The sequence below is a fragment of the Schistosoma haematobium genome, chromosome ZW (genome assembly GCF_000699445.3).
Source record: "Schistosoma haematobium chromosome ZW, whole genome shotgun sequence".
NCBI lineage: Eukaryota > Metazoa > Platyhelminthes > Trematoda > Strigeidida > Schistosomatidae > Schistosoma > Schistosoma haematobium.
Window position 1 is genome coordinate 42,541,102 of NC_067195.1, and position 72,089 is coordinate 42,613,190.

Genomic DNA, 72,089 nt, shown 5'->3' on the forward strand with positions numbered 1-72,089 from the left:
CTATCATTATACCGAAATATTATAAATATCATTTTGCTAATTTACAAAACGATAATGGCTGCATTGTTTAAATAAGTTAGTAGAATTTCTATTTCTTATAGAGTTAAATTTAAAGATTATTAGAAGTCACAAGACTTCACAAGTGTTTCATCCTAGATTGGAACACCACATCAGTGAGTATATATACACACCACAAGATTAAACACAAGATACTCAGTTTCAGAAATGAGCACGAAAACGTTTATATATATAGTCAATTTACTAGTTAATTACCGTTATTTTATTATATCCTTTTTTCAAAAAACCACATAGTGGAGAAATTATTTTCGCTTATATGATTAAAGATACATAATGGTAACCTTTGATGTACAAATTTTGTCCAAATTTCTGTCTTAATTCAAGCGAGAATTTATAATCCTTAATAAATGAAAATCAAATTTTCAAGGAATCCTTTCAATTTGTTGATCAATAATAAAGTATTAATCAACACTTTCAGAATTATTTACACAAATCTTAATTTCAACCTATCACTTATAGAATCATCCAATAAAATTCGAGTAACTAGTAACCATATCAATAAATTGAAAAAAAAAGAGAATAACTAATGAAAGAAAGAACTCTATTGTACTTGGTTTATTAACAGTGTCTTGTACAGGAATCAATTGATAAGAGGAAGTTGTGTAATAATACTCATAAATTTACGTTTCAAACTGAATTGATAATAAGGGAATTAGTTCAGTAAGAACGAAGAACAGAATATAAAATGTATACAGAAGTTTCGGATAAATGCAGATGAATTAAACAAACAATATTGTGATATATCGGATGATAGAGAAAAGTAATTGGGAACTTTACGATATAAATAGCTGATCTTTAATAATAATAATAATAAACAAAGAATTTGAAATCACCTTTTATATCGCATCATTTTTTCTGTCCGAACCACTAAATAAATAAGAACAATACACAAGTCACTATACAGATTAATTATATTAGACAAAAATGTTTACTACAACTCTTAATACATTACACACTAAGATGCTGCATTGTGCAAATGCTCTTCACCATCAACCGATTAATATTTTAACGTCATATTTATTATTAGTTAACAATAGAGAATCGATGAAGCATTCATCGTCAATAAATATTCTTTGTTTAGTCTCTAATCTTACTAAACGGTAAGAAATCTGTTCTTATTTATTACCGTGCATTATGCAAATGAAAAATATAACTCTACTAGGACTGGGGTAACCTGCTTAAATTTTCAAATTACTCAGCGTCAGTAATTAGTATATTGACTTCAGAAAAGTTACACTGATAAATATTTAACATGTTGCTTATTAAGTTCTAATATAAAAGGTATAATATTCGTTGCGTTCTTTTAACTCATTACAAAAATTGGACATATTGTGCAAAGTTTTTAAATCTGTCGTTCAAGCTAATGAACACTATATGTCAGTAAACCAAATCCTTATTTATGAAAAATGTCAAATAAATGTTTTGTATTTAATTATATTTAATATACTTTCTGCGCCATAACACTATTATCCAAATAATTCGCTGTTGATCTTAATAAATATAATAAGTGCAGTAGTGTAACGAAATTTTTCAGATTTATGGACGAACAAACTCTAACAAGCGCAAAAAGTGCAGTCCCATCTACATTATATTCTTTAATAGATATATTAATTGTAATAAGAATGACAAACTATTGTATGTCACAAGTAGGTATAGATTTTTATCGTAGTGGTGTTTTGTAAATATTATAGTCCTAGTGTGGGACTTCTCAGAGGTGTGCATCCACGATCCCGCCTCGCGGGATTCAAACCCAGGACCTATCGGTCTCGCGCGCGAATGCTTAGTCTCTAAACCACTAAGCGGGCATTCAACAGTATTAATGTCTAACTTCAACCAATCCATGAAATTCAACCATAAACAAGAAACTCATTTCATGTTCAACAATTTTCTTCCTTTTATGTAGTTTGGTAATTGGAATATACTTTTTGTGAATATACGTATAGTAAAATGAATTCACATCCAACTCATTCTTAATATCATTTGCATAAGTTACATAGCGGTTAAACATAAAGCGACCATTTAAATGTACTCATAAAATCATTAATCAATTTATTTAACGAAAGAATCCTTTTCGATGAGTTCACTTTTAAAACTACACAATAGTATTTATTTGCCTCAAATTATGGGTCAAGGAGTAATTATATCTGTTTGAATTTGAGTAGTCGTTATTATGAAATTGGAATTTTAACGAAACACAAGAAACATAAAGTCTATAAGATGAAAAGTGTAAATTGGGATGAAGAATTGTAAGCGGTAATTGGGGAATCTTGATGGAGAAATTGTTTGTAGCAATAATGATAAAAACAATAATAGTAGTAAATTAGAGTAATTTGAAATAGTTTTTACGGATGTAGGATTGAAAAGTGAAAAATAAAGAGGACAATTGAGTAAGCAAGATGAAGTTACAAACTAAAACCATGATAAAGAAAAGAATCTAATAAACTGATTTCAGAATACACCAATTACAAAATTCTGTCAAAAATATAAAAAGATGTACACCTTAACTAACCTCACATTGGTGAAAATTTAAACATCCGTAAATTAAAGCACAAGTTGTCCATACAAACCATCGTTAATTCTAAAACGGTCTGGTCATTCTAATTTAAATTTCTCAAAATTATGTAAGATCTCATCGACCAATATATTTTCACATTTACTGTACCACTAATGATAAGATTAAAGTAGATACGATTTGTATGCATTGATATTAAGCTGAATGCATACTATTTATATTAATAAATGATTAAAACTTTATCATATTTAGACAATTCAGTGGCACAAGTACTTATGAATCTGATGCTTTCATTCGAATAATGTGATACATACTATTTACAATCATGTTATATCATTTTTATTTGTAATCCGTTGCACATAACAGGTTTTATTTACATTGAACTAATTGAGATGAAGCATTTTTCAAACTCAGTAATCCTAATGTAGTTTTGCTACTTAATTTTCGATACTTTTTCATTAAGTTATAAGGTTTGCCTTCTAATTAGTCTTATTCCACTTGAACTATCTCATCGTTTACATAACATGAAATGTACTTGAATTTAAATCATTTGTTCATAGTTTATCTCTCTGATAAGTGTTAGTTTCCTTCATCTGTATCACATCTTTATGATACTGGTTGTATTTGATTAAATAAGCTTATTCTATGAATCCAGAAAACATTTTAGTAGTCTCTTTCCTTACCTCGGTTGTCTAATTAATTAAAAACTTACGTTTTCTATTTTATTACTAAGTAACTATAATAATAATAAGCATGTTATTATTAGTAGTAACTAATGACAACTCGACTTGTAAGTATTAAAATGGTAGTAAACATTTCCGACTTTTGATTAATTCTTGACGAATATTTTGAAATAAAGATAAATAAACTTGAATCAAACTAGTTATGTATGAACGAATTACACTGAAATTTTATGTTTTATGCACAATTTATTACTGTAATAAATATAATTTGCTTAGAATAGACTGAGCTATAAGTTGATATACCTACAATTCATTAGTAAATTTACTGTTTGAAACATTAGTCTTATGATTAGGTGGTTAAAAATAAAAACTTATAAATCATTTTCATGAAGGTATAGAACCTACACAATTTTATATTTTGTTTATTCCAATATTAACTACATGATTTGTCCCTTTTCTTCAGTCTTTACTTCAAATGGATATGATCATACTTGAATTTTTTTGATTGAGATCATGAACCGACTGATGTTGGACCACCGTTGGAAACCTGGAAGCACTGGACGGCCGTTTCGTGTTACTGTGGGACTCCTCAGCAGTGAGCATCCACGATCTCGGGATTCAAACCCAGAGCCTTCAGTCTCGTGCGCGAACGATTAACCTACTGGACCACTGAGCCGGCATCCAATGGTGTTAGTGGATTCGAATCCCGCGAGCTGAATCGTAGATGTGCACTGCCGAGGAGTCGCGCAAAAGGACAAAACGGCCGTCCAGTGCTTCCAGGTTTCCAACGGTGGTCTAATATCAATTGGTCCATGATCTTAATCAAAAACTTAATAATCCCTACAACCCCTATACTCATATTTAAATTTATTTGGTAGCTTTATGTAAAGATATTGTGAGGTAATCGACACAACTGAATGGGTTACTTGTTTCTGATGTTTGGAAACACAAAAACAATTGTGTTGAGATTAATCACACAATCTAATATTGCATATTTAGTTACACTAACGAGTTTCCAATGAAAAATACTCACTATCCCAACAAATTTTGCTTTAATAATATTTTTCATCATTAGCTTTTGGTACATAAATTTCTCTAATATTCAAACTAAGAAGACTTTTTAGTTTTGTCGAATCTCGCCGTTTTTAGCCTAGGTATGGGTTTCACGCTTTTCTGTAGAAACCCTTGGGTAAATAGACAGTTAATTTATTAGAAGAAATGTGTAATAAGAGTATGTATTACAATTTATTGTAGATGGTTAGTGGACGACCTAGACGTTTTGTAGATCTACAACTACATCAGTTCCAAAAGTTCTCAGACATATATTGAAACGGGAATCATGATATATTAAAAAAAGATTTCATTTTTTAGTGAAATCAACATCAATTTCAAATAACGCCATAATGAACATTGATGCGGAATAATATGAATTCATTATGTTTTCGCGGTTTCTCATCAGCTCTCTACAACCAAATATGTATTAGAATTTTACACTGAGGTACAATATAGTGTGCAACAATTGATATAAGTGAATGTGAATAATTGGAATGACAAAGGTTATCAATAATAACAATACATAAGTGTGAGCAAGAACAGGTTAGAGGTTATTTGTTGTTAGAAACAAAAAATATTAGGGATTGGTGATGTAATCATTGAGTGAAATTCGGAGACAGATAAGATAAATTATATGATCACCTATGGAACTAAAAACAACATGTTCTCTTTTCTCAGTAGCTCCAACCGCATTTACCAAATTACATGTACGAGCCAAAGCACATACATTGGAAGGACTGAGAGAAAATTGCATGTTCACATTTCCGAGCTTGTTCCAAGGAAATCAAGACTACGAGGGACTAAGGTTCTTGACAGTGCAATAGTTAGGCATTTATTTGACACCAGGCACAACACTGACATTCCTCATGCTTTCAAAACTAGTAACAAAGAAATACTTTTTCTCACCGTTTCATTGAAGCGATCGTGATAAAAAAAAACTCAAACCTGATCTATGTATTCAAAATGAGACAGTAATAAACCTATTACTACCCTGATAATTCAATTTTTGGTCATTAGTTATATTTTGTTCATGTTTTGGTTTGTTAAATTTCTCTTCGATTATCAAATTCTTAAACCACCCCTCACTCATACATTTTCACTCACTCGATTCCTTTAAATTATGTAAGCATTTCAAATCCTATTCAATTATTACGTAAGCCATCTAATCAGTTTTTTTCAATTCCACGAATCTTATGTAAACCCTTCATTATATTTAAAATTATCACATAATTTATCTGTCTCCGAACTTCACCCAAGGAATACATCACCTATCCCTAATATTTTTTGTTTCTAACAACAAATAACCTCTAACCTGTTCTTGCTCACACTTATATATTGTTATTATTGATAACCTTTGTCATTCCAATTATTCACATTCACTTATATCAATTGTTGCACACTATATTGTACCTCAGTGTAAAATTCTAATACATATTTGGTTGTAGAGAGCTGATGAGAAACCGCGAAAACATAATGAATTCATATTATTCCGCATCAATATTCGTTCTGGCTTTATTTAAATTCATAAAGGGAACTAATTGCATGAAACACCAACTTCCTTGATTTCAAGTAACTTTTAACTGAATGTTATTTTGGGACAATAATTATTAAGCCAAAATACTGCTTATTATTAAAAATACCATTAAATTATTATCAAACAATCGTTTGATATACTCTTCGTAAGTCTACAAGATAATGAAATAAATAATGAATACTCATGTTTGATTGGTTTCTGAATGTCTAATCCTAATAGTTGTAATATGAAAAGAATGTGCATGTACGAGGAAAATACACAAACATTAAATAAACAATAAACAGTCATTTTTTGAACTAAACTACCATTTCTCTTTGGAACATTTTTATTGCAGATTGATTTTTATGGAGTTGAAAAACAGTGAGGTAAATGTCTGTTTATTATACATTTTGATTTGTATTATAAACATGATCTGAATACTTTTACTTAATACTCTATCCTGGTTTTGCGCTTATTGACGACGGTTACCCAACCATTATTTCTTAGTGGATTGTAAAGGTTAAAAATTACACATACGTAATTTTTAGTAATCATTCGTAAACAGTTACATACCAGCTGCTGAATTCTGATGTTTCTGCAGCTCAGCGGGGAGATAATCAGTCAGTATGATCCTATCTTTATTTACATATCACTTCGTTTTTCATTTTTTTTAGCTGATTGGTTCTCTTTTGATCAACCGTTAAATATGTCTAATTTGGTTATCTAATTCAGCCTTAGTGACTGAGTGAATATTATATTATTTTGAAACATTTACTGAGAACTATTAGGATTAATAACACGAACTATCGTAATAGAAATAATTTACGCTATCCCAAAAGTATATTTTGCAATTTCTATTTACAATGGATTCCAGGCAATTTTAGTTATTTCCTTATCTGTGTCCCTGACCATTTTAAAAAATACACTAATTTTTTTTCGGTTATCAGCTGTTAAAGATCCAGGAAACAGTCAAGATTCTGTCTAAAGCATTGTGTGATCGACTTCCATGATGTGTAAAAAATATTATGTAGCGTCACATCCATTTGACCCTCCTACTAAGCTTTTAAAATGACCTTCAGTATTTTGTCATCACCCATTTTTGCTTACGCCAAAACTCGGTACTTTTGTGGTTCAACTGCCTTATCAACTTAACATCTACATTATTCTTAACACTTCAGTAGCAAAAAAATGATTCCAGATACCTGTTTGCCAATAACTTCAAAGTTAGTTCTCACCACGAACTGAAATAGTTTGAAAAGTCATCAGTAACTAAAGACTACTGATTATTTGTTTCGTACTAGTTCCTAACTCTTTATCATTATGCACATAAAATGCCACATGGAATGAGCCAAAGAGCATGTCTCACGATGACCACAATTTCTTTGAATCAGTTATTTAAAATTTAGTGTTCTCCATTTGTCGAACTTGAGTGATGAAGGCTTAATTTTTTTGTTCCCTAGGGAGTTACGCGGTAAAGTAAATCAAAAATCCGTCATTTATACAAAATTACAATATGTATTTTTTTCACTTAAATGATGTTTTTTGAACATACTTAGCAACAAATTAATCTTAAACACAATCAGTTTTGTACAAATAATCGTTTCTTAAAATAGAATCTGATAAAAACAAATTATCATTTGGTTGAATATTCAATGATTCCATTTTCTCGTTATCTGCTTCAATTACATCTATGCTATTTTTACTAAACTGATAATCATTTAAATTTTGTTCATTTATTAGCTTATCCTGATTTGGTATAGTTAAACTACATTGACTATTGTTGTTATTATCATTATGAAGATTATACTGATGAATAACAGGTTCAGTAAACCGTAAATGAGTATTCTCGATCTTATTATGGTCAGTACTATAAAAGAGATCATAATCTTGAGAGTCAATTTGTTTAATTTCACTATGATTAATTGCATTATCATTACTCAGTACTTCAGGGTTTGGTATGTAGAATTTTTTGTCTTCACGTTTTAATGGACAAGAATCAAGTGTACACAAATAAGCTGACTGACATCTGAAATAAAGATGAAAAAAGATTTGTTAATTTCACTTATTCAATCAAAATAAAAACAGTATGCGCATAAATATCATTTACCTAGGCGACAAAGCATTCAAACCACTAAAAAGAAACTTTCGGTTTTCGCTTATGTCTTAAGTACTGAATACATGTAGCTTTTTTTTAAGTTTTGTTCTCTGAGCTGGATGGTTTGGTCGTGGAGCTTTCATCATTCTTCTGAACGACGTCATCAGCACAAACTTCAGATAGAAGTGATGTGTTTGGATTTCTCCATATGCGTTTCACAGTTTGTTCTGTACACCTCGACGTTGATTGGTTCTTATTGACCTTAGATTTGTCATTGTTTACTTCTTTGTTTTGGTTGTGTCTCCCATTGGTTTGATTTTTGTTCCTATATTTGTGCATAATCATTAGTCTAAGATCACTTGATAAACAGTTAGAATGGAGGACGAACAGGTAGATTTTTTCCCTCGTTTATAATTATGACAAACTCTTCATCATTGGGTTTTATTAGATGTTCTCAACTCAATATAATCTATTAAACCAAAAGTTCTTACAGCTAAAATATTTGAATTCAATTTAAAAGGCTATTATTTACTTAATAAAATTTAAAACAAAAAGAAAGTTAAAGATTTGAACGTAGAAAGTTTGTTGGTGTATCTTAGGGAAATTAGAAAGTGTATAATGAAGCTCATATTCTATTATTCCGAGTCAATTGTTAATAAATGCTGTAATTTAAAGTAAATCATCTAAGTTTATTGTGGACAATTGTTTTTAATATTTTTTAAAATTTATTTATCCAATAAGCAGAATACACTTCAAGAAACAACAGACTGTTGACTTGAAATATGGCGCCATTCATTTCAAAATGCCATTAAATCATTTTTTTTTTAGAAAAAAAAAGATACATTTCTGTCTCATAAACAGTATGTGCCTAACTCCTTACAGCTTTATGTATATTCGTTTTCTCGTGTGCAATCTCTACTTCTTTTTTCTCCAAAGATCATATAGTTTTAAAATATGAAAGAGAATAATACAGTTAAACGGTTCAATAACTTTTAGACATAATAAGTCACGAGTTTAATTGTTCAGTATGTGATTCTTTTTTTTTCTATATAAAGAATACCAAATGATAATAAACAATGTTAATGAGTGATTATTTTTTTTTTTTTAAAAAGTAGGATTTCAAGAGCTCTTTAGTATGTTCTGTTGTAAGAGGAAGTGAAATATGGTATAAAATAAGTTTTCTTTTTTCAAAATAGCAGTAAGCGTTCTTTGAATAGACTTGTTAATTTCTTAATTATCATAAGACAAATGAAGTGCCATTAAAATTATTTTAATAATATCTCAATTAGCTTACTCACATATTTCAATGGTCAATAAGTTCCATAGAATGGATTGTTTGACTTTATTTCACCGTTGTTCCATGATTGTGAAATTATCAAGTGGCTATATAGATTGCGAAACTAATATCTGTTGTATAATATCCCATTCCAGATTGTTTTGAAAAATGTTTGAATAACCTTACGTTAAGCTTATTCGTATGACCATATGCGGTGAACTTGATCTTTTAGAACTCTACTATTTCATGTTGCCTGATAGTTGTACATAAATATTTTCTTCGAAAATGCTGTAGTGTAACTGACCAAAATGTGTAGAAACTTACCTTTATATCAATCACTTAAATAAGCTTACGCATGAGTTTGATGCTTACACAGTGCTTCTAATGACAAAATGGACATAAAAATTTTAATTAATGAAACAATGACCGACTGAAATTTACTAGTTCCTTGTCATCGTATTACTGGATTCTTTTCTAATTACATTTATGAACCATTCATATTTTTACTTTAAAGTGAGATGAATTCTGCTTTAGGGATGGGAGGTAAAGTCAAACTCGCACGCCTACGTCTTGTCTTCTGGACGATTGCACTCAGTCCCATAAACTGACAGAAGTGGCGAAGCTTGTGGTAGAGATTGGGCTAATCACCCACCGAACAGAAATTCCCAAACGATTAGGACGTATATAAAGAAACACAGAATAACTATAACGGGTGGTGCTGGTTATTGGACTAGAGAACAGAGGAAGTCGCCCTGTGTCTACAAAAAGACAAAAAAGAGCACGGAACTAAAAGGGCAAAACGTGGTCTATGGAATGTTCGGGGATGTGCACAAGAAGGTAAATTCCATCAGATATTTAGTCAGCTAAGTGAACATCGCTATCACATAACGTTACTGACAGAAACTAGATTACCATCTAAAATAATAAACTTAGACAGAAGAAACACCTGCTAAAATAGAAATCTAAACGTAAACAACTATCTTAATACTGGTTTAGACTTCTTCATCAACAACCGAAAAGAACTGACAGAGACCAACTATGCAGAAAAAGATGTGCAAATAGCGACCATCCGCATGTACAATAAAACAACCAGGCAAACCTTTAGCCTAACTGAATGCTATTTCCCTACTGGAGCATCAACTGGTGACATTAAAAAAGAACTATTCTAATTTGAACTACGACAAACAGTACAACACCTTCATAAGCTAAGATACCCAAAAATTATCTTAGGAAATATCAACTTTTGCCTAGGTCCTGAACTCAGTAATAGTCATTCGAACTGTATAGGAATTTATACTGACATTGAAATCGAATCATCTCCAAATGTCACACGTTTAATAAACCTCTGTGATAAGATGAACATAAGAATAATTTACTTCTTTAACAAACTTAAGGCAAAAATACATACCCCGGTCCACCCGGTTACAAATACCGGTCACATTATGAACTTTAGACTAACTTAACGCAAGTCAAACCTTCTAGTATTTGAGATTTATCTTAGCCGATCCTTCGAAGCTAATGCAGATTATCATATAGTGACAAAAACAGTTAAATTAAATAGATCCTGAAACTCAAGAGATCTTAAGCGAAGTGGATGAACTGAATGCTGTCTTTTAGGAATACAAACAACATCACGCATAGGAACTTCGTGAAGAAATGTTGGCCACCATCCGAAACCAATCATACAATCATCGCAAAATAAAAATAACAGGCGATACTGTGGTTCTACTACTACAGTATATGCTAAAATGATATACAAGAGACTAAAACAGTTGACTGAACAAAACCTCCCTCCAACTCAATTCGGATTTTGCAAACATCTTTCAGTTACATATGCAATTGCGATGATAAGGCACACAATACAATGTGCTCCAAACTTCAACTAAGAACTAATACGAACCTTCATTCTCCTCACAAAAACGTTTGACTCATTACCAATAAAGCTGCCTTTAGGTACACCTTATAAAGAATTCTCGCCAAGCAATATCAACCGAAATATGACAAAGCCAGTAGACGGCCCAAAAGGCTACATAAAAGGCACAAACCAACACTTCACAAAGGATGCAAGCGTACGATAAGGCAGTAAAGAAGGCCCACCTCTCTTCATCCTCATACTCCAAAAAATCCTTAGTTCAACAATAGATCATATGACAATCGGACTAGAACTGACTGATTACAACAATGTAACCTGGACATTATCTCATATAGAATATGCTGATAATCAATGTCTAATCACTGCAACAGTTGGAGAAACCACCAAAGCCTTCGCTTCCTTCCGAAACCGCTTTACCAAACTAGGAATGCAAATGTCCCGTAACAAAACCAAAGCCATGGTAATAAATAAACAAAGTAGCGATCACGAACATCTACAAACTTGAAGAAAAAACTACACTCAACAATCTAGGATCAATGCTAAGAAATGATAGGACACCCGATAACGCAATCACAATAAACATCGATAGAGCTAAAACAACATTAATCAAAATCAGATCAACAATACACTCAGTAAATATTAATATACAAACAAAAATCAAGGTGGTGGGTTTTTCAACCATCTTGTAGATAGAATATGGATTTATTTACTACACACTTTGTATGGTTTAAGATGAAAAATGGTTTGATTATAAACTGCCATTTCAGACTACCAGTCATACTGTTGACAGATAAAAGTATTATGCGGCACCAATTGGAAGTAGAAGGCATAACTGTAGAAGATTGGGAAGATTCAATTAAAGAAAACAGAAAGTAATTGTAATAAAAACGGAAATGAAAGAATCGTGAAGCGTGTAAAAGACAGTTGATGGAAGATGTGTAAATTATGTATTTAATGTATGTTTTTTCATATTTTATGAATGTGCTCTGTAATTATATATTAAACAATAAATTAGTCTTCTCCACCTGAGTGTTCGTTCACTACTATATAGTTCTATAGTTTGTTAGTTTTGTAGATGGTTAAAACATACACACAGCTACCTTAGGATCAAAATGCACTAAATAATAAATTTCATTCGTTGATTAAGTTCTTACTTACAGTTTTACTCTAAGCTTTTTTAGATACTAAAGATTAATAAATTTGAATTAAGAGTAAAAATTAACATTACAAGTTATATAATTCTTGAGTGAAATGTTTTCACTCTTGTAATTCGATTCATTCTCTTAAGTGATTTGAATTAATTCAATGACATTTATTTATTAAATTGACTTTAAGAGAACTAATCAATTAACTTTTTACTGTGATATTGTTGTATTTGAGGTCAGAGATTATAATGTTATCTATATATATAAAAAATATCCATGCAACTAAGTTTCCTACAGAGTACAAATCATCAGTTAGACGTCTTTACAACATTGAATGAAAAAAATAATGATCGTTTGTACTCATAATGTTTATCTTATTCCTTTTTGTGGATTGCTTTCTAGAAAAGTAACTATTTTATATTCAAAAACGTGTTAACTTACGTATTTATAGGTATAGTTGTATTGCTCTTCTCATGTTTAGTAAAGAGGAAGAGGGGGTTTAAAACTTTTTCTTGACCACAGTGTGATTCCTGTTCATTACTGATAAAACTAGTTGTTGTCACTGAAGAAGAATCCAAAAAGTTTCCATATGGGACATTTAAAATTAAACTTTTTTCATTAAACTGTGTTACTGCTGTTTGTTTAGGCTTTAAAGGTAAATTAATGGAAGCGAAATCGTCGAACGTTTTATCATTTGCACCATTTTGATAGTTTTCACGAATACTATCTTTTTTAATTGAAAAATCACATACTGGTGCTATTCTTGATTTAATTGTATTTTCTGCTTTATCCAACTCATCTAAAACTGTTATGGTTAAATCTACACCATCAGGATAATGCCTAAACCAATGCATCGCTGTTAGTTGATCCCAGCCATGTACGCACTGACCATTTAGTGATACAACTTGCTGACCAGATCGTAGACCAACACGTGATGCTGGTGAATTAGGCAGGACAACATCTATTCGAAGTTCCTGTTGGGTAAGAAAGAAAATGATATTTTACAATATTATATGTATCTAACACTAAATGATTGTGCGTGTGTACACAAAATCCTTGTAAAATTAATAAGTTAGCAAGGAATTATAATGTGAAAGAAGTAAGATGATCAGAGCGTTCTTGTAATAGAGGGGTTAAATGAAATGAAGAGACATCAGAAACAATTATGGGTAAAATCATGAGGATATGAGAACCATTTAAAGACATGGAGATATTTTCAAATACGAAATATAATAATAATAGTATTAGTTTGAGGCTATGTTAGCGATAAGGATGAGGCGTGCTTTTTTTATATGCGCAGTTCTGGCTTCAGCCCATGGATAGCATGAGCTTCTGCCATTTTGAGGATTTGCGTACGAAGAAATCGATGTAGATTTGGATGAATTGAATAAACAACCGTAAAATAAACTTGTGAATCAGCGGAGTGATTGGAGTCGATTAGATGCTCAACAATAGAGTTTCTCACTGCCTTCCTCTCACCTTTGTAGAACCATACCGGGAAATATTCTCGAATCCGAGTTAGAAGCGTTGGCCATGGCCTATGTACTTTGCTTCACAAGAGCAGGTGAACTGATAGATGAGCATACAGGTTACAAGGTGAGGAAGCTTATCCTTTACAGATATAGAAAACAGGTTTCTACTTGTAAATATTGGTTGCAGTCTTGCTGCATAGGACGTTCTTTTCATCGCTGCCGTTGGCCGAATCCTAATTGCGGCAGGAATTTTGTCACCTTTAAGTTTCGGATTCATGAAAAGATATTTTTCTTAAAATGGATTGCCGGACTCCCTGTTTCGACTTCTTTTCATGTTCTTCTTTATGAAGCGGTTTGGATAGCCGTTTTCAGCCAAAGCTTTTCTGAAAAGTGAAGGTTCTTCATCGATGCGTTCAGTAATACATATCTGATGTATTCGGTAACACAAATAGCGGATAAGATTCCTCTTTCCGCTTAGTGGAGCTCAGCTAAAGAATTTGGTCCGGTAGGAGTTCCAGGTTTATTTTCTGTAAATGAACCTTTTTAAGGATCCATCACACCTCCTTGTCAGATGCACATCGCGAAACGATACTGAATGACCTACCTCATTTCATAACATGAAGTCTAAGGAAGAATGGCATGTGCTGAACAATGTGAAGTATGTACCAGTTCCACAATCTCGTCACAAATAACGGACGTATCGTCCATATGTCTTTCGTAAAGATTAAATCGATCGGTTATCGAACTAAGCTGATCGTTTTCCAATTAAGATGTGAAACAGTCTGCTAAGATTGGGCTCAACGGAGACCTCATTTCAATCTCACCGTTGGATGCCAGCTCAGTGGTTCAGCGGTTGAACGTTCGCGCGCGAGACCAACGATCCTGGGTTCGATTCCCGCGAGCTAGATCGTGGATGCGCACTACTGAGGAGTCCAATACTAGGATGAAACGGCCGGTCAGTGCTTCCAGGTTTTCAGTTGTGGTCTAACATCAATCGATTGATGAACTAAATTAAAAACCGAACAATCTACACAACCTCATACTCACCATGAATACTTGAAACAAATTATAAATTGAATACGTCTGTGGTATTAATAACTGAATGAGACAGAGATACTATTGAGGTCAAAGAACATGAGTACATCTAATATTACTGTTTAATATTCGTACGGTAACTAAACAATACATGAAACAAATATGTGTCAATCAAGAAATAACAGAAAGGTTGTTATGTATGCTAGCAAAAAGTAATTTAACGAAATAAAGGTGATAACATTTATTTGTGAGATTAGTATTCCGTATAAATACAAGTAATGCATGTTCAGTAGTATAATAACATAGATTCATAATCATAATACAACTCTGTGCTTAACAACTGATTGTTGCAATATGAATTTCTAATGTTAGAATTTGTATTTGACGATAGTCAAATAACAACCTATTAGTATAAGGATAAAGAGCTTGTTCGTAGATTTAAAAGTCCTTGGTTCAACTGCTGAACTTGCGAAAAAATATTTTGAAGAAAAGTGTATACCATATAGAAGCCCAATAGAATAGTTTGAGTTCATCTAGCAAATGAACTGTCCATGAATATGTCATACTTTGTGAAACTTTTCTGTCACATTTATTAGTAAAATCAAATTTTAAATATTTCGTGGTCACTTTCTTCAACTATTTGACTACGTTAAGGCATTCGAAAATTATTTAACCTACTTAAAAGTGACCTCAAATGCTGAAAAAAATTATCTAGATGATAAAGTAAATGTTTCATTTGAACAAGCTATTTATTTAAAAAAAAACTCATGAATAGTAACCCACTGACAAATGAGTGTGAACTATGAGGCATCAATGAAATTCACTTGATAGTTCCTGAATGAAATTGGTATTTTTCACTAACCATTTTGAGTGGATGTTTCATTTCTTTTGACAAATGAAATGTGCTTATTTTCTTCAAAATATTTCTTCTTCTTATTTATTTAGCATATTGGTAGAAAGGCTTTTAAATAAGTTGTTTCAGTGACAAATAAAACTTAAAAAACTGTTATTTGCGAAAATAACATATATATATTGTTTGAAAGTTGGGTGAAGAATGAAGATTGATTCAGCTGCAGTGGTTTCTATGTGTCTAACAATTATTCAAGACATGAGGAAATGATGTAATAATACCTACTTATTTGAACTTTCATTTAATAATATCAATTTCTACAGATAACTTTCTGTAGCATTTAATACATTAGTTGCCCAAGATTAAAGATATAAACCTCAAAGAAGTAGTTCAGTAGCCCATAGATGATTTTAACCATTAAGTTCAATCTTAAAGTCATACCATTTAAATTCCAATAGATATTTAACTGATATTACTGCTGAAGGAAAAATGAACTTCAATAGTTTATTTACTCGAATATAATCTGTCTTCTTCAAACCTTACCAAATTTCAAAATTAATGACCGAATTTATTACTTTCCCTATAATATTACATATAAATCTTCTGTAGTTTGTAATATTAGTTGTAAATGAAAATTCACTGAAACTTTAACAGAACGTCATATGACTTTAGACTGTGAAAGGAAGAGAAAAAATACTAGAAAAAAGAACACTTTTTATAAATATCTTTGAATCTGTTAAAAGCATTTTGTTAATGTAGGGTATTATCAACTAAAAACAGACATTCATTTTCTATTTAATGCCACTATTTTTTTTATGAACAACACAATGGGTAATCTAAAAATCGGATAAGTTTAGTTTACTCAAAGCGCTTATGTATATCTATGCTTTTTATCTAAACATCTTATTGAATATAAACAGTGCACAATGTAGTGATTTTTTTCGCCATTCCAGACCAAAAAGTGAAGCTACAACGAATGTTTAAGACAAATGACAGTATTTATCATTTCCCTATCACATTTAAAATTTCAAAATATCCGCATGAAGAATTTATGAAAATTTAAAACAAATAATGAATAACGTTTAGATTAAATTTATGACGGGAGATAGGGTGATTGAGGTGACTTTTTCCGAAATCAATTTTTTTGTTTATTTCTTTCCTATCTTTTCGTTAGAAATTCAAACCCAAATTTCGTATTGATAATGGTTGATGAGTGCCTTGTTCTGGACGAAGCAACGGTATGGATAATATGCTAGATGAAATTCAGAAGTTATGAATCCATGAACTATGTTTCTTCGTATTTTGCAGAAGCTAACTAATAACAGCTTAGGTCCCTTTATAACTGCAAATATCATTATTCTCGTTTGCTCATATTATACCTAACTGACAAAATACTCCGTAAACTAATCGATTCCATTTGGTGGAACAGTTATTGGCCAAGCCTACGTAATCCGTATGACAAACACTTAAGTTTTTGTAATTTTATAAATTAACTTATTCTCTGTCGAGTAAACAAAATTTCTAACATCGATAGGTCTGGCGTTTTGGTTTTCTGAGAAGAATGAAAATACCACGCAGCTAATGATAAACCACTAACATGAAATATTAAACCATTTACTACGCTATTACCAGACACAGGCCTTTCGAAGCCAGTCACATAGAAGAAAGTTCGAACACTTGACTCAATTATTCATCGTATAGGGCTTAAACTGGTAATTAAACTTTTAAAATCGTTTCCTTATGATTCGCCTCGTTGGAATGACCTTTACACAGATCGAAATCCTTTTTGTTTAGAAAAATAATCAATCATCATGTAAAGACGTGTATTTTAAAACAGTCTGTTTATCGGACTTAACCTCAATTTAGAAGTTTTCCCAATAGATGAGTTTGCTTAATGATTTCAGTACATACCAGTGAGCCTTTACTATTCAGCATAAACTGTATAATTTGCAAGTTGTTTATTCGCTTTATTCAAATTTGTTAGTGCTGAGGAGTAGTCTAAATATCTTTGTTAAAGAGTTTATTCACTTCATTATTTCAGTTAAGAACTGGATGAATGATACTAGAAAATTTCAGGCTGTCGTGTGTTTTCAAATGAATTTTTGGAAGTTTTCTAAATACATATTTGGATCTTTTTTGACGTAGTTACATAAGTCCAACTTATTTATATTGAGGTATTTTTCAAACTGACTTTATCATAAATACTTCAACTAGCATAAAATGGTCAGTAACAGAAATTTCTCAAGACCGTATGCTTTAAGGTATATGATACCTAGATCTTTTACTTTGATGATGAAATGTTATCTATAATAAGTTCATGACAGACAAACAGAAAAAAACAGTTGTTACCTTTATTCCTAACTAAAAACCCTTGTTTTATTTTTAGAAAACAAACAGTAGGGTGCTATTGCAATAAAACTAAACATAATCTAAGAACTAATACATACTTTTTATTTGAATTTACGATACGGTTAATTAGAAATGATTATAGTTACTAACAGACTTACATGTTTAAAACTTTTCAATTTTATCCCAATCTTCCCATTCTGTTTACGAATAACAGTCGTAAGAAGATAAGATGTAAACGGCCTGAGATAATTACAAAATGCATATGTAAAAGAATAAAGATTAATTCAAAATATAGGAGAATATAAAATGGTGATTGCATGCGAATTCCTTACTCATTACAAAAAAGTAACTTAATCTATACAATTTCATTTTATTCGCCTTTAAATACAAATAATAACTATAAATATACGCAAATTCGAAAGAATATCCTTTTTAACAGGGTGCATAGATTAATTTCAAAAGCTAATGCACTGAATAATTCTGTGATTTGAATTTCAAAACTTGTTACAGAATTCATATTAAATCATAAAAAGGAATAGAACTTTAGAACTTTCGGTATTTCTGCTTTCACGTAACGATTAAGACACTATGGAAAAGCCGAAATATATGCAGTTAGTGTACATCTCTTGTCAGGTTCAGATCTTACGTATTACACTTTATCTTCTGATATGGTACTAATGATTTTGAACTCACGTAAAGTCAACGGAGTCCACTTATTAGATGTATGGAATTATAATTATACAACATATTGAAGTTCATCAGTTTTTAGTAGTTTTTTAACTATTATATTCAAACAGCCAACTGGATAGCCTAGATAATCTACTTGCGTCCTAGGTTCACAATGCATTTCACAGTCTCCCTGAGATGTTGACGTCTTCATAATCCAGTCTGCCACTAGTTAGAGCAAAATAGATGAGTGGAGGCAACATTGTCTGTCACCAGTTTCACCTAGATACACTTGTGAACAACGCACCACGGATGAGGTTGCGATTCCATCCATTATAGAAGTTCCATGTAATGTTGATAATCGTTTCAGGTACTTCACAGGTTGTCCTATTCACTCTGTCCATCGTTTTCTCATAATCAAAGACATTGATATTTAGTGATCAGTTCCATTCACTTGGTTGTTCAACATTGATTATCAATGTGACATCGATCCTTACGGAATCTGAATTGTTGATTTTCATGTTGAGCGCCTACTGAATCTTCCATTTGGTTTAACATCATTCTGTTGAAAACTTTGCCAGATGCCAACAGTAGTGTGTTGCCCCTGTAGTTCTCACATTTACTAATATCTCGTTGCTTTTGTATTTGTATGAGGTATCCGTGTTACTAGTCTCCTGATACTTGTTCTTCATCCCATATGTTCCTGAGGAGAGCATGAAACGTCCTTTCTGTTACCTCTATATTTGACGTCAATGATTCAGCTGGCATCCTGTCTGCTCCTTCTGCTTCCTTAAGGAGGAGTGTATTAGGCTTTGTAACTGTGTTTGTTCAAATGTAGCTCCTAACTGAGTTATAACTTCGTATCAGTGATGTCATATACCGAACGTTCTCCTAAATCTCAGTCATTGGCTTAACAAATACTTCTTCTGTCTTTAATCGTTTTAAATTTTCTAAAACTAGTAAAACTGAAAAGAACCTATTAAGTTAACTGATTAAAAACATAATTAACAAGATCATTTACACTGGAATATCTACGATGATGTTTCAGAATAGTATTTTTCATATGAAAAAAGTAATATATAAATGATATAAAATTCAACTTGAATACGGTTGATATTTAGAAAATCTCTTTTTGAAATGTAAATAAATATATTTGGAAAAAGGTTTAAAGAAAAGAATCAACTGGGAGATGTGAGACAAAGTGCTTGTTCAACAGGCGATCAGAACAGTCGATAAAAGGAATGTAATTATAACAGAAATTGAATCAATCAAGCTGATGCTTCAAATATCATCGTAGACCTGACAAATAACGGGAATTGATTTTCTTTATAGGTAATGAAACTAGCAATGTTTCTACTCACAATTAAATAAATCAAAAATGGTCTTCCTCAATTAATGTTCGAATAGTGGCCGGTAGTAGAGTCTTGAAAGCACTCTTCTTCCTGTTTTGGACATGTCTTTTGGATACACCTCCATTGTAGTGATGGTATTCACATTAAAGTTTGAACCCATTACTTTATGCTTCGAATGTCAATGCGTTATCCATTGAGCTACAGATTCTGAATAGCTACTTGTTTATCTAACAGGTATGAAGTTGATTTGTGAGAGTTTTCATTTTCTGCTTGTTAATGTCAAAGATTACAACTGACCAGTCTCTACTGACTTATGGAGTTGTTAGTGATAGATGTTTGAGTCTGGATTACTCAAACATTTCCTTACAAAGTTTAAACTAATGGAATTAAGAATAAAATACCCCACCATCCACATTTTATTACTTAATTTTACTTTTCCACTAGGTATCCAGAATTACTCACTCTTCATGGGTGGTTGAAAACTTAATCTCTAGTTGTGACAATTATTTTGATAGGACGCATTTATTAAGCTTAGACATAAAAATTATTATTTCTTCTGCTCTAAGTGACTGTAAATTACTCTATACTTGCCAAGCGTGAAAACATTATACAAAATGATCGAAAATAGATGTTATCAGGATAAGTGAAAATCGTCTTATAGTTCGAAAGGATAACTAATGTCAGTATAAAAAGTAAACATTCATGATTTTATTTTACCGAAATTTCCATGATTCATCTAATTATACTGAATACCTAGTAAGAGCGGTGATATGACGTAAGTACCACAAGGAGAATATCAAAACACTCATTGTAAACGAATCACACCTGGAAATAACAGTTCATCACACTGAACTAATTTATCAATAAAAGCCAAGAACTGTTATGTTCACTTGATGCTGAATATTCATTCTTCATGATGCATAATATTTGGTAGGTAAGCGCCGATAACATTTTTTGTTTAAATGTTAAGAGGGTTTAATCGAGCAAAGAACTAACTGACAAGATCATGAAAGTGAATATTATGATTAGATAACAGAATAATAATAGTGATTGCAATTGTTCAATGCTTCCAGGTTTTCAATAGTAGTCTAAATGAAATCAGTTAGTAATTTGAAACAGTTCACTACTTCTTGTAAAGTATGGTCGATAGACGGACCTATCAATGACAACATCAAACACCCACCACCACATTTGCTCTCTTTGACCTTGTATGACTATGCCTTGTTTATTCACCATAATTTTTATATTTATCATCAACGATATTAGGTTTGTTGACTCATCTCTCTTGTACACTAGTTACTGTTCAGTATGTAACTCATGTCTCTCTTTTTCCCTGTTTAATAGACTGTATTAACTTTCTACTTTGTATACTCAGTGTTAATTTACGTTTTAGAAACAGATAAAATTAATCAAGCTAAAGAGTATACATTTTCTGACTTTGGCTAAGCTAAGACTCCGTACTAAACAGTCTGGGAAATAGCTTAGAATTGTATCTGTAGGAAATTGCTTCTGCCACTTCTCTCAATTTGTACACGACCAAAACACGTTATTACCATATAACATCAAAGGAGAAAGTTAATTGTCAAAGGTAATTTTGCTTTATAATTCAATTCTACTATAAAATTTCCGTCATATTCGCTAGTGTATTCGGTTAAATGTATCAAAATACCATATGCATTTACTTATTGCTCTGTCTACTATTCTCAACTTTAATCAATAGTTAAAGAGATCAGACATGTTTACTATTGCTTTGCAAGTCAACAGTAAAAGCGTATAATCATACTACTACTAAGTTCTAAAACACGCCACTTCGTTAGTAACAGAACATCACATACAACTGATTATACACCTGATTGTTTTATTTAAGACAGATTTATCTATATTCATTTCAATTTTCAAAGATCCACATGACTTAGATTTGAAAGCTTTGGAAATAGTTTTAGTGAATTTAAAAAAAAATCTTTTTAATCAGTTCAATCAGTTAGGATTCGACGACAAACTTGTAAATAATTATGACAGTCTATAGATTAGAGTGAAACATCATTCGAGTATATATTGACTCAGAAACATCAAACCCATGATATACAGTTATGTTCTAATTACAATTATTTTATTTTTCAAATTCTATAAAACATTTTAACTAGTCAAATGGTACTAATCAAAAATAAAATATCTGTCTCCAATATAAATTAAATTTACATATAATGTATTTTCTGACAACCGACATTCTCCTATATTTCACGTATAATTTGAAACAAAATAAGGAAAAAAAGAAAGGCATATGCTGTATGTTCTCTCAAAATCTTAAAAAGGTTTTCTTTCTTTTCTAATAAGGGAATAATACAAATATTTTTAGTAGTAAAATCAGTTGTTTCTCCTTAGTTCGCTTCTTTATTATTATTAGATGGGTTTTGTGAATATTATAATAATTTCAATGGTCAAGATCATGATTCAGTTGAAGCTAGGCCACCATAGAAAACCTGGAAGCACTGGATGGCCGTTTCGTCCTATTGTGGCACTCCTGAGCAGTGCGCATCCACGACCTCGCCCCCTGCGAGATTCGAACCCAGGACCTACTGTTTCCGCGCGCGAACACTTAACCACTAGACCACTGAGCCGGCATCCAACGGTGTTAATTTCTAACTTCAACTAATCCATGAAATTGAACGACACATCCACCATTGTCTTCAATGTGTTACTATCTCACAACAGGCCTGGTTGAACTCCTTTGGTCGCTACTTCTCACTAGAACTCTAGGATATGCCCCGTGAAGCCAGTCACTAGTGAGCATATGTTGATTAATATCAGATGGGTTTTTTGGAAATTATAGTAATTTCAATGGTTAAGATCATGAGTCAGTTATTATTTTTTTCTACAATAAAATGAAAATCGGAGAGAAAAAACACAGGACTTTCCTTTAAATATCATGAAACGAATATCGATTAGGAAAAATTTTGAAAAATCCTTTTTTTTAAAAAAAAATTATTTTATTCATCTAACATGCATTAGAGAATTAAACTATAAAATAGGAAGCATTTGACTTTACTTATCATTTTTTTAGTCATTAAAAATGCATTAGTTATCGAGTAAAGAAGATAGAATAATAAATAAATGCCGTGGATTGGTCGAAGTTAAACATAAACATCGTTGAATCCCCCGATTCAGTGGTTTAGAGGTTAAGCGTTTGTGTGAGACCAAAAGTCCCGGGTTCAAATCCCAAGTGTGAGATCGTGAATGCTCACTTCTGAGGACTGCCGTCCTTGGACAACACGGCTGTCCAGTGATTCCAGGTTTCTAATGATGGTCTAGCATTGATCAGCTCATAGTCTCATTTAAAATAAATAAATGTCCTTATTTATGTTTCGAAATTTCCAAAAGTAATTTCAACTATTGGTTTTTGAAGGTTCTGTAGGCTAGTTTTTTAATAACACTGAATAATAACTGATCAAAGTTATGTTTTCTATGTTCATCATACTGCTCAAATTGTATCAATCATGTTATAAATATAATTACTAGTCTAAATGATACGACATTGGGTATCTGTAATTATGAGAGAATTATTGCTCCATAAATAATTTGGACTGACGTCACCAAGTGTTTGATAAATGTTAATATATCACTTACACAAAGGCTTAACTGACTCTTGAATAGGTCAGCGGCAAATAAAATTGAATGAGGTAAAAGTATTAGTTCCCTCTGGATCTCAAATGCAACTTTCTAACAAGTGTCAACTGACTAAATGTAGGTTAGACGTTCTGTCAGAAAAAACGAAAACATTTAAAAATTATTGCAAACACCTAAATGGAATAAATCTAGTCACTTGGTTTTTAGTTCTTTCTGTCTAAATTATTTTATGTGTATTATAGCAGAGTTTATTAAATTCAAAATTTTCATAAACTCCTGAATTATAAGTGTTCTCTATTAGAATGAGTACTTTTCATTGGAACATTGTTTATAAATCTTGATAGGTTTTAAAACTTAAATGAAACAGGGAAGGTTTAACCAAACATTTGTTTTGTTGATTATTAGTATGATGATAAGAACCTAAGCAATAGTAGTTATTATCTGTGAGTGAACGGTTTTTAACTATGACAGTAACTCAGCAAAATAATCGTAACTATCTATTTGGTGAATCAGATTATTTTGAAGTAAATAAGCTTGATGTGGTAATGATAATTAGCGGCTTAATTTGGAAACATGTTTATAGTCCGATTACTGCTCTAGCATCATTTTTCAGGAGTATCGATTTCATTCAGAAAACCAGAAAAAAGATCTACATGAGTTAAGAATCTAACCCATGATATCAATACTGATATACACGTCATCTCCAAGTTACTTACAAAGCCTCAAGTCCATGATTGTTTCTGCCTAAAGACACGTAAAACCGTTAGTTCGTGTATGAAATATTTTTCCAATAGAAAGTAAACTTGTTTAAGCTAATGTATAAGAAAACATAAACTATGACAGAACTTTAATCAGTAGTCAAAATGTTGTTCACCTTCTAACTCAGCTCCTTCAGAAACTAGAATATCACGCTTTCTATTGGAATAACAAATTTGTCACAAAATAAGTTGTTAAATGATTGGCATTTATTGTTTTAATATATGGTAGGATCTGTAAAACTTCTAAACCAGTGAGCATCGTCATTGTAAAGAGAATTCACTGGGGAAGACGTTATGCGGAATCATGTACTTGGAATTTTCCTCAAAACTAACGATAACACATATTTTGTATATATCAAGGTCTATTAACTTACAAAGTTCCATTTGTTACTAAGATTCTATTGTCGTCTTCAATTAGTCGCAAGTTATAAAAAAGAATTATCTCTCACTGTTTTCACTCCGATGAATATGAATAGTAATTTTTTGAATGAATAAATAATTTATTTAGAGTCATCCATTTCTAAATGAATATTGGTGTTGCATTTTGTCTATGTTCTAAATTTATAAACACAATCCATTTCTCCAGTCCCAATTTATTTCTATTCTTCATTAGAGGAAATAAAAACTTTGTAATTAGGTTTTTGAGCATAATTACCCTTTTATTGATGAAGTTGTTTTTCTATAGTATTCTTCAAGTCTGGAGGTTAATTAAGAAGATAATCTAAATGTATTGAAAGTCTCTTCACAAACTATAAAAACAAAATGTTTGAATGTTGATTAGAAATAGTGTTAGAAGTATCCAATGGCAGTACTTATGAAAATTCGATCATAATACATGAGTACATGAGTAACCGAAGTACAAATGTAATTACCGAGATTACTTGGGTTGGATTTCAGGTGACCCAGTAGGATATGTACTAATTATAAATGTAACATATATGAACTGCTATCTTATAAATTATTCATGGTTTTTAGAAATACATGGTAAAATTTGTTTCCATTCCCAAAAGTTTCACGTGGAATATATTTTAGGAACAGGAACACTGTCATCCTGGCTGATTTGAACAGCAATCTAAAAGTTTCACAAAGATGTCGAGAAACCTAGTTACATTGTGATTCTGTTATTTGCATCCTTGGGGTCGAAAAGTCATCCTATGTTAAACATTTAACTACACTTCCAAATAGTTGTTTTATGTAACCTCTACATGCAACGTCAAACTCGAAGCCTACCATTTTGAAACGTGGTATATTGAATTTATTAAATGTTAAATCAGAATTTGTTTCCTGAAATATTTATAATATTCTTTTTAGTATTTTACTAAATAATTTTGTAAACCAAGTCCTTTCATACCATATTACTAGATCTTTGGATAATGTGGTAGATCCTTTGTGTACCATACATCGATTGATTTACATTTGAAAATTAATAATCTACTTATTTTAATTTTGCTAAACGGTAAAGATTTCATTTTCACAGTTAAGTGACCAATTACTTCAAACTACTCCTTTTATACTAGTTCGATTTGCGTTTTTGTTTTTGAAAGTGCATTAAATTGCAAATGAATTCAACTATATTGTAATAAATCAGAAAGCAGTATTGTAACGGAAATATAATAAACAATGTTATTTAAAAAAAAAGGTTCAGCTTGACTTAAAAAAGAATTATTAAGTGTTTGAAATGGCAATTAAATTAAACAATACAGTCACTTAGTTTCTAAGGGACAACAGAGAAAGGTATATATTTGTAATTTTAAAAAATATCAAGTCTTATGATGTTACAAATATCTGAAAACAAAACATAGATGTGCACTTTATAATAAAGGCTTCTAAACTGGAATAATATTGCTGTCAAATGGTTCTTGACTTTCAGTTGTAATTTGCCTAATATCAGTTTTTCAGAGAAACCGCTTTTAAATGATACAATATGTCTGAAACATTTAATACTATATATATATATATATCTATATCTATATATATGGCTATCAGGACTCAGAGACTAGGTGGATAACGCGATGGAGTTTGAAGCGAACGGTATTGGGTTCGAGTCTCATGGTGAACACCAACTCTGGGATGCAGGTACATCCAGCTGACGAGTCCTAAATAGGACAAGACGCGCGTCTTGGATTCCACTGCTAGCCACTATCCATCTTTGCTTAGAATACCTATGAATTAAGGCAATACGCACAGTATGCACGTATGCCAATAACAGACTAATGAATCGCAGTGCGAAACATTGATGGGAAGATTCAAGTAAACAATACCAAGCGAATAAATAATTTGGTATTGATTGTTGCAAAAAAGGACTAATTAAAGGTTATGAAACTCACCTGGTTTGATAGTAAAGATATAATGGACCGATTGATTTTCTTATGTAGTTTAACAATTCGTCTAGAAGCATTTGGTCTGTCTCTAGTTCATTAACGCGTATTAATCGATCGCCAACTTTAAGTCCAGCTAGCTGAGCTGGTGATTTTGGTAGTATCATTGCTATATATGTTACCTAATATGTTAAACCAGAAGAAGGAAAGAAAACAATTTAATTAATATAATGTCGAAGTTTTCAAATATCACAGTGTGTATACTTGATACAGTAGTTGATGTGGGTGGTGCGTTTTCTACTGAAAACAGTCCAGTTACTATGGTGATTGGTTTCAGTCATAACGTACAATATGCTCAGAAAAAATGTTACAGTGATATTTAAAACTTTTCCTTGTTTGACGAACCAACCATTTTTACGGTCAATGAAATATTGGTTTCAGAGGTTTATTTACTTGAGGAATATGGGATATTGCAGCTATCAAACGAGCTTTCTTACACATATTCAAAGGAAATGTCTAACTAATTCACTAGTTCAGATATCTGTTGGGATAGGTATATTCAGTTATAGACTGTATAAATTAAATAATGTTGTGAGATGTCAGGGAGTCCTACTCAGTTTATTTGACTGAACTCATGAACTGATCTAAGTATGCAGGAATCAAACCCAAAGCCTTGGGTATTACGCGATGCTTAACCTCTAGATCATTGAGCCGAGATTCAGTGCTGTACAAGTTTAATTCCAATTAATCCAGCATATATTTGAATAGTTACTTTGTTTACACTTAATGTATCAAATGAATCCGTTAATAAGGACGTGTAAATTTTGCGAAACTTATGGGAACCAATCTTATCTCTTGCAAAGTACTCTCCACATGTCATGATATTCATGTGCCATCAAAATTTTCTAAAATCAATTCCTTCAAATACCTCGTCGTTTCTTCGTTTTAAATGTCTTACCAAAATCTTGTGCTCAGAAGGATTTCCAAAATTCATTTGATTGCTATCATTCAAACACTCCTTTGGCTAAATTACGTCTCTAGACGAACGTCTTAGTCCAGCACCATTCTTGCATCTTTATTTCTCTAATGGAAACTACTGATTCACAAGAAAAGAGCTTATTTATCCGAAGACTTATCTACATAAACATCCTTCAACATTTCATCCACTGAAAATAATGAACTTTCACTAACTATTATACAATTATTTGTTTTAGATTCATTAGACATATTACGTTTGTACCCAAGCGAATATTAGATACTAACAGTTGTTTTTTGAAATCAAATTCAGTATTTTAGTGCTTCACATTACAATTTCTCCATAGCTTAGATCTACTTTGATAATATTTATTCCAATATAGTTTGAAAGATGTTATCAAAACAGGCACTAAAACTATCATTTTTTCATGCAGTAGTTCTCTATACTTCACTTCCTTTTCGGGTTGGTATAAAATATTTTAAATTGTCTATTGGATAATCATAACGGAAGATTCATTTTAATTTTACCTTCCTTTAATGTTACTCAGTTTTGTGAAGATGAATTATTTCCACAACTTTTGTGATAACTATCAATTTATTTCTAAAGCTGGTCTGTCATAAATTGCATAACATAATGCAATCCATTGTTGGTTAATTTGGTACACCTGTGTTCTAAAAATTACTGTTTTACATAGTGACATGTGTCCTTTTAAGGATTAATCGAGATTTCCGTAATAAAACGATAAAATAGCATCACTTAATAGCTGGTTCTTACAATATTTTTATGGTAGTACTTTGTTGAAGAGACTATAGATCACCAAATGTGGAAGCAAAGTGGCTCCACAATAACAACGGTGATGCTAATGGTGAGATATAGACTCTTATTTACTTCGTACACGTTCTATCAATTATCACCGTTAATAACAACGGCAAATGAAAAGTAGAATACTAGAGTATTTAACATACATACATTTCATGCAGCAATATGCGCCTCAGACAGAGGAGGAATATGCAATAGGTCAATAGTTTTAAAAAAAGACATGGATTGATGAATTACTTGTATTTCAACATAAAGCTAACTTACCATGATGCTATCATTATCTACTATCCTCCTAATTTTTGTACAGCTAGAAACATACACTCTGTTAAACATTTGGATCATATTTCTATATCCTCAAACAAATGTTAATTACTATCAAATAGTTTAATCACACTATCTTTAGTAATGTATGGTTCACTGGTATTAAAAATGGCCACAACATTGAAAAATGTCTCCATTTCATTATTATCTGATAATAATTGCTTGACATTTGCCAAACAGCTTATTTGGAAATAATTAAAGTCGTTTCATAACTTTTCGAACGTGAATCAAACTGTTGAAAGTTTTTTTAAATGAACTATATGCTCACTCTCTAAATAAAGCAGTTCATTTGATTTGAACAGAATATCCGTTCTTTATAGTATAAACCAAACATCATATTCTGAGAGGATAGATTACGTCAGTGGTGCCGATATCTTCAGACTGGTGAGTGTTTCACGCGTTATGTTCACTGTGTGTTTTACTTTTCCATACAATGTCCATATCTATAGATAAACATTAAAGTATTTAAGGACATTCTCAACCGTCTAGACACATTGTTGTGATAGTGTTAGCTTTATGCTAGAATTAATTTCGCTCATCTTACTTTTCAGTAAATTTGTGATTAGATATATAGGTAAGTAAGCAAAAAATGTTTACCCTAATAAATATTATGAAAGAAATTATGAAATGTATAGAAGCAATAATGCGGTATTTGATGACTTTTCGTCCAAACAAAACGTCCAGATAAAAAAATGACAATATTTAGCATGTTTAAAATTCATGATAAATACAAAGTAAACTTTGTACATTGTTATTATTGCTTAACGCTTCGTTGAACCGTATGGTCAACACAATGTGAGTACAAAAGAAACAGTTATCATCGCTTCAGCATTATCATCTGTTTTAAACGCTCATTTGACTAGTCGTACAGTATCTGTTTCGAATTTCTTATCCATCTAACTGACAGATTAAAAAATATGAATATGTTCAGCAACAAGTTTCATACACTTAATAATTTCTATCTTTGCTTTTTAACTGTGTTCGTCCAATCAAGCGAGTTATAGTTGATGATGTTGCAAAATATTTCACTCAACAACCATAAGACAGTTGTGACAATACTTCTTTTAATTGCATTTTTCTACTTGTCCCGGCAGAAATGATCCAATAGCCATTGACTCGGATCTTTTCCAAATTTAGCCATCTTCATGTACAATAAAATGTACAGCGATCAGTTCTAACTTAAAAAGGTTATTTGATGGTAAAATTGTACTCGACTAGACGATAATACCATCGCAACTTATCAGAAAAACAAATGAATAACTGATGTCACTGACCGTATTTTTGAACTATGTAAATACTATGCTATACGGTTTTATGAGTTCATCAGTGTCATTTCATCAAAATATATTTAGTAAATACTTTCTTACATCTGCAGCTGTAGAATCCTTAGTTTAAAAGAAAATTTGTCTTGATATGAAGTTGAACATCTTAATGAAACTACTTGATTCATACTACGAAAACAACAAGAATTTAAGACAAATGAAAGTTTTGTATGGAAACAATTAAATGATATATCACAAGAACACCTATCAAGCAGAAAAAATAATTTATCGATTTAACATTTTCCTCACTACCTACTAACTTCGGGATCGATTCCAATTAGGAAGCTATAATCAATTCGATAATGTTGTTATTTACTGTGAAACTAATTCAGTTGCGCGATGATTTGTCAATGATCTTCGATACTATTCATCAAGTGTATGCTGCTTTGTTGAATATGTTTAAATATTTTAGAACTGCCGTTAACCAATAATATTGAATTATTTAAATTTACTAAATCATGTTTAACTCCAAATGTTTGTTGGATTTTAGTCTGAAAATTCCACAACAATGCTCACTTTATACATCGTACATAATTAACTGTGTAAAATGTCAAATATAGTAAAAACTACTGTTCAAAAGGTTAGGCAAAAACATTTCCGACGAAAATGATACACTTACTTGTCTGATACCTTTAGTTCTTTCTAATCGCATACCAAAACGTTCTGTTGTGTCATGACGTTGTAGAACAACTTTCCGATAGGAATCATCTTGATCTGTGGAATCACTACACTGAGCAGATAAATTACTTGAATAATGAGCGCTGGGTATTGTTGTTACTACTGTCATATTACTGCAATTATTGTTAATATTATAGTTTATCTGTTTAGTGAATTTTTGACTTTCGTCTAAAGCTTCATAAGCATATTTTGAATTCTGATTAATGTTTAATTGTTCATCGATTTTCGACAGTAATGAATAGTTAGAATCTGGACTATCATTATTATTACCAATACTAATTAAGTGATTTTGATTAGACTCATTTAATATTGTCAAATCAGAGTAACTTGGTGGTGGTGTTTCAATGCGTTTAGCACTTTCAACATGAACTTCATTTAAATAATGTTTGGGATCGCGTTTAACTGAATTGTCTGGTTCCTGTGAACAAAAATAACAAAATCAATACAAACATTTGGAGCTAATGAAATGCCTGAAAAATTAATTCTAAAAATCATGAAAATCGTCATAGTTTAGAACTGCTATCTATTAAAATGACCGAAACTCAAATGAATATCTTAAAATTCCTTGATGGAGTTGCTTGTTGGTATAAAGATGATGCTCAAAGCGTTTTCAATAAACCGGATCAAGCAGGGACGTATCGCTCACCAAACTCTGACTTACGAGCTAATTAGCTATACATAATTTCAAATTAACTTCAAGATTATTTGATCCAATCAACTGGAAAAAAATGTCAAACGGCACCGATCGTTTTTACTGATATTCAGATCAATGTTAGTTTATATCAGACGTTATTAATTACTCCTGAAAATCTACAAAAAAACCGGAGCACGTCAATACTACTTTTATTCACCCGGTAATTCTGGCAAGTCGAACCATTTATCGTTTAGGTTTAGAGTAGCCTGTCCATCAAATTGCATGCAATTTTGTCACTTTTTGAAAAGTTTCCAATGTACCAAAATCAAACCTGGAAATTAAATTTCAGTCTGGTTTCCATAGAATTTGTTTAGCGATTTAAAGTATATAAACATACAAATCACTCAGCCTTGTGGTGATTTTACAGACCACAAATAATAGTTTGTCATAAAAACATTGTTTCATAAATTTTCTATTGATATATTTCTCTAGCTTAAATGTCTTCATGTTTTTTTCGTTTGAAGTCAGTATTCCGAGTTCATAGGTTGGACTAATATCCTCATCACATCTAAACAGTGTAAAAATAAGGACAAATGTTTGGGTGTGATACTGTTCTAAAATGTTCACTTTCCCGTGAACATTTATTTCAAATCAATGAGTACTAAAGAGTTTAAGAGAAGCTCAATTTATTTTATTTCTCACAATCGACATTTAAATTAGGTTCAAAACCAGAAGATTATGAAACACGAATATTCTTTTCTCTGAATGATTTAACTCAATTTTATGTGACAAAACTTTCTAAACATATGCACTCGTAGTGACATAGTTGGCATAACATTATTGACTTAGGGTCAATAAATTATATTCCAAGATCTTTATGAACATTGAGTCCCAACAAATCTATCTGTAGACTGTTTTACAATGACCGAAAACTGAATTACTTAATCTCAAAGAGAAAAACATTGAAAGTGTCCGTCAGTTTTAAAAACAAAAACTGACGTTTCTGAAGAGCATCGAATTCACTGTATTTAGTTGACTTATGTTCATCTACATACACTAATTCAGAATATCGTTATACTTGATAATTAATATATAAATTGTTCATTCGAAGCCAGTAAACTATTTGAATAGTAAGTGTAGTGTGGTTTAGATCAAATAGTTTGAAAGCATTTTCTATAGAAAGTTAGAGCAATTAAGTCTAATGCACACCATGATAGGCAGAAGTTGATTATATTATACTTTTGGGTGGAAAAGGCAGTTTAAGGGTAACTAATGACTTTTTGAAAGAAATTTCAGATTACAGCATCTAATGTACATAACCATAGAAGACTTCAGTATATTACGGTAATGAGGTTTATTGAGTGCACTCCATAATATCTACATGTCAAACAAATACATTGTGTCCGGCCAACTAAACAATGATCAAAAGATTAACATAACCAACACATTCATAAAAATCAGTGAATAATCTGTCATTTTATGACTGATTAGTTTTTTTTAATTTCTTGGTATTTTAATACATAGAATTAACTCAACTTCAAGTTTGTATGTAGATGGAACGATGGAGTTGAAATATTAAAATATTTCATCAAATCTTCTGTAAACAATGTGATTCACGCTTTGTTTAAACCATGTACACTGAAGCCAGGTAAGGCTTCAAAAATGTTATGCAACTTAATTTCTTATTCTGATAAATTTAAAAACAAAACGTTTTTGAAAATAAATCATAACGTTAGTAGGCATATGTTCTAAATTATTATCTCTTGTGTCCAAATGTGTTTCCATCTACAAAAAAGTGTTTTCGATCCACGTGAACTTATTATTTTTATAATTCATTATCTTCTACTAATCTGCAAACCAAGAAAAAGTACTTGTACTAGAATAAATGCTACGTTCCTGAAATTGTAATTTAAATCTAAGTAGAATGTATCATACGACAGTTTACAGAACGGTGGAATCCTAGAAACTTCATAATACACCTTCGCTAATTATATTCTGGGTTTGACAATTAGTAAAAAGGTAGAGGAATTTGATAAATAATCTTTTAATAACGATTAGTAGATCCAAGCTAAGGGCCTTTGAACGACTGGCAATAACAACAGCATTAAAAACCTATCTATACTTCAGTATCGTATCACAGGCTACTATCTACATCACTTACTTGGTCGATAAGATTGTATCAGTACATGAAAGTGTACGACGTTCAATTTATTGAGGCTTAGTGATTAGTTTTTGATTTCTGATCTCAATCAAGATTTAGAGAAGTGAGTTTGTGAATTTCCAATTTACTGATCGAATTTTCAAAATCTTTCTTCACCAAGTGATTAATGTTTAATCAATAAAGAAATTACGGCATAATATGAAGTGATTTGTCGATAAACAACTTAATTTCTTTAATTTTTAGAACAATGTTTCAAAGCTAACCCACTATTTTACTCAGTATTCGTTCAATGTTATTACGTCCTCTACTTGATCACGGCAGAATACAATATACAGCTAATTGCACTCGAACGTGTAGAACTCGACAGTCTCAAATCAGAATCAGGGAAGGTGATTGTTGGGTAAAAAACAAAAATATGCAGAAAACATGGGTGTTCAATGTTAGTATTATAATTTATTATAATTCAGCCAATCCACAAGGAGGCAGTTTATGCTATCGTTCAATCATAGCATGCTATGTTGCTATTTTACAAGGCCTTATCGGGTTCTGACTAGACTGAATCTCTTCGGCACCTTTAGAGCCTTCGAAGGCTTCATCATGCTTTTTGAAGCTATCCTAACATATGTCACTATAATTACGAGAGTTGCTAGGGAGATGTACTTTTAATGGTTGAGTTGTACTCAACTATTCAACCTGCAGATGAAAAAGTGGTACTTATTTAGAGGATCCCATCGGTCCAATACCAGAAAACTTTGGCATCCAGTTTAAAAAACGATTGATTAAATACAACTATAGACAACCTAAATCGACATAGAATGATGTATGGATAATAATTCTACGTTTTGATGTAATATGTGTGATTTAAACTATATTCGGTAGACCTTCAATAACTGTAACCTAGGAATCATATTTGGTAATAAAGTGGAAACTAGTTTAACGAATTAATTTTCTGATAGTGAAATGATGGAAACCGTGAGGAAATACCAAGATTTGTTTAAAGAAGACCTTATTTGAATGATCACGTTTTCACGCTTTCAAAACGTAATTCCTATAAGTAGAAAGAGAATTATGATTATATATTTTACTACACTAATATAGAGAATTACCAGTCACGATGTCGTTGATAAGGAATTAACACGACTCAGAAAAATCCGTTTGCAGTGTAGATATCAATCAACATTTTTGGAAAGACTATAGTATCCAGGCATCAAAAACAAGAATGCTTTATGCCAACATCGATTTCTAGGGTGACATAACCGCATTCATCTTAACGTGGGTGATTTCAAACTATCAAAAAGGTTTCTTTGGATCAACTTTGAGATAAGTGTTCACCAGTGACCTTTCCACTCCCACTGATTCTGTAATTCCCTAACATCTAAATTTCTTTTTAAATTCATGTTCTTTTTAGTTGCACTTCATGTTAGTTTAAAAATTTATTGTTATGCAGCACATCTTTACAACTATTGATCTTCTGACTTTTATAACATTCTTGATGAACATTCGAGATTTTAACTGACATGATTTAAGTCTCATAATGATAATAACATTATTCTGTTTTTTTTGTCACCACGTTCTATGATTTTATTGTTATTTCAAAGAAGCATTTTATAAACTTTCATTGTGAAAAAAAATTATAAATTTATAACTGTACAACTCTAAGAATAAACTCAGTCAAAAGAGATTGACTCACTGAACTAATCTTCCATGCATCGTAAATACTTATCGCATTGAAAATGTCAGTCAGTCAATCAGTCAGCTATAAAGTAGGACCAGGCACATATATGCATCGGTCCAAGTTGCCGTACCGCATTAGCACAGCAAGATGAACACCGGATTCATATGAGTGGTTAAGTCAATGGTGGTATTATGTAAAACAAAGATTGCATATAAGGATATAGTACAGGAAGAAAGATTTCGCACGTAGAAAGAAAGATATGAAGTGATTTTAATCTCTTAGTTTAAGGGAAGATAGAGAGTGTATACACCGACGCCATTGTGATCGATTCTGAGCCATGTCACCAAGAGTCTCCAACCACTCCTTACGATAGTCACGCGGACCCCAACTACGTAGTTTGCATCTACCAACACGGCTCAGACCAGAAGTTAGTGACTTCAAGCACTGATGCTACGTTTTGGTTTGGCCGCCCCTAACTTTCTTCCAACCATTTCCAATACCGGATAGCATTGCACGTCGTGGTAATCGGTGTTGAGGCATACGTAACACGTGGCTCAACCATCTCAGTCGATGAATATTCACAACCTCATCAACTGATTTACCACGCGTCTAACCTCACTATTACTTACCTGGTGATCCCAGCAGATGCGAGCAATATTTCTAAGACATCTGTGGCTAAATACTGGTAGCTTACGAGTATCTTCTGCTCTTAATAGCCACGTTTCACAGCCGTAAAGTAGGACAGAACGAACTGCTGCACAGTATACTCGTCCCTTAATTGATAGACGGATATCTCGCCTTCACCATAAATGACATAAATTGGTAGAAGCCAAACGAGCTTTTCGAATCCGTGGTGAGATTTCGTCAGACACCGACCCATTACAGCTGATCAGACTTCCAAGATAAGTGAAGTTGTCAACAGTGAAAATGTAATGTTATTCAGACATTATATTACCTAAAATGGTTTAAATGGAACTAATTTTGAATCATAACTTTATTCAAGGTGAAGAAATGTTCTTTTTGTCAAGTGGAGGCACAGGTTATTTATATTTTAACTTTAAATGTTATGCTGACCATGTTTGTCAGTATGATATATCACAATGAAAAAATATTGTCTTTTTTCAGAAGTTAAACACTATGGAGTAACGGTCATTTTTTTCTAGATTCATGAAGTTGTACAAAATGCAAGTAAACTTAAGTAATGTTTCTAATAATTATGATGGGCTAAGATAATGTTCTCAACTCTGGACTGAAATTAGTACAAACTCCAATATCAGCCAGTATTATCACTTATCTTCCTGTGTATGTTGAAATTCTATCTTTCCAACTAAACACGTAAACTTACTTGATATGATATAGGTTGTTTGACATTGATCATTTTCATTATATGAACGAGAACATAGTTAACTTAATTACGACATTTACTTTAAACAGTTCATTAAGATATGTAGTTATTTAAAAATTATGTAGTTTGGAGATAAGTTGGTAAACTATTGGATTAGACAGAATGACTCACGGTTGTCCCAACAAATTAAGCTTCACCTTTGTTATAACAACATTCTATGGAAATTATTACTCTCCAATCAACAGATTTCTAAAGCGCAGTATATTGTGATAATTTCAGTAAGTGATTGATTTCTTTTGACTGACTTACAATGAATTTTGGCGAAACGTAGTGGTTGAATAACATAGACTAGTAAGTTTGCTTACTGACCACTCCTACTAAAAAAGGTCTAAATTCGAAGTGAAGTAGTTTATGTGCAGTGATCAAACTCTACACAAACGCCAACATATTAATTTGGGACTTCAAAAGGTTTAAATATAGGTCAAATTTATTTGATTCAATAAGGAACTGTAGACGTTTGAAGGACAAGAGACATAATCATCCAATATGTCTCGCTTCACATACCGACCAGAAATTATCAGTGAAATTTCCTTCTTCATACTTCTTTTGGTTGTCAGCAAAATTAATGTTCTCATTTCATAAACTTACATTAAATACATTTTTTAAATACTTCCCATATACAGACATACATATTATGGGACCTGTTTACTTTTATCATTGAACTATAGTAATGAAGCAACAACTGATAAACCATAAAAACAAAACTTACATTTTTCCTGTTTACAAAATGATCATTATCCAATAGTGCTTTACCTTTGATATTATTATTATTAACATAACCAGCGCTTTTGTCATCTAAATTATCAACATCTAGTTTCTTATTAATCGATTTGAATTGCTGAATATTTAATTCTAACTGTGATAATGGTAAATTATTTAGATTATTACTGTCTTTATTATTATTATTATAGGTTTTTTGACAATATGATTTATTTCGCTTAATCAGTAGGTTTCCATTTAAATGATTTTTTACATTCGATATTAACAATGAATTAGATGATGATATAGTTGTTTCTTTAACTGGATTTAATTGAAATATTTGCTTCTTTTTTAAATATGGTGAAGTAATTCTTTCTGAATTGAAAATAGTGTGAAACAAATGTGTCGGTGTAGTATGTTCTTTTTTCATAAATATTGGAGAACATGGAGCAGATTGTGTTGTGCATAAGTGATCCTTTTTAATACGATTGATTGGTAAATTGAGAATAATTTTATTAAATGCACCAGAATTTTCATGATTTTTATTATTAATACGGATTGAGGTTGACAATCTGTTTGTAGGTTTCTGTAGTTAAAATAGAATTTTTAAAAAAGAATGACTGTTACTGAGAAATTCTGAAACCCAGGATTTTAAGCAGTTTTTATGCTTAAGTTTAAATACATCCACTCGTTCACATAACTGTACTTGAAATAATTTCGTTTTTCCTTTGAAACGAAATTTTTATGTAGAAAACAGGCTTAAAAACCTAATAACATTCTTTTGTTGTCTTCCAACGGTCATTAGAAAAGTACAGTAAACTATATTAAAATAGGAAGTGGAACTTTAGCATTACGGTTTTTATTCGCAAAACTACGTTTTTTTTTACAAATAGAATACATCCAACTCGCTAACTGGTTACTTCACTGATTTCGTTAGTACAATTCTGTTATTCAAAGTTTTTTAACTTCCAAAAATACAACTATAAATCAGGTTAAAAAAAAACTTTTTTTATGGAATCTAACGGTTTATTTGACGATGAATGACGCTGAATTAATTAACACAAAAAATTCAGTCTATCTGTGTTTAGCTGTTTCAGCACTTAACTCAAATTTTCATCGTGAAAAAATAGATTTCCTGCAGACTACTTCCGACCACCTGTCATCGAAGCACATTGAACGCGATATTGTGTCACTCAAACCAGAAGAAACTCTGCAATCTGGTTGATACGATTCGTTCATCACAGGAAACAAGAAAAAAATATTTCGTCACTACTCAAAAGTACTTTTAATGTAAGAGTTAAATACTGGCTACTAAATGAATTCGCCACACTTTTTCCATACTTCCATAACCATAACTGATTCTGCACTGAATATCGTTAGGTATCCAAATGAAAATAAACTCTAGTTCAATAATACAGGCAAATGTCGATCACTATATAAGTTCATTTAAATTCATTTATATTATTATTGGCAGGATAACGAAATCAAAACACGTATAAAATTATTTTATTTTTCTCTGTATATAGTAGATATTCTTTTTAATTGTTGGTGTAAAATAAATATTCCAGGACTTCACCGAGGTCGTTCTTCTGTGTTTGACTTTGTTGAGCAAAATATGTTTTTTTCAACAATTACAACACTGAATACTATACACGTCTACAATCTATCTGCTGTCCAATGAGAACAATGAAAAAAAGACGAGTATAATTTACTATATCGTTGCATTACTCTCTCAAAAATGAGGACTACTTCATGAGACTCAAAATAATATGATTTTATCATATAGTGGTATATAACATATTTCATTAATTGATCCAAACAAAAATATTTTCATCCTATCAACTTCAATAATATACACCTTTGAACAAGGATGAAAATGTTTACCATCACAAGACGTTTCCTGAATTTCATGTTCCTCTGTAATCTTTGGTAGTCGAATTGTTTACGATTAATAAGTAACTGATATCAATACTTTGAATTGTATGTCTAATTAGCATCCGTTAGTCAGCTGTTTAGTAATTTTTTTTCAAAAACGTATCCATCAGAATGCTGTTGTGTGATTGACCAATTTGATCAATTCATCCTATTGTTCACTAAATAACGGTCATTTAGGTATTTCTAATAACCATTAGTCACATTATAAATAAAAATTCAATGAAGACTTTCAAATTATCACGATGTTTGCATTAATAAATTGTAGTCCAATTTAAATTTCAGCATAGTATCAAACAATATCATGTTAGCTTATTAAAATGCGTCTTGTTGCGATCTAGATGCTTTAAATACCATCTTATATTTTATGAAGCAATTGACTGAATCTCAACTGTGGGACGTGAGTGGCAAAATCTTATACTAGTATTTGACAAAAACGATATATGCGATCATTTTATTTATGGTTGAGGGAAGTTTACCAAATACGTCGATAGAATAATATTTATGTAAATCAGAACGAAGTCGTAAGACTAGACAGCTAGTTTCATCGTGATCTTTAGTGGCTGGCACTATGTTAAGCTTATATAGGCTATTCTAGATTCTGGACAGACCAATTTCATTATTATTTTCAAGCCACGTTTTGACCTTATCACTTATTCGCTTATTAATCCTAACTACGACTGAGGTGGCTCATCCGATATCTCCTCTAAACGTCACTCCGTTTGATTTTGCTTCCTTTGCCTCGTTTCTGTGATTGTCTGTTAGGAACGATGGGTGTGCGAAATATACGTATTTATTTAACTTATTCTCTTATTTAGCTTATTTTATTCTGATATTCTTTAACTTGAATTAAGTCGATAAAAATATACGAAGGTTGGCAGGATGCATGTTTCAGTAACAATAAGTATACGATCTAACTGAAATTAGATGTAAGGCCAAAAAAGATTTTAAACGTAAGAAATGCTAATTAGGATTACTGTTATAAGGCTCATCAATGTTCGTTACTGTCATAATGGCGATAATAATAACAATAGTAATAATAATAATAATAACCTCACCTGATAATCAGCAGTTCTATCTAACTGAAGTGAAACTGACGGATACTACTGAGAATCTATGAGTAATGTCAGCGTCTGACAATTGTTTACTAGTAGAAATGAATTTACTTCGGTGTCTGTGACACAAAGTTATATGACAAATCACCGCCTAAGCAAACTTTACAACTAATATACATTTCATTTTATTTTTTTCATTCACCAGATGATAATCAGTGTCATTAACGTTTTATTTTCAAAGTTCCTAATAAAAAAATTGTCTCAATCTGTCAAAATTTCTTACTAAGAAAAAAAGTATCATACTGAACTGTTTATGAGAAAACAAAAATGATCATAAATGGGACTCCAAATTTTTGGAACCGTGTCTTAGTAATTTCTAAATAATAATTCAATTGTAAATGTTGCTTGTTAACTGTTGATACAGTAATCTAGTAATAACATGGTAACAGTTTAAACAAGACTGTACTTTAGTTTGCCAACAAAACATTATTTCAAGAATACCGAGTGTAGTTCTACATACATTTTTAAGAGCATTCTCTCCTGACCATTTACAGTAGTATGTAAAGCATTAATGAAAAGTATATCATAAATTTAACATGTTACTAAAATAAATGATATAATTCATAGGTGATCTTCACCAGTTCTTATTGTTGACTAATTTTACATTTGACTATTATAGTGATGCAATTTTATTGTTAGTTATGTATTAATGAATGTTAATTCACTTAGAAGCTTTTGTTTTAAATAGCTACGTTATCCATTTCAAATAAAATACATATTGAATAAAAGAGGATGTTGAATTTAAACTGAATATAACGCCCGACGAAAAGTCCATTTGTGGAGGATTATATCTCTAGTGTAAATATTACACTTTCAAAGTCATAATTCAAATGTTATTAAATTATTACATGCATAATTCTATAACCACCGTATATAAGGAATTATTCAGAGTTGAATTTTGTATTTTCACTGTATTTGAAAACTATAAAGTCGGTTAGTGTACTATTCGTTTCAAAAGCGTTTACATTGCTTCAAACATTCTAGTTCGTAAATTCATTTTCCTTGTAAACTAAAATCTTGAGATGGTGGAGAAGATTTGTAGCTCAGGTGAATGATTAAGTATTCCTCACTATCATAAAAAACATTATTTTTACATCTTTCCTATGACCATTTTTAATTTTAGCTTCTTATGTTGATCTGTTATTGCAACATGGATTGGTGAAAGATTTTACCAGGTTCTACGCCGTTTTTAATTAACTAGGCGGCTATAAATCAGTCAAAAATCAAAATCACAATAATTTAAGTAGTTCGAACAACAAAAGAATCTAACAAATTCGTAAGTTAATTTCAATATCTTTGTTGTTGTTATCTTTCGATTACTTGGACTTAACTACCATTTTCACCTATTTTCAGTGTGCGCATACATATAATTATGTTTGATGTTAATAAAAACATCAAAGTACTACTATTCTAGTGCTAATCCTATGAGAAAACAAATAAGGGATTTTTCATCGTTGCTGTAATTTGGTATCTATCCTGTCTTAATATAGCTTTAGAACAGTTTCAGAATATTATATGGTTCGGTCGCTTTTCAACCTATTCCAAATGTCAATGTCATATGTTTAAACTATCTCATTAATAGACACTTGAAATATAAATTCTAGTCTCATAAATGGAGGTCAATACGTTAGTTTATATAAATTGTGGAAATTAAATGACATTGGATGCTTTTCGGCTACATTTAAATTTACCAAAAATGAACTGATTATCGGATAACTCTATTTATATGTATTTATGACCCCTTTTAAAATCTAGGGAACATATTTTTGGAATAAATGACTTTGTGAACATAAGAATAATGATTTAATGAATGTAGAAATTGATATTCTATTAAATAATGAAACAAATTTTGACTCATATTTTAGAACCATATTGTACAATACTGTATACTAAAACATAGTGAGGATAACGAACTTATGAAAAAAATTTCCTCAAATACACTATTTAGTACATAATTACGTGTACACTGAACTGTAAGTACATATTATTTGAAGTAAACTATGTTCATAAAAATGGTCATCAGTTTGTATAAATATTAGTTAAGATACTACTAACAGAATATTTTGTCACTAGTTATAATTAATTAATGACTGTTTACTCTAAAAAAGAATACTGAATGATCGAAAATAAAATTTAATTCACGTTAATACCACTATTATTGAATTTATATAATAGATAGTACTGAGGTCATCAAATACTGAACATCATATCTATTCAAACTTATTTTGGACAATAAATGCGTTATTATCAGAGTGAGTTTTGTGGAGATTTTAGGAAATTTCACAGGTTGAAATCATGAGTCAATTGAAGCTAGACCACCATGGAGAACCTGGAATCATTAAATGTTTGTTACATTAAAAAAAAAGGAATTAATAATGAACTATGAAAAAATAAAATCAACTCTAAAGTAACACTGTCTACTATCAATCAATAAAGCTGTTAAAATAATGCACAAATAGGAAGCAGTGTTATTTTGTATCTTTATGAACCTGATAAATCATAGATAGAGTAACCCCATTATTATGGTACAAAAAAGTACATTGAGAATTTTACGTGAATGTATTATGTAAATGACACGTAACTGAAGTAAATGTATGTGCTTCCAAAGTTTTCCCCTCGGAAACCACTTACTATCACTTCATAATTCTAAGAATATATGAATTTATTGAGGTACCATTTCTAACATCTCATTTGTCCATATCATTTAACACTCATATACTATATGGTTGTCAAAGAACAAAAACGATAGTGAATTTCTCTTTATTTATACTTCACTCATTATTCATGATATGAATTTAGTCTTAACTGATAAGAGCACTCATTTTTGAATTATCGAATTTGACGCTTAAAAATTAGTCAATTATAGAATAATAAAAAAGGGAAGAAACTTGTTTAACATTTAATCACTGTTATTATTACATCTACTGAGATGTAAGTTGATTGCTTTCGTAGTTACAACTAATTAGTTTAATGAATTGTTATTCATTTATCGAAAAAAAGACATCAAATCTCGTACGAACAATTAATAAGCTAAGAAAATGGATAAAATCTAAATCTATTCATATTTTGTTAATTAACAGAAAAACGAGGATATAAGTACAATTCCTATAGTAGGTCTAATTAGATTAGGCATTTGTCTTTAACTGTCTTTTATACTGATGTTGTTTATTCAATTTATACACCAATCCTGTGGAGATTGGTATAACACTTTATCTACAGTATCGGTTTTTTGATGTAATTCATGGATAGAATTAGAAAAAATTGATGAAATTACTTGTCATATGATGTAAATAGACTAAATGATTAGTACTGTATACACAACTATACAACAGGATTGAATTTAAACCTCTGTATGCATACTACCTAAATAATTAACTTAACTATTAGAATATACTTAATAGTACACAGATGTGGAATTGTATAATTCATTTGACTTTGTTTTCAGTGTTGTACAGTTTGTAACCGAGTACAAACACTATGAAAATTAAGTTTTCAAGGTGAAAACATAAAGGCTAGTGATAGTTTTTTTTGATAATCTATACAAATATACTTCAGTAAACGTATTAATATTTATACAAAAGCATTAGTTATTCTAAATTATTCAAACTAAGCAGTAAGTATATAACAATGAGAACAGTAATATGTTACTAAAAAGCTATGTGTATTGCTAAAATCATAAAGAAATATCTACATATTATGAAATGCTTGAATTACGAATTCTGCTCGTCAATCGAAACCCCATTATCCGTTTTTATGATGATTGGAAACAAACATATATATACGACATACGTTTTTCTCTTTATATTTGTCATTGTTTTGTTAATGTTAACAGGCTAGTTTTAAAATCAAACCTATTACATATGAAGTGTTTCCCCACTTTTCTTATTAACAACAAATTCAATCCGTTCAGGTGAATATAGATCTAGGAACTATTTAAATTTATTGTAATAATATTCGGAAGAAAATTAACATAATTTATGCTGGTCAACCAACCAAACACAATGATGCAATGAAAAATGAATTGAAAAAAGCTAGTCAAAATGTTTATATTGGTGGTGAATAACATTTTTCTTATCGACCATGTATCTTTACAACTGTAATAAATAGCCCATCATTAAGATTTACTTTGATGTCTAACAATTTAACACAGCAAATATTTCATTCAAAATCGAGGCTACGATTAGCTGATGATTTGAAGTCTGATATTCAGTCTCAGCGTCCTCTTGTTTCACTTTCAATAGCTCAACTACTTTATATATGTTTTGAAAAACCTGTATGTACTGGATATTTGATAATGATTGTCAAACAAAATTTTTCAGACGGATATTCAGTAGATGAATGATTTTGACTATACAGTTTATCTATGATGAAACTCTAGAACACACAGATCACAAATGTACAAAATAAAGTTATTTTTTAATGTTGATTCTGGTTTTCTAAACCTGGTTTGTAGAAGCTAGATTTTACTATCTAATATTATGATAGATATAAAGAAGTAGGATTAATATACTGGGAATTTTTTAGTTTATGCAATCTAATTATACGGCTGTTAAAATAAGCTTAACAAATCGGTTCATTAGGATTTTCAACTATTACCATAGACGTCATATATGCTACACTGTTAGAGCGAATCACTCTAAAGTCTGCAAATAACTGCCATTTTAAACTGATTGTAGTTATGAAACCATTGGAAACCAAAACGTACTGAATAAACATTTGTTTTGTTTAAAGTTCTTCATCATGGACTTACCACAATTCCATATAGAATGAAGCTCATAGTCTTTAATCTTCGTAGTGAGCATCTTAAGAAGCTTCTTCAAAATCCGATCATTTTAGCTTGACTAAATTTATTATTTAAAATAACAATTACGAAACTTCTTAATGATTTATGAAGCGTTTAAAAGCGCTGACAACAACTTACATTGGAGATAAATTTTACTCAACCTCAATGTCATATAACTTAAGATAAGTTTTTTTAAAAAATAGGATTTCTGATAAAGAAAGCACTGGAAGTTGAAAGAAATTTTTACTTGTTAAGACAAAAATAAACTTAAATAAGATGACTAATGAATTATCTGTAAACATAGTGAGATGTTCCCCAGTTATATATCTGTCCAAAAATTAAGCAAATTGAAATAAATAACTCCAGACTGTCCTAAATTTCATAAAATAAAACTGAAAATTCATTCTTATCATTGTGACAAGAATTTCACTATATATTTTGAAAGTAGATATAGGTACCTTATGTATAACACAAATTGTTATCCTTATTTTGGAACATTTGCTTATTTCCTGTTTGATGTTTTTAATATTAATTTTAACCAAATTTTATTTGTTAAAATTCTGTTTAGTATTATGCATGTTTTTAGAGTTATATGATGTATATGAGGTATAGTAACTTGGACCGATGCATAAATGTGCCTAGTCCTATGTTGTAGCTGACTGACTGACTGTTGTAGATGGCAGTATAAATGCATTTTTATCTTTTCTAAGATGTTTCGAATATTTATTTTGTCAAAAAATGAATAAAAAATGTTGTCATGTGGTCTTAATTAAGTCAATGTATTATTGTTTTATGAGATATTTCTAAATGTTTGTTCATTTCGACTTTAATTTGAACAGCCGTTAAGAATGAGTGACAATAAATAATTGTTTTAGCATTATTTAAGATCCCTTAGCTATACAAAACTGTAATGAAAGTGACAATAGTTTTTTTTCTTACGTCTGATTCAGTTTGATTGAGCTAGCCAGTTGAAATATCATGGCTAACATATTTTAACATGAAAATATTCAGGAGATATCGTAATTGACCCAGTTTATTTAGTGAGTGAGGCAAAAAGTCATCACCAGAGCTCTATTACTAAATTAAAAGATCTTTTTCTCATGCGATAAATCATTTTTTATTTATCACCGATAGATTTCCTCGAAGTTTATTGTTCATCTTTTATATCTACTTATTTTGCACGATCAAAAATGAAGCCTGATTTCTGTGTAGAATAAAAGTGTGCACAATCTACGCCATCTGTTTAGGATGCATTACAGTACGAAGAATTACAATGACAACAATGTTGAATGCATTCCTAAACCAAATAAACTGTTAAAAACAACATTCCTGAATAATGGTATCTGCTTCTCAAACTGAAATAATATAAAAACACTAATTAGTTACTTTACACTCTCAAACAAGTAACTCCACCAAAAAGATTAAGATTTAAAAAGAAATACTTCAAGCTAACTGACTCATTTAATATAATTATTAATCGCACATCAAATGAAGGAACTGATACCAACGCTTTAAACCATAAGTCATAGGTCAGAAATTTTCAACTCTGAATTTCAACGATTGTTACTGTTGTATAGCAATAATCTTACTGAACAATGTAGGTTGATGTTGATCCAATCAACATAAATCCACGTAATTATGTCTCTTTCATCTAAAGTCTTTACTACCCGAAAGTGTATAAAAAGAGTAGTATTTTACCATTAAATGTATTCTTGACAATCAAAGGCTAGGCTTTGGTCTCCTGATATTCAGTGACTCAGTAAGATATGAGGTTCTGGAGGAAGGTAACAATCATATTTGTGATTAATTACAGGATTACTAGCTCAGACTCATTTCCGATTGTTATATTATAATTTTTCTGGTCACTGAACTGTAGATTAGTTTAATTCAGTGACAAAATAACAGCTTATTAATGGGTTCAACAGATCAACATATAGTTATGGTTTCTTAAAATTACAAAATTTGATGGGGGAAATAAGATGTGTTTGCTCAGATTGAGCAGAAATATGTTAGGATGAACGATACAGTAGATAAGCTTTAGATTTGAAACGAATGGAATAACAATACAAGTATTGAGGATTCATCTAACCTGTGGTGTACATGATTAGATAGTCATCAAGACGGTATTGAAATAATTACAAATAAATTTGTAAATAGTATAACATTCAATCTGATGTATCTATGCTTCCTTTTTTTAAGAAAAGTCCAAACCAAAATCATGTTTATTTTATTTATAAATAAATTGTCAATATTTACTTAGCTATGAATTGAATTGTTCATTATCTTGTTTTCACATATTAACCATTAAACGAAAACTTTACGTCATTCATCCAAGTTTGCATGTTTTCAAAACTCAACACAGTTTTTGTCATAAACACGATTCGATGTAAGAAAAAAACAAATTAGAGAAAATGTGATAAATAAACCATATTTTCACCCAACCTTGATTGAGTTTTTATGTTGTCGAAACCTACATCAAATGTTATGCCCAATTAATGCTTCGTTTTTACATACAAAATATGTTTTTGATTTATGTGCATGTACCATCAGTTACGGGACATAACATACCGGTAATTACTTAATAATTTTGAATAGCTATTTACGTAGTTAAAAAAAACTAAAACGTTGAGAACTTAATACTTTGAAGGAGAAGATAAATTAAGCGGAAAACAAGTTCAAGACATCTATTTTTGTTTATTTTTCCTTTTTGTACACTAATGTGTGCTAATTTTATTTACTAAGAGTGAAAATAAGTGCACGAGAATTGTTAATGTTTACCACTTTTTACCATGGAAACAATGAGTGTAAATTGTCTCCGAGAATGTAAATTCCAACATGAACGTGTTTTAAGTTCTGTGTTTATGTTTCAAATATTCTGTATATAATAAGCGGGGTGTAACCTTGAGCAGAGGAAACTTATAATGATTAATTTAACCTTTTTGTATATAAATTTATAAAACTCCTTTGGCTGACCACTGCTTTTAATAATTATAAATTACATCTTGATCTTATTTAATTATATTTTTCTTTTGAATAATACATGGTCTGTGAAAACGATTTGTAGATGATCTGTTATGAAGTATAAGAGATCAAGTAGTTCGAACATCAAGAATGAAGTTCCTAGGTGCCAACGAATTAATATCACATTATACAGTGAACTATTCAAGATGGAATCAGCTTTACTATAGATTTCAACACACTAATAAAAGTGTACAATCTAAAAATTCCGAGTTCAGTTTTTATTGAACTGTAAGATATATATATCACTAGGATGATTGAAATGAAGACGAAGGAGATGAGTAGTGCTTATCAAATTATTTACTTACTCGCAAATCACATCGACCAAATAAAATATAATTGTTTCCAGAGAACAGTGACTCCTCCAGACAGAAGAAACGAAATTTCTGAATAACTTTTAGAGAAAAAGAATAATACGAAACTATTCAAAAAAATGAAGTCAAAATTAATTTATGATCAGGTAAAAAACACACAATAAAACTAAGATTGTATAGAATTTAATGAAAGACCTACTAAGCTGAAAATACAATGGGCTCAAACTAATAAACATATTCATAACAGGTGCTTAAACCAGATAACAATGAAAGCTTTATACATACAATTAATAAAAAAAACGTGAAATTACATGAAATTGTATTTCAATAAAAGCAGATCACGTTGAATGGTAAACGAAACAGTAATCGAATTCCCTATATTCAAAGCTGTAATTATTAAATATTAAAATAAGCATAGAATTAAATTGAATAAGTGATCATATGAAAATTTAATAACCCAATTACATTCGTGTAAGCAAATGAAAATCACTTCATAAAGTGTCCAATTATTTTTGTTATGATAACAACTCAATTTAAAAGAAAAAATGTACTTGTATACCAATTAAATCATCTTCAGTGTTATTCAGATATTAGATAGTAGATCACTGTATTTCGCTAATTAATAGAATATAAAAACATGTCATCAGCCATATGAACTCATTACCTTTTTAATTGTTTAGATTAGTGAAATTAATTAACAAGTTTATTTGTTTCAAAATTATCCATTTCATAAACCTGAATTTGACATGATTTGATGTTAAAATGTAGATTGTCCACTAGTTCTCTTGATTCTTATCCTATTCACTTTTTACCTTATTACAGACGATTGTCTTGTAGTTATTTCAAAAATTATTGATTAATTAAGGAGATCATGCAACAATTTTATTGTTGTTAACTATTATTACTGTGTTTCCTTTTTTGTTTTTCAGACATTGGATGTTAGCCTGTTTCTGAAGTATATAAAATTATTCCATAATTATACTTCACAATTGATAAGAATCTACATTAAAAATAAGCATATAAATAATTGTTCATTATGTAAAACAATTAATTATTATTTAACACAAGTTGCTAGATTGATATTTCATTTGAAAGACTACAAATTAGTGTTCAATGTTCATTTATGTTGTGACTGAACTGAACGTCTAAGAAGATACATACATTTCGAAACCATTAACATTGATTGTATGACTCATTATAATAAAACAACTTTATCTAAAACATATTACCGTTATGTAACATGTAACGAGTAATACTTTTTTTAGTTCAGCTCAGTGTTTAATTCTCAAGTCTTACACAAAGGTTAGGAAAATCGTATTGTTACAAAGATCGAAGTAGGTGGATCCACATTTGAACTTATAATCTAATGGGGCACATGTGTTGTTCATTAAGCCACTATTTCACAACAATTTACTGATCCTATAAATGCTGCCTCCAATATAACTTAAAGATGTAATTGTTCTTAATATAAACAGAAAAACCATTAAAAGCTATGAATTATAGTAAACGTTGCTTATTTAAGTATGATAAAATGATCAAAGACATTCATTCAAATGCAAAAAAGATAACCTATAGGTCTCTAATGATTTGAATGTGTCTAGATTCAGATCTTACTACCTGTTATGAAATAAACTATAATTTCAAAAAAAAGAAATGCAGTTTCTTGATTATGCCTTACCTTTGTAAAAAAAACAGATATCAGACAGAACAATAAATCTTAAATTATTTTCTACGTAAATAATTTAACTTTTATGGTATTCATGAATCATGTCACAGACATAAACTTGTCTATGAGATATTAATTTATAAAGGTAACTTGAATATATCATTAAATAAATCCTTAATTTTAAAGATAATTATTCTTACTATATTCAATTGAATAAAAATCTATTTCCGTAGGTGACTATTGATTAAGGAATAAGGTTTTATGGATGAAATCTGAAAATTATTCAAGGTCTGTTATTGTACTATACTACTGAATTTCCCTGTGTACCTTTACATGATATATATGTTGATATACACATAATTCAATCCAAAATATTCTTTTCCATTCTTTACTTTAGAACACGTTCTCACAGGTTATAACAATAATTTACGCATCGACTTTAAGCTAATGTGGTTTATTGTAGTGTTGATGAATTTATTTTATACAATTGATATATATCCATCTTATAAAGTGAATAATTCTAAGATAAACAGTGTTTATATACCATAGTGTAAATCAAATATATATACAAATTAATAGGTACTGTGCATATTGTTATTATGCAAAAAAAACTTGATTAAACATTAAATTTAGATATTCCTGCAAGTGTCACTTAGATTTCAAGAGTTCTGTTGTTAGTTCCTAAGTTGATCTACAATATTCATGGAATAATGTATGATGTAATGGGTTAAAATCCTTTTTGACGATATTTTTATGACATTGGAGAGGGTTTTTAACATAGCTATAATATTCCTCAATAGTATAAAATCATGTATCTTACTGGATTTAACTTGTATTTTAAGATCCTTTGGTGAATACGAGATTAATCAGTTATCAAGTCAAAATACAAACATCGAAATTCTCAATATAACGCTAACATTATCCAAACATATATCTAAAAGGAAACAAGACAAGAAAAACGATCAGTATTGTTTAATTGTGACTCTAGTGTTAACTACATTACTTCATTCAAAATGAAAGTTTTATGGAAAATATGGGACTAAAGGTTTTATTTTGGAGTTAGAATATCACTTCATTATGATTAATGAAAACCAATCAACTCAGTAAAGCTAAATGTATCAAAACTGTTACAAAAGAAATGAATTGTACCTTAAATGAAAGATCCGTAGCAGCTTTTACATTCTCCATATTTACCCAAGAAAATAAACTAATGTCTTTCAAAATGAAAACATAGGTTTTTTAAAATATCATATAAAACTATGAAAGTAGGGAGCTTAAAATTACAAAAATTGACGAAAAATATTTTTACAAGTAATCTGTAAGCAGTTTTAAAAGAAGCAATTACTAAACGAGATTTAATAACGGGTACTTTATTATCGATTCTACAATAATTAAAGCACAAATGAGAATCGAATATACGAACAGGCAAGGTTTCTGTTATTTTTCAAAGCAAACAGAAATTTCTAGAAATAATGTCAAATTTACCATAAAAATTAGTCAAGCTCTCTGTTTTATTTAGGTTAACTCTAAAATGCATTGATTTTGCTCCTATAGATACATATTAGATTGTTCTCTTGTATACTTAGAAAAAAATAAAACAATCGGCTGCATTTAGTTAACTGCATTCTATCTGAGTGAGTGAAATATTAGATAGGCATAAATACAAATTCCTGGCTACAAATCAAATATTTAACACGCAAAGCAAATAGATCTCAGTTTTGAAAGTTTAACTGTAAGCTAACGGTGAAAACTCTATGACTCATTTATACGGACGTTTCTAGGTAAACATTATTTGAGGACTTCAAATTTAAATGACCAGTCTTTAAAAAAGTCACATTTTATGTTATATTTACACAAATAAAATCTGATCAATAAACCATTCTTGAGATTTTAATACATAATTAATAAATTCTATTTCAACTTATTGTATCTTCCCTAATTATACGTTATACATAAACCAATTAATTTAATTCCCGGATATTCTTTGTAAGATTAGAATTGTATCATTATTTCTCAACATTATGCATTCATTCATCCTTTAACAGTATAAATAACAAAATGTTAAAGAACTTAGAGATAGACCATTTGAACTCGGAGAATCCTCATGAAAATACAGGAACATAATCATGAAAGTGAATTGTTGCGTTTAAAAATTATACTTCAGTGAAAAATCTATAATTACTTTTACAGAAATTATGATTTAGCAGTAAGTTCAACCTTTCACTTTGAAAAAGAGCAAGAGAATAATGAGGAATGGCTGCTAAGTTTTGTGACTTTAATCTATTAAATGCTAATTGATAGAATAGAGATATCGTATTCAAACTGATTTTTATTCCTCAACTATATCTTAACGTCTATTTGAACTACATGAGATTTAATAATAATATAACTACATATCAGTGCATAACGTTTGGGTTAAGAACCTATGTGGTTTGCATGAATAGTTTCATGAATCACAAAAAGTATAACTTTTATTTTAATAAAACTCAATAAACTATTTTTAAGTCTCTAATGTTTATCCATAATTTTTACTTCACAACGGAAATTGGTCATTAAAATCTCATAATTGTTAAAGGAACATAGAGTTTAAAATGAATAAATTCTTGAAATTCACCTCTCCATTAAATATTACACCTTTGATGTTTATTTGAGAATTAGAGATAAAGCTCATTAGTTGCCGCCTATAAAAAGAGCTTAAATAATCAGTAGGAAATTATTAAATCTTTTAAATATTAGAAACAAGTGATTTTCTATCATACAGTATACAAACGTCTTATGATGTCTTCATAATATTAGTTACAAGCATTAGAGCTAAGCTTTCACGTACAATTTACTGTTGGTTATTATTATTTCATTAATAGTGTCAAGATAAAACAACACTGGGTATTTATGTGAACTGAAAAAAAAGACGTAAACGTTGCTTGTTTTTATGTTACAAAAATATTTCATGGAACATTTTTCCAGGGTGAATGGTGACTTAGAAACGTCTAATCTTATAATACTAAAAAAGTCAGATAAAAATTTGAAATCAACCGTTTTCGTGAAAAACATCATTAGTGATATTTATAAGACTTTTAAAATCAAATATAACTCGACCTCAGTTGAGTATTTTTAATAAGTCTAATCTGCCAATTAAGCAGTATATAGTTTGATTAGAATAAACGAGTTATTTAATAAGTTTTCACTTTAAGCTATTTCATTACGAGTTTATACAAGTTAAACAATCATTAAAAAAGAAAGATGTATAAAACAATTTTCCATCTAAATACTAAACTTCTTTTAACCTAATCAATAGTGATGCTTTTCAAATTTCAGATGATCCCATTGAAGATGTTGACTGTGGTAATTTTAATTTATCTGGCATAATATTATCATCACATTTGTAACATGTTTACAAACCCTCGTCGCAAACTATTCAGTTTAATTCCCTTTGAGTATCAAGACATGTAATAATTGTTTAACCTTATTTTAGGTAGAAATAAAAAGCCTAAAATCAGGTGACATTAAAAAAGAACAACTTAAAATATACATTAAAACCCAATATATGTCAAATAAGAAATGACCCAAATAAATTTACTTTGAAGAATTTCTGTCCATTAGAGTATTTTCATCAATAAACTGCTTCAAATCTTTAGTGTGACCGACATCTATTCAGCTCAGTATACTAGTTAAGATGGGATTTACAACTGTATTATTTTGTTGCTAGTCATAGTATACAACAAGGTGTACATTATTCCACTGTAATTTTAGACAGAATCAGTCCTTGTTAATCTTGTAATTACTAGCTAATGAAATCATTTCATTATGTTTATCAATAAATAGAATACAGTAAGTATTTAAAGTGTACTGGATAATTTTAATATCACCGAATTAGGCTAGGGCGAAATCAAACTTTAAAATTTCTATGCTTGTTGTCTTGGATTAATGAATTGCATGTACGTTGGAAAACTAATTTTTAATACAGTTTCGAAATCAGATATGCTCCGTATAAAAAAGTAACTACACATATCGTTTTTGTATTTTTTTCTCACCAAGATCAAGCCAAATCCATCATTAACTCTCTTCAAGATGATAAAGGGAACAATGTGTATGAAATAAACTTCAGTGTACTAATGATTATTCAGCATATTCGTTCAGTCTGTTCTAATACATCATACACTGAAAAACATTTCTGTGTGAAATTATATTTCAGTCTTTAAATCCATTTGAATATGGAGATGTGAGTTCAATTGTCTGTCAAAATTTCTCACAAATAAATCATTTTTTAAAAGTTATACGAAACTGTGGTAAATAGATATTTGTGAATTAGACTTAACAGTTTATAAGCTCAATAAAGGAAGAAATTAATGTCATTTTAACTTGCCTCTTTATTTAAAGTATTAAGTTCATTTAAACAAAACTAGTTACTTAAGTTATAGGAAAATGAATAGAAATAGTCACATAAAAATTATAATTTTAATTAATGATGAAAATTTCTGGTAGTATATTGAAATCCATTATTTAGTAGTATATAAGCCTAATTAGTTAACTGTGATTTGGAAAAGTGTTAAATGTTATTAATTCACTTCCAATTTATTGTTATGCACAAATGACAACAAGATTTACGATTAACTCCAAGATTAGTCAAGTAGATGATGAAATCCAAATTTACACTTGATGAACAAAGTATGTTATCAGGACAAGCAATCAGCAATGTTAGTTTTCTGTTGATTTTAACATGGTAACTAATAAAAGCATTGCAATCGATAAGCATCCAAGTAAAAATGCACTTCAGGTTGTACAGAAAGAAAACATTTATTGATTGTAACATTTGTTTGTCATCATGACGCTGTTACGAAAACTGAAATCTTTTATGAAAGACCTGTCAGGAATGAGTCTTTTTCATTGGATTTTAAATTGCATTTAATGCAGATATTACTAACAGCATGTCAATGAGTTTTTCTTTCATGCGTACTAAATGTATCATCCCTACGTACTATACGACTGTCACCAGCATTTTGTTGATACCAAATCTAAAGTTCACACAAATCACATTGATAGAATCTAGAGTTGAATGAAAAACTACTTAAATTCATGTAAACGTTCTGTTAAATTGTCATCTTATAGCATAATTGATGGCTCACTCGGAATGATTCCATTTTAAATTGAAAGAGTATGTGTAAAAAATAGTCTGCGTTAACCTTGTAATATCATATTACCAAAGACGTGCACAAATAGATATCTATGTCACTGTATAAAATCATTTATCCGCAAAACAACGTCACACGCTTTTCTCCTACCTTGAATGTCTTAACTAACTCTATTTCATCAAACATAATTTCAAGAAATCGATAAAAAATGTAAGAATAAAAAACTTACACTACTTAGACAATCATCGGTTTGTCGACCTTCATAAACATTCAAAGGCTGTTGACCATTTATATCATTATGTTCATTATTATTATTATTCCCAGGTAGATTGGATTCCGTGAGTTGATAACTATTATTCCTTTGCTCTTCCATAATTCTATCTTTTTCATCATTTTGTTTAATTACTTTCTTTGAATGTTTTTTCACTTCAACTGAAGGTAACAGATCTGTTGAACTTAGTGAATCCAATGATTCTAAAGATGATGTTTCGGAAGAAATTGATGAATGCAAATTTGGAATTCTGTTTGACCTTTTATTTGTCTCTTTAAGAATTGATTTTTGTTTAAATCGTGCACTGCGGAATACAGGTGAATATTTAGGACTTAATAAGTTATAAACAAGATTGGTAGCAAAGTGCATGGATGATGATGTTGTACTGGTACGTCTTGTATTTCTATTGTTGTTATTAGTGTCATGTATAGTTGGTAATTCTGTATCTGTCTCGTTAGATATTTCATTACTTAAACTTCGATAGCCTCTTGAACGACGGGTAGTTTTTAAAATACTCGGTGAATTCATTGTTTATGAATATAATAGTAATAATGGAATTTTTCTTAAAAAACACTAATAGTCATCCACTTATCTAATGAAACAAACATTCACAGGGTTCATCAAATAGCATTTTTAGTTTGATAAAATGAAGGAGTATATATATTTAATTCACATAAAAAGTATTTTCCTGATTGGTTAATACTATACTATATCTTATTGGCTGATTGGTCGGTTTTAATAATTCGTCACCTATCTAGTAACATAATATCGTGTATTTACTACTATTAACAATATTATTATTTCGTTCCCAAAAATTATACTTAGTTATGTATCTGTATTATTCAAAAAAGATGTGAAGCCTCTGCTAGTGAACCGATAAAACTGAATACCTTATATAGGCTTTAACTACTACTACTACTACTACTACTACTACCACCAAAAGTTCCATTTTGTTTTAGCAGTAAAAAACGTTTTTAAAGTAATATATAAACAAGCTATATGATACTGAATAGGCTGGTAGACATATTAACTGGAAACTAAAGATCTGGTTAACACGAATGGTCAACATAAACTAAACACTGTGATTGTTAAGAACAGTGGTTGAACAATCAGTGCATTTATATCATTCTACAGTGAAATGTAAATAAAGATTGCTACATTAAGTAACATCAATGCTAGTTTCTAAATCAGTACTGTTTTATCCAGGTACAACGACCATTAATTGCACTTCGAATTGGACGTATCATCATTTACATACCGCTATATATTATGTATGGATACGGTCTGAACCTAAAATAAAAGATTGAAGAAGAAACCAGTATATTTTATTTATAATTTGAGGTTTATTTAATTTGGTCGATAAGTTTCACACCATTCATTTATAAAAAATACTACAATTCGATATCGTTTTCTTAATTGCCGTTATGTGTTGTTTTAGAATTCGCAAGTAAACCCATTACACTTTGTGTTGCTAATTTATAAATTGTGTACATTTTGTTTCATCATAAAACAGTCAATGTCATATTATCCTAAAGTGCAAAATAATATACTTTAAAATCTCTATGATGATTTTTATGTTGTATGTAGCTGAATGAATGTTTCTAGAGTAAATATTAGGCATTTAGTTATCAGAGGTGTTTGAAACTAGTAGGTTTAATTCTTTTAGATCTGTAGATGGTGATTTACATTGAAAGATGTATAAAATTTGTAGCAACCATTCCATAAAAAATCCATTTTTTCAATGAAGATAAATCATGATGAGTAGCTGATAACGACTTCCCATAACTAATGTCTGATTACTGTTCGTTATGGAAAAACCTTCAGTACCTCCTTCTCTAACGCAAAGCTCTAATCGACTTATAAAATACGTTTTCCATAGTAGTTTTCAACTTTAAAATCGATAAGAGTCATCCTTCTAGAAATATTCCTGATGTTTATCAGTTATCTTCAACACTATTTCATAATGTTCCAAACTTATATAGTTGATAAAGGGGCTCCTGATCAATGTATGAATGATTTTGACCATTAGTTGCCAGGAGATATTAGTTCTGCTTCTTAGATGACTTCATTACATAGAAGTTTCATAAAGTCTTATACTAACGTAATCCATCTTATTGATTTATTTTCGAATGAGTTATGAAATAACACGACTTAACACTATAAATTTAATTCTCGGTATGTCACAGTTCCTTTTATATTAGAATTATATTTTCTACATAATAAACATTCAAAACCTGAATGTACTGATCCCTTGCTTCTCTCTAGCTTCCCAGCAATGCAGACCCATAGAACTTTTGTCTTATGGCGAGTATAATATCAACCTAAAATAAGATAGTCAACTACACCTCTATGTTCTGTGAATTAAAAAAATATTTTCAAATTGTCCACACACTCAAAAAATCATTGAAATAACACAAATCAACATCTCTCTGTTTTTATGCATTATAGATATAAAATCAAGCTTTATTTAGAACCTTAAACCTACCTACAGATCTTATTATTTGATTTGTTTTAATCAATTTTATGTTACACTCAGTTTTGTTCATGTTTCCTTTTGTCTTCAGTAAACGTTTTCTACTAAACTCTTTTTTTATCGTTCGAGTGAAATATTTTTTCAAATTTCAGTCATTGCTTTTTTTCCTAAAAAAAAGTAACAAACAATTTCTTGACTGAACTACTTTTCTTCTTTAAATGAACAAATACTTATTTCAATTTTGTTGATAATATACTTTGTGACAGAATGTCATTTAAAATAAATAAAATTACTTCCATTGAATACGGTGCCACTTATTTTTTCTAATGACTTTTGCTCATTCCTTTTTTTGTCACACTTTTTTTTAATTTTGAAAATTAACGTTTTAATTTTAAATAAATTCAACCTTTCAATTAGATGAACACATACACACACACACACACTAATGACAAAACAATTCAAACTAATAGTGATAGTAAGTATAATCTCTGTTGTCTTAGTAATTTTGATAAAACTACTGATATAAATCATCAACAACTAAAAAAAGCACAACAACAATGTAACGATTATAACCTTGAATTAGTGCTTTTATATTATTATAAACACTAACATAAGTGTTAATAATCATGACAGTAAGTAAACAGATGCAAAATATTAACTACTAATTCTCAATTTTATAATCAGAATAAACTGTAGTACATTATAAACAGGAAGGAAATATTTTGAGAAATATACAAATCAATACAATTTGATAAAATGCAGCCAGGCAGCAATTTTTTTTAGAATTACTGATACAATTGAAAAAAAATCAGTATTAGACATTTATCTTAAGAATAAGCAATAAACTGGGTTCAGTCAGCCGTAATTGCTGTTTTATTTTTTCTCGAGTATATATTTGTCAGTCAGTTACAACGTAGGATCAGGCACATACATGCACCGGTCCAAGTTGCCATATCTCATAAGCGCAGCAAGACGAACACGGGATTCATAGAAGCAGTTAACTCAGTGGTGTAATATATAAAGGAAAGATTTTATGTAAGGATATAGTACAGAAAGAAAGAATTAGTTCGTAGAAAGAAAGACATGAAATAACTTTAATCTCATAGTTCAAGGGAAGACGAAGAGTATTTTGATAGCATTGAGCAACAATGCCAGAATGTTTGGAATGCGCCCCTCCCCATTTAAATGCACGTTGTTGCTTCAGAACTTGCTTGTGTCAACACCCGAACTAAGGATAGAGGGTGAAGTAGTCGGAGGTGTCAACGACTTCACCTATCTTGGAAGTTTGATCAGCCGTAGTGGGTTGATGTCTGACGAAATCTCAGCACGGATTCGAAAAGCTCGTTTGGCTTTTGCCAACTTAGGTCAACTGTGGTGAAGGCGAGATATCCGTCTATCAATTAATGGACAAGCATACTGCGCTGCAGTCCGTTCTGTTCTACTTTACGGCTGCGAAACATGGCCATTAAGAGTAGAAAATACTTGTAAGCTACTAGTATTTGACTACAGATGCCTCAGAAATATTGCTCGCATCTGATACCACGTTTTAATTTGGCTGCCCCCAACTTTCTTCCAACCTTTCCCAACACTAGTCAGCATTGCGCGTCGTGGTAATCGGTGTTCAGGTATACATATTACGTGGCCCAACCATCTCAGTCGATCAAGATTCACAACCTTATCAACTGATTCACCATTATTCCCTAATACTTTGCGTCTAACCTCGCTATTACTTACTCGATGATCTCAGCAGGTGTGAGCAATATTTCTTAGGCATCTGTGGTCAAATAGTATATATTTACTGAACCAAAACTCTAGTTTTTATTCAGTGTCAGCTTTCTGATAGTATATCACAAAATCTAAAAGTATTATAGGACTTATCTAGTTTCTGTACACCTAATCGTTGTTATGAACATGAAAAGTGTAATTATTACTTTGTAAACAGGAAACCAAACATTTATTGTACGCATTTCGGCTCTTATAAGCACTTCGTCGGCCACATTACTTATACTTAAAGAGGTGTAAGCTAATATTTAAGTTCAATGTACAGCGACATAACTATCTGGTGAGGAAACTGAAATGATGTATATAAAGCAATTTAATGTGTTATAACTAGGTATTATATCCATACATTTGAAATATGTGATTATGTAAATTCGTCATTTGGCAAATCATTTTACAAAGTTCATGAAAGTTCACTGAAACCATAAATCTCATGAAAATGACGTTTACAATCATTATGTAAGTTAGTAAAAAAACTTATTTGACATCGTCTCCTTACAGTAGTAATACAATTCTCACAAATGTTCTGCTATAACAGTACATACTTAATTTCAGTAATATTATAGCTATAAACTCAGGAAATCTGATAAGGACTAAGCTCTTCATAGCTGAAAAGATATTTTTTTCCGAATGGTTAAATTTATTCGCTTTGTAATTCGCAATAGTCTAACCAATTGCATTATAGTTTTCGATGAAGCTTTTATCGGTTAGTATTAGTTTTATCATTGTTCATAGATTTTTAGATTCATTATTGATGCAACTTTGAAGAATTTGAACTTATGGGGCGATGAGCGAATTTCCGAACCCCACATCCTCCAATAACTAACATTTCAAATAAATAATACTCATGTTTATTTTTATAAACTGTTTGTCCATCAGTGTACATTTGCTAATTGGTTATTCTGGGTTTGTGGTATACATTTATTTTGCAGACTCTAAGGGCTGTTCAGTTCATAATTATAATCATGAACACTACATTTTTCTATTATAGCACGTGACGATAGAAATGATATCTGGACCGTAACCAAATATTATTATCAAACAATAATTCTTCACTTAAGCTCACTGAATAGCTGTTTTGACCTAGTATATAGCTCCTTGATGTTTATCTTCAACAGTCACATAAATTAAGTTTCAATCCATAGAATTTTTAAACAATCGCACTCTTTTTAGACCAAAAGATTGAGATCTATCTGTCTACACTTCCAAGTTTAATCACTTCACATCATAACGCGATCATCATCCAATATATGAAGCGTTTTTACATTCATATATATATATATATATATATATATTTATATTTATATATTTATATATATATATATATATTTAAATATATATATATAATAGTTGAATTCACGAGTTGATTGAAGCTAAAATACCACAAAAAACCTGGAAGCACTGGGCGGGCGTTTCTTCGAAGTCTGGGACTCCTTAGTAGTGTGCATCCACGATCATTCCCCGCAAGACTCGAAACCTGGACCTGTCGGTTTCGCGCGCGAACGCTTAAACTCTAGAGCACTGAACCGGCATCCAACGTTGTTAATGTCTAACTTCAACCAATCCACGAAGTTACGCTGCCGCCCACCATTATCTTCAGTGAGTGACTATCTCACAATAGACCCGGTTGAACTCCACTGGTCACGTCTTCTCACTAGAACTACAGGAAATACCTGTTGGAAACGGTTACTCGTGAGCATATGATGACCATAATCAGAGAGAAGGTTTTTGTGGATATTTTAGTAACTTAATAGTTGAATTCATGAACCGTTCATTCCTTTCAGGCTTTCCGTGGTGGTCTAGTTTCGATTGACCCGAGAATTCAACTACTAAATTATTAAAATCTCCACAAAATCCCTCTCTTTTAATATATATATATATATATATATATATATATATATATATATATATCGAATTATTTCTTGCTATCAACAGAATGTATTAAACACTAGAAACTATATAGTATAGTTGTATGGATATTCTTGACGAGTTGCAGCATCAAATAATCTATCAATTAAAGACAAATTGAATACCACAGCTTGTTGCTTTTATTGTTTGTCTTCGCACGTTTTGTTTACTATTCTCCTTTTTCATTATTATTTAAATAAACATATTCCATAGATAAATATCATCAAGGGAATTATAAATAACAATGGCAATCTATGGGAGTATTATAAGTTTTCACTCATTTCTGTTTAAAATTTTTGAATGAATTTAAATTTTGAAGGAATTAAAAACAAAATTAAACGAGAAGAAACATTTAAGAGAAATATTATTATTTTTCTTAATTTTATGCTTTCTGTAATTCCTTATTCCTCTTATTCTGTTAGTTTATTTAAAAGAAAATTATTGGCTTTGTTTATACTAAATAGTCAATCCTCATAGATATTTTTTTGTATGACAACTGGATAAACAATTCAACTATATGTTGTTGATTAAGTAAAACAAGGCAATAGTTTTTTATGAACTTGAGAAAAACACAAGAACCATGACTGTTTTTTTAAAAGTAAATTGTTGCATTTAATACTATAATTCTATCTTTTAAAAGCCAACGGAAATATTACATGGGAATTTTAATAGGTTCTACATTGATTTCTTCACTATAACTGTGTACGTCTAATTATTTTGAAGAATAGTGATTTCTGCTAACCAAGAAACACATTTCACCTGTTTGGTGGTTGTAAGTGATCAACAGGGAACCCTAAACCTAGGTTTTATGTCACTTATCAATTATCAGTAAGACGTACTTACAATCTTAAAGGAAGTTATGCCCTTTGTGTTGGTAGATCCTGTGATAAGTTTTGAATGTTACAACAAATTGTTAACACATACGAATTCGAATTGTGACTATAATTTATGGAAGACCTTTGAGCGACGTTAAGGTCACATTAAGACAACTCACTAAGATCGAAAAAGGGTAATTGATTAAAGTGAGGAACTGGGATTAGGTGATAGAGCTAGAAATTGAAGTTATGAATTAAAGGAAAGGTATTCATTGCTATCCGACATCAGTTATAATGCTAAAATGCTATTTAACTATATGGATAAATTAATTTCGCGCCAAATCCGTGACTTGTTATCCTTAATTTGATTGGTTCGTTCATAAATAATAGTTTCTCCAATTCAAACCGACAATACACAATGGTTTATTGCCGTAACATAAATTTGATTTTTATTGTGAAATTTACTCAGCCTTAATTTTCATCAAAATGTATAGGTATTTACAGCTTACTCTTTAAGAAGTGCTGTGTAAAAGAAATCTTTCTGTCTAGAAATTTATTATTCCCCAAAAATTAGACCAGAACCGCCCAAAAAAGAACTTTATCAATCTCCATTATGAGTTTTTAAACTGGCCCCGTAACCTTGAGTGTGGGATTACTATACTGTCATTATTAATGCCCGGTTCTTAAAATATACCTAATGTCCAATAAATACCCACCAATTTATTTCATCATTATTGTTTACTTGGGTGGGAAATAAACGTTTTCCCTCTTTTATATTCTCAGTACTCAAGGGCTTGGTTTAATCAGTAGGTTCTTAGTACGGGTTTGTTTGATGTCTATTTATGCTTTTTTCTACCAATCGGGTTTGTCCTTCCGGTTACCATTGTACTGATATTCCTATTTAAGTAACTAGTAATGATGATAACAATTTTAAATCTAAAGCTTCATGTTCCGCTATCACATGGCAATAAGTTATTTGTCTCTGGATATGCTTTCATGATCCATGATAATATACATCCACTTGGAAATCACTAACAGATGTATGTATGTTCTATTGCTTGTAAAAAACTCTATCTATTAATCTACGAACAGCAACTTTGTATTCAAGAAATCAGGGGAAATTGCCGTCAGTTTGGATGAGGTTGTGTTACAAGTTATTGATCACAAAAGACATTTTTGCTCTTAATGTTATCAGCGGTAAATTAAACAAACTCTAATCATATCCTTATACATGGTTCCTTATTGTAGGATGTTACTAAATCAACTCATGTGCATTTTTTCTATCCAAATTAAATTTTCATTGGAAAGTACCAATACTTTCATTTTAATATTATTTCTTTAAATAACTCAAGTTAATTGGTTTGTAGCTTGTTTGAAACCTTTCTATTATCAATTTTTAGACTGCCTTAAGTTTACCTTTATGAACTGTTACTTTTTATTGATTACTTTCGTTATTAATAGTAGGTATAGCCTGTGTGCACACTGTATTGCCAGTTTACGTTTTCCATTGCTTTTTGTTATTCCGTAAACTATCCACTACGCATCCTTGAAAAGCCGCATGGCTCCAGGTAAAATAGACTTTTAAACAAATCACATAATTAGGTAAAATAACGGATAATCAGTCGTGATGAGATACTACATAATTTTAGATGAACTACAGCCATAACAATGAGGATTGCTTAAAGGTTGCCATCTATGATGTTAATGTCTATTGAAAACTACCATGATATTTTTAATATCACTTTTGAATGTTCAGTAGAAAGGATAATTAAAACTCTCATACAAAAAAGTTGTCTGTAGTTACCCTCAACAAACACTAAAATTGAGTAAATCGACTAAATAAGTATGATTAGCTATATCTATTCAAATGCGTTGGATATTTCTGACTACAGTTGTACAAAGAAATAGAAGCATAATCGCTCACAGTGGTATATGATTATCACCACATTTTCACAATCTCGAGAAAATTAGCGGAAATGCATTTGGGTTGCAATTCTTTCACTAATCTGTTCCATAACTTTAACTATACGTTAGGTAGTAAGTGAATTACTGTATAAGAAAAAGATGGTTTCTGAAATGATGAATTTATAGGGTCAGTAGTCTTCAATATAACAAAACATCACCGGCTGTTTCCTCTGTAGTTTTACTTTTGATCAGTTATGTTTCTATTTTCAGTTTCTGAACTAACATAGTTTCTTTAATATACACTTGATAATGTTTCATGAGTTCCTTGATTCTGTTGTTGGACTGGAATCAAATTTATTTAGGTATTTAAAATACATACTCTGTAGATGAAAATGTGAGCATTTGTACAACGGAGCGAAAAAAGCAACGCAGTATTATAACGTACTATGTCACTACAAATCTGAATCTAAACGTCAATTTACTATGGTTTGTTTTGTTGGTCTAGAAACTAAATAATCCGAGCTTAAATTCTTAACTTCCTTTCAATATGAATGGTTATGTATTGTGCTTGTAATTCATTTGATGTTTTCCACAATTAATTAAGCATATTTCATTGATTCTACATACCATTTTGTCTATTTAAAATAATGTTTCCTTACTCATATTCGATCGTTTAATTAATGGGTTTCTCTGAAACTATTTAACTCATTAGAGAAAGTGATGTCTCGATCTAAGTACTTTGATTTCACACATCATATTGTAAGTTCTCATGTTACGCAACTTTGGTCATTTCGGATATGAACTTAGAGCACAAGAAACAGTTGATAGACCTTTGAGAAACAATTTCATTTTATTCTGTATATAACCAATATGCGTGTTAACGATTTAATTATTAGTATATTCTTATCAAAAAAGATAAAACAACACTACCTTCTTATTAATGAGCCTAAAGCTGACAATATTCTATTACATAACTGCAGAATCAACTGCATCACTTATTTTATATTTTGTTTTTACTACATTATACTTTTTTAAAGGCTTACCATACTTTCTTATATGTAACACAATACATTTATGCATTTTGATGAAACAATAATGCATGAAATTATTAGAATTACTGTGTGGTGAGTCAAATTTCTCTTAAAAAGTAATATTGATTGTAAGTACATTGATTGTCTTTAGTAAATGCGGATGTCATGTACCGTTCACAAAATAACAATTTCACCGACATGTAACTATTAGCACGTTTATCTATTTATTTTTAAGTGATATTATTCATGTGTAACACCTAAACTTCAAGGGATCTTTGTATATTATGAAATAAAATGTATTATAGTGATACACACTTCACTTTATTCATGAATAAATTATTGAAGCAAAACTCGTTTTTAATTTAGGTCAACATTACCAGAACAGCTGTTAATGATCAAGACTCATATTAGTGTTTTGTTGTTATTTGGAAGCGGATAATAATTAAAAGTGCCTTTTTAGATAAAAACTGTAAATTTTAGGTGTTCTTTAAGATATTTGAACAACGAGTTATAATATGCATGTAATTTTTAAATAGATGCTGTTTACATTAAAGACTGATAGGCTGTCATTGTTTATCTCTTTGACAATTTCTCTAAATTCGGACATGAGACAAATAACTATGGTTAATATTAAAGGGCTAACTTTATCCAAACAAAAAACACAAAGTAAAACCTGACACAAATGTATACACATTTTGTTAGCCACAAAAACACAGAACTAAAAAATCAATGAAAAGTCCTCAAAATCTGCCTAATTAATCAAGCTAATTAGGTTGTTTATTATTTGAGGAGAGATAATCGGTGTATGTAACCACTGATTGTAGTCGATGTTCAGTAGTTTTATCTCCAACAGAATCGTCTTGTTATTAATTATTAAAGAAATCAATTATAAAAATCAGTAAAGAAGAAGATGAATCGATCTATGATGCAAATGCTTGCCATTCAAAAGATTCAAAAAAAAATATTTCTTTGAATTATGGTGTACTTTTAATGTACATTTTTTATTCAAACTTGCTAATTTAACTTCGTCCAGTATTAAGATCACTACGAAGTACGCAAATGTGTATTGGAAATGTTCTGTTGACTTTGTTTACTCAGCCATAAAACTATGTTTAATCATGACATTTTCAAAGTATCGTTTGTTTACTGGTTAAACTTGTTTTATAGAATAAACAGTGAAATAACCCATTATTTTTCTCAAACATGAAACAACATCAAAACTATTGTTTCATTATTTAAACAAGTGACCTATCTTTCCTAAAGATTTCATATGTTATCACCTAGATCGAATTGCCATTATTGTTGACAAACTTACATAATCTAAATATTCATGAATCCAAATGAAATTAAATAAGTAAATCCTTATTTCATTAGGGCTAAACTTTCATGGTTGGGTTCAGCTTTCCATTAATAGCCTAATTTACACATAATCTGTACTTGAAATTAGTCGAGAAAAATGTATATAAGTACGATTTATTTCTTAAATTATTCCTGTACATTTCTACTGATCATATATCTGACTGCTCTATCTAAATTCAACCTTGTTTTAATGTAATTTGCTTTTGATCATTTACTTAAGTGACACTTTTCAAAATCTCTTCAAGTTCAGTTTGATAAAAATTAATGTATGTAGAAGTGCAATTAACTTTCAGAAAGTAGTGGACAAAATGACGAAAGGTTTGTTGGAAATTATTATCTTTATTTTTTCATTTTAATTTCTAATATTTAGAGAATATTATTATATGATACTTAAGGTTCTTCAGGTTCTATGTATTCTAGACATCATTTAGTATCAATGCAACATTTCCAAAAATATTTCATCTACTGAGATACACTTTTAAATGCACAATAATATCTAATAAAATGAATTAAGTGCTTTCATCTTATTATATGAGAAAACAATAATAGATTATTGATATGTATCTTCAAAAAATAATCATATCTTTGATTAACATTAGCTCAGTAATTTTATTTATTCGGTAATCAATAGCTTTACACTGAGCTTATTGACTTTCTGCAAAGAAGCAAAATTCAACAAAGAGTTCAATAATTCAATCATACTTCTCATTATATTTCATTATTATTAGTTCCTGGTTAATTGTTCTCAATTACTTAAGTAAATTTTTCAAATATTTTCTCTTACTAGTACTAGTGTAATACAATTGGTACTCATACGTTTCTAATTGACTGGTGGTAAAAATGTAAGCACCCAGTAATTTATCATACAGAATATATATTGATTAGTAAATCAAGTTTACATTATGTAAACATTATCATTTGTTACCAGTAAAATGAACTGTTTCTTTTCAAGGTGATATTGGTTGAAAGTGTATTACAAACTGGATATGTTTATGTTAGCTTTATATATCTCTGGAGATTATGATCATGACTCCTCATAGGATAGAGTTCTGGACTTTTAGATTCAGGTATCTTCAGGATAACATTAAGCCTTTGAGTTGAAATTTAGTTCTTCACCAAACAGTATCTTAAATTCCTTTGCAAAATGATGTTATCCTTAACCTAATACCATGGATAAGCTTCTCTCCTAATTACAACTTTTTCGCCTATTCATATTATGAGTGTTCACTAGAATTCATTAAAATATATCAGGTAGCTAGTGATTAAGAGATGCATAGTTGTTATGTAATTATAAGATTTATGAATAGTTACGTTTGATTTGAACACAACTTTTCATTATAGTTGACATCGATCGGTTAAAATCTCTATGAAGCCAGTGAATTGATTTTTCTATATTAGTTTTGTCCAATTATTAATAAATAATTGATATTTTTACATGATAAGATACTTAATATTGATCATGCGGTAAGCAATGACAAACAGTTGAATTAGTCATTGGATATATCTAAGTTATTGCAGTAAAGCATTTATCTTTTTATATTTGGCTCCATAATAACAACTTTTCATAAAAATGAATTACAATTAAATCTCATAGTATTATTTTCAACAAACAAGCCTATTAGTACTAGCAATAGTAACAGTAAAGGTAGTAGTATTTCATAAATATGCCTATTTAACAACTGTATTATGAAGCAATAAAATCGCTTCACGGGTGTACGTGTTTGTGTGCCTTTCAACCCCTTTCCTTATGTATGCGCATATATATATATATATAATCCTAAAGAATATATATAAAATATGTATATGTAATTAGCCCAAGGTTTCATTAAAATCATTTAACAGTCATGCTAATGATCTGTAAAACTACTGAACCAAAATATTATCACATACATCAAAGATTGTAGTAGTAAAAACGAATAATAGTAGGCGCAGAGTCGATTATTCATATACTATTTATTTGCCAACTCCTACTGAAGTCCCTCCGAGGGCTACTGCCGGTCCCAAGCCCGGATAAAAGAGGAGGGTTAGGCATGGGGTTAGCGTCCCCATCCCGTAGAAAACTAACTCGCTAAAAAAACGCTAACCAGAAAAAATTATTCAAACCTTTTAAACTCTGACCCCGGAGTCAGAAGGTCTTCATTTAGAAGAACTATGACGCCTCATGATGAAAGCCGAATTCCTTCGGAAGTTACGAGGCCGATGCCCCTTCTGACAAACAGAGCAACCATTTATTCAGGTACATGGAATACTCGTACAATGTGAGAGACTGGGAGAGTCTTCCAAATTACAACCTAGAGGTGCTTGGAATCAGTGAAACACATTGGACGCAAGTTGGACAACAACGACTAGCTTCAGGGGAGTTTCTGTTATACTTCGGCCATGAAGAAGAAAATGCCCCACATACACAACGAGTTGCATTGATACTGTCCAAACAAGCACAAAATGCATTTATAGGATAAGAATCTCATGGACCAAGGATCATCAAAGCCTCCTTCAAAACAAAGAAAGAGGGCATTTCAATGAACGTCATCCAATGCTATGCGCCCAACAACGAATACAAAGAAGACGCTATATATCAATTCTACGATAAGCTGCAGTCAGTCGTCGAGAAGTGCCCAACAAAGGACCTGACCATTCTGATGGAAGATTTCAATGTCAAGGTTGAAACGGACAATACCGGATATGAAGACATCATGGGACGACACGGACTGGGAGAAAGGAACGAAAATGGTGAGAAATTTGCAAACCTATGTGCCTTCAATAAACTGGTCATAGGCGGCACTATATTCCCACATAAGCGCATTCACAAAATCACATGGACTTCACCGGATCACACCACGCAAAACCAAATCGACCATATTTGCATCAACAAAACGTTCAGGAGGACTATAGAGGACGTGAGAACCAAGAGAGGAGCTAACATAGCATCAGATCATCACTTGGTGATCGCCAAGATGAAATTGAAACTCAAGAAGCACTGGACAATGGGGCGAACAACATCACAAATGTTCAATACGGCCTTTCTTCAGGATACTGACAAACTCAACAAATTCAAGATAGTCCTCAGCAATAAGTTCCAGGCCTTTCATGATCTACTCAATGGAGAAGGAACTACTGTGGAGAGCAACTGGAAGGGGATCAAAGAGGCAATCACTTCAACATGTCATGTTGACCTGGGCCACAAGAAGCACCACTACAAGGAATGGATTACTGTTGATACATTGGATAAGATTCAAGAAAGGAGGAACAAGAAAACAGCAATCAATACAAGTCGAACAAGAGCAGAAAAAGCCAAGGCACAAGCTGAATACACAGAAGTAAACAAACAAGTGAGGAGGAGCATCAGAACCGACAAACGTAAATATGTGGAAGATTTAGCAACGACGGCGGAAAAGGCTGCAAGAGAAGGAAACATGAGAGAACTGTATGACACGACAAAGAAACTCTCTGGAAATCGCCGCAAACCAGAACGACTAGTGAAAAGCAAGGAAGGTGAGGTAATCACCAACATTGAAGAGCAACAAAACAGGTGGGCAGAACACTTTAAAGAACTCTTGAATCGACCAGCCCCACTGAACCCACTCAACATCGAAGCAGCACCCACGGACTTCCCAATCAATGTTTGCCCACCAACAATTGAAGAAATCAGCATGGCCATCAGATAAATCAAGAGTGACAAATCAGTAGGACCAGACAACACTCCAGCTCAGGCATTGAAAGCAGACGTAGCAGTAACTGCAACGATACTCCACATTCTCTTCAATAAGATTTGGGATGAGGAACAAGTACCAAAAGACTGGAAAGAACGACTTCTGGTCAAAATACCAAAGAAAGGCGATCTCAGCAACTGTGACAACCACAGTGGCATCACTCTTCTCTCAATACCGGGAAAAGTCTTCAACAGGGTATTGTTAAACAGAATGAAGGACTGTGTAGACGCCCAACTTCGTGAAAAACAGGCAGGATTCCGTAAGGATCGAACGTATACAGACCAAATCGCAACACTACTGATCATTGTGGAACAATCAATTGAATGGAATTCATCACTCTACATCAACTTCATTGACTACGAGAAAGCATTTGATAGCGTGGACAGAACAACACTATGGAAGCTTCTTCGACACTACAGCGTGCCTCAGAAGATAGTCAATATCATGCGGAATTCCAATGATGGATTCAACTGCAAAATCGTGCATGGAGGACAATTGACAAAGTCGTTCGAAGTAAAGACCGGTGTCAGGCAAGGTTGCTTACTCTCACCCTTTCTCTTCCTCCTAATGATCGACTGGATCATGAAGACGTCAACATGTGAAGGGAAGCACGGGATACAATGGACATCTAGGATGCAGTTGGATGATCTAGACTTCGCAGACGATCTGGTCCTTTATCCCAAACGCAACAACAAATGCATGAGAAGACAAACAGTGTGGCAGCAGCCTCAGCAGCAATAGGTCTCAATATACACTAAGGGAAAAGCAGGGTTCTCAGATACAACACAGAATGCACCAATCCAATCACAATTGACGGAGAAGATTTGGAAGATGTGAAAACCTTTACGTATTTGGGCAGCATCATTGATGAACAGGGTGGATCTGATACAGATGTGAAGGCGCGGATCGGCAGATCAAGAGCAACATATTTACAACTGAAGAACATCCGGAACTCAAAGCAACTGTCAACCAACACCAAGGTCAGGATTTTCAATACAAATGTCAAGACAATTCTACTGTATGGAGCAGAAACCTGGAGAACTACGAACGCCATCATCCAGAAAATACAGGTGTTTATTAACAGTTGTCTGCGTAAAATACTTCAGATCCGTTGGCCGGACACTATTAGCAACAACGTACTGTGGGAGAGAACAAACCAAATTCCAGCAAAGAAGAAATCAGGAAGAAACACTGGAAGTGGATAGAACACACATTGAGGAAAGCACCCAACTGCGTCACAAGACAAGCCGTCACATGGAATCCTCAAAGCCAAAGGAGAAGAGGAAGACCAAAGAACACATTACGCCGAGAAATGGAAATAGACACGAGAAAAATGAACAAGAATTGGATGGAACTAGAAAAGAAGGCCCAGGACGGAGTGGGTTGGAGAATGCTGTTCGTCGGTCTATGCTCCATTGGGAGTAACAGGCGTAAGTAAGTAAGTAAATAATTTATTTGCCAATCAACAAAAACGGTTCCACCAAAATGGTCTGTGGATGTACGTTTATTTTAAAGCTAATCCTCATGATAAACTCGTTC

General features: G+C 30.9%; 1 protein-coding gene across 1 annotated transcript; it reads right to left on the minus strand.

Moving 5' to 3' along the window:
• Positions 1-7,356: 7,356 nt before the first annotated feature.
• Positions 7,357-56,193, minus strand: MS3_00003608 (uncharacterized protein). Its single transcript, XM_051211442.1, has 7 exons — positions 55,529-56,193; positions 37,353-37,928; positions 30,710-31,186; positions 26,662-26,834; positions 18,093-18,174; positions 12,670-13,202; positions 7,357-7,865 (listed from the first exon to the last, which is right to left on the minus strand). The coding sequence occupies exons 1-7, from the start codon at positions 56,096-56,098 to the stop codon at positions 7,409-7,411; spliced, it is 2,868 nt and encodes a 955-aa protein (XP_051071505.1). The 5' UTR covers positions 56,099-56,193; the 3' UTR covers positions 7,357-7,408.
• Positions 56,194-72,089: the final 15,896 nt, after the last annotated feature.

What these genes read in the sequence shown, in the direction of transcription:
- MS3_00003608 (XM_051211442.1), bottom strand. Translation starts at nt 56,098, where the DNA reads ATGAATTCACCGAGTATTTTAAAAACTACCCGTCGTTCAAGAGGCTAT. An exon ending in GAACTAAAGGTATCAGACAA is followed by an intron (nt 26,835 to 30,709) that starts GTAAGTGTATCA and finishes TTAACATATTAG; the next exon opens with GTAACATATATAGCAATGAT. An exon ending in AATTGAAAAGTTTTAAACAT is followed by an intron (nt 13,203 to 18,092) that starts GTAAGTCTGTTA and finishes CTTACCCAACAG; the next exon opens with GAACTTCGAATAGATGTTGT.